Source organism: Barbus barbus, assembly GCF_936440315.1.
Source record: "Barbus barbus genome assembly, chromosome: 12".
NCBI classification, from domain to species: Eukaryota; Metazoa; Chordata; class Actinopteri; order Cypriniformes; family Cyprinidae; genus Barbus; species Barbus barbus.
In genome coordinates this window covers 16,120,752-16,192,840 of record NC_136740.1, presented here as the reverse complement: position 1 = coordinate 16,192,840, position 72,089 = coordinate 16,120,752, and the positions used below count along the sequence as shown (strand labels likewise).

The 72,089-nt window shown below is 39.1% G+C and overlaps 3 protein-coding genes across 4 annotated transcripts; all 3 read right to left on the bottom strand.

Moving 5' to 3' along the window:
- Window positions 1-6,665: 6,665 nt before the first annotated feature.
- LOC306878540 (uncharacterized protein) lies at window positions 6,666-8,936 on the bottom strand (the record flags this gene model as incomplete). The annotated part of the gene is made up of 2 exons (XM_079430977.1): window positions 8,403-8,936; window positions 6,666-7,778 (listed from the first exon to the last, which is right to left on the bottom strand). The coding sequence occupies exon 2, from the start codon at window positions 7,731-7,733 to the stop codon at window positions 6,666-6,668; it is 1,068 nt and encodes a 355-aa protein (XP_079287103.1). The 5' UTR covers window positions 7,734-7,778; window positions 8,403-8,936.
- A 7,683-nt stretch (window positions 8,937-16,619) lies between these two features.
- On the bottom strand, window positions 16,620-35,205 carry LOC306878363 (double-stranded RNA-specific adenosine deaminase-like). The gene is made up of 15 exons (XM_079430664.1): window positions 35,095-35,205; window positions 28,546-30,660; window positions 28,130-28,328; window positions 27,815-27,963; window positions 25,825-25,960; window positions 25,478-25,716; window positions 25,169-25,322; window positions 23,034-23,205; window positions 22,850-22,943; window positions 20,197-20,316; window positions 19,964-20,094; window positions 19,101-19,283; window positions 18,851-18,963; window positions 18,635-18,762; window positions 16,620-18,507 (listed from the first exon to the last, which is right to left on the bottom strand). Exons 2-15 carry the CDS (start codon window positions 30,531-30,533, stop codon window positions 18,156-18,158), a joined length of 4,158 nt encoding a protein of 1,385 aa, XP_079286790.1. The 5' UTR covers window positions 30,534-30,660; window positions 35,095-35,205; the 3' UTR covers window positions 16,620-18,155.
- A 1,896-nt stretch (window positions 35,206-37,101) lies between these two features.
- Window positions 37,102-68,986, bottom strand: LOC306878167 (sorting nexin-27-like). Of its 2 annotated transcripts, none has more exons than XM_079430345.1 (13): window positions 68,516-68,986; window positions 53,316-53,547; window positions 53,025-53,217; window positions 52,570-52,634; window positions 46,618-46,722; window positions 46,453-46,531; window positions 42,389-42,552; window positions 42,208-42,297; window positions 40,697-40,846; window positions 40,472-40,600; window positions 39,869-39,928; window positions 39,750-39,798; window positions 37,102-39,660 (listed from the first exon to the last, which is right to left on the bottom strand). In XM_079430345.1, exons 1-13 carry the CDS (start codon window positions 68,839-68,841, stop codon window positions 39,593-39,595), a joined length of 1,710 nt encoding a protein of 569 aa, XP_079286471.1. In that variant the 5' UTR covers window positions 68,842-68,986; the 3' UTR covers window positions 37,102-39,592. The 2 variants fall into 2 exon arrangements, with proteins under 2 accessions (XP_079286471.1, XP_079286472.1); XM_079430346.1 differs by having other exon boundaries at window positions 39,075-39,660; window positions 39,736-39,798; window positions 68,516-68,973.
- Between the last annotated feature and the right edge of the window lie 3,103 nt (window positions 68,987-72,089).

The window sequence follows — 72,089 nt, the reverse complement described above, 5'->3', positions numbered from 1 at the left end:
ATATGTGGGTGAAATCGGATTTTCTCCAGTTATTGTTAAAAAACAAGCTAACAAACTTCATAGCTAGCGTTAGTGAAGCGGTCAGTGGAATCTTTCTGCCTCCAGCTAAGCTCCGCCCACAGAAAAACGTCACAATGTTTACTAACAGAAAAAGGAGCTTGTAACTGCGCAGAAATGCACATCAAAATGCACGCAAAAATCGAAAATCGCATCGCAATCGCAATATTTGTCAGAAAAACCGCAATTAGGTTTTTTTCTCAAAATCGTGCAGCCCTACTGAGGAGCACAACGGATCTGGCCCTGCGCGCTACTAAAGCCACCGCACAGGCCATCGGGCGGTCTATGTCCAGCATGGTAGTATTGGAACGTCATCTGTGGCTCACGCTGACGGAGATGAAGGAGGCGGATAAGGTCCCCTTCCTCGATGCTCCAGTTTCAGCCAACAGCCTGTTCGGGCCGGCTGTGGAGGGCTTTGCAGAGCAATTTACGGAGGCTCAGAAGTCGTCTCAGGCGATGCGGCACTTCCTCCGAAAACACTCCAGCTCGTCTGCTGCTGCTGGTCGCCCCAAGTCTGCGCCGATTCAGCAGCCCGCCAAGACAGCTCCAGCCACTCCTGAACCTCGGCCCCCGAAGGACCGGCAGGATAGAGGACGTTCCTGCTCGGTGAAACGCTACCCCTTCCTGAAGCGCCAAGGACCCCGGCCTAAGATCGCCTTGGATCCGGCGCCTCAGAAGTCATCCTGAGCAGCCAGGCAGAAAGAGGAGGGGCTCGAGTCTCGCTACTGCTGGACTCCCCCACAAACAGCCTCTAATGTGCCTCTTGCCACCCCCCTCAGCGCTGGGTGCGGAGGGATGTGTGTTTTCGATTCCACACGGGCCCACTCTAGCGCCCGTGTGTCCGACCGCTGTGATAGCGGACAAAATAAAACACATACATTTTCAAAAAGAGAGCAAATATCCTCTTCTGCCTACCCTAAGCGTCCTGCCCTTAGGCAGCCAGTCTTTAGAGCCAATTCTACCTCTTGCCACATGGGCCGAGGCCTGGCAGGCCATCCCCGGTGTGTCTGAGTGGGTGATGGCTACTATAAAACGAGGTTATTCACTCCAATTCGCTCAAAGACCACCTCGTTTCCGTGAGGTGGTCGCCACCACAGTACGCAGCAAAGACGCTCAAGTCCTGCACACGGAGGTGATGAATCTGCTGGTAAAAGGAGCCATAGAAATCGGTCCTCCAGCTCAAAGCTAGTCAGGCTTCTACAGCCGCTATTTCCTCGTCCCCAAAAAAGACGGCGACCTGCGACCTATTCTAGATCTCAGACTCCTGAATCACGCCCTAGTAAAGAGGTCGTTCAGGATGATCACTTTGAAACAGATCCTCTCGCAAATATGCCCAGGGGACTGGATCATGTCTCTGGATTTGAAAGACGCGTACTTTCACATCCAGGTAGCCCCCCATCACAGACGATTCTTGAGATTCGTATTCGAGGGGGTGGCATACCAATACAAGGTCCTCCTGTTTGGGTTATCCCTGGCTCCCCGCACTTTTACGTGATGCATGGATGCGGCTCTCTCCCCTCTACGGCAGATGGGAATCCGCATCCTCAACTACCTCGACGACTGGCTCATCCTGGCCCGGTCAGAGGCGGTTTCAACGTCGCAAAAGACCCTCCTTCTCAGCCACTTAGATTGTCTGGGACAACTTTGCCAAGAGCACGCTGTTGCCCAGCCAACGAGTTTCGTTCCTGGGAACAGTGATAGACTCGGTGCAGATGACAGCAACTGTCTCAGCGGAACGAGCCATGACTATTCAGCGTCGTGCGGCCTCCTTCAAGGAAGGGACCATCCACTCGCTCAAGGCTTTCCAGAGAATGCTGGGCCTTATGGCAGCGGCTTCGCCAGTGCTTCGTTTGGGTCTGCTTCACATGCGTCCCATACAATTCTAGCTGAAGCAGAGGGTTCCATTTGCAGCTTGGCGTCACGGTCGCCATCGCATAACAGTGACTCGGGCCTGTGTATCAGCCCTGAACCGTTGGAGGGACCCCTTCTGGCTGAAGCTAGGTGTGATCTTAGACACGGTGCACAGAAGGAAAGTTGTCACGACAGATGCTTCCAACAAGGGTTGGGGAGCGCTGTGCGAGGGCAAACCGACCTTCGGTCTTTGGTCCGAGGAGGAAGCGGGTCTGCACATCAACTGCCTAGAAATGCTAGCAGTGTGCCGTGCCTGTCAATTCTTCCTGCGGGACATAAGGGGACACCACGTCCTAGTACGCTCAGACAGCAGGTCCGTGGTGTCATACATAAATCACCAGGGCGGCCTCGTCTCGAAGTGCCTCTGCACGCTGGCGAAAGGCCTTCTTGTTTGGGCTCAGACCAATCTGCGCTCACTGAAGGCGACGCACGTGCCGGGCAAAATGAACCTAGGAGCAGACATGTTTTCAAGGAACAACGTCTCCTCAGAGGAATGGACGCTCCACCCGCTCACGGTTCAGAAAATTTGGGACATCTTCGGCAGAGCTCCAGTAGATCTCTTTGCCTCCGAAGACAACTCTCACTGCCCAATCTATTTTACGATGAGCACGGATGCCCTGGCCCACGTTCCCTCCAATCGCTCTGCTACCGCAGGTACTCAGATGAGTCAGGGAACAACGGCACAGGCTTCTCCTATTAGCCCCCTTCTGGAGGAACCAGCCGTGGGTGTCGGAACTTTTCCAACTGCTGGAAGCAGCCCCGTGGCCCATTCCCTTGAGACGGGACCTCCTCTCTCAAGCGAACGGCACGCTGTGGCGTCCACGGCCCGAGTTATGGGCCCTGCATGTGTGGCCGCTCAACGGGAGCCTTTTGTCCCCCCAGAGCGTGTCTTAAGCACTATGGCAGAAGCTAGAGCCCCGTCTACTAGACGCCTCTATGCTCTGAAATGGTCTATTTTCTCGGCTTGGTGTCAAGACCGCGATTTGGATCCGGTCACCTCTGAGGTTCCAGTGGTTCTTTCATTTCTGCAGGAGCTGCTGGACAAACAGCGTTCCCCATGCACCGTCAAAGTTTACGCTTCAGCCATAGTGGCTTTTCATGCCCCTATTGCTGGTCGTTCAGTGGGCAAAAATAGTGCGGTGGTCCAATTTAAACGAGGCGCCAGGAGATTGAACCCTCCTCGCCCTCGTACAGTTCCACTTTGGGACTTACCAACCGTGCTGAGGGCCTTGAGAGGCCTCCCGTGTGAACCATTGCAATCTGCAAGCCTGAGATCGCTCTCGGTTAAAACCGCCCTGCTGTTGGCACTGGCGTCGGTTAAGTGGGTAGGAGACTTACAGGCCCTTTCTGTCAACCCTGCTTGCCTGGAATTCGGGCCTAACGACTCCAAGGTCATCCTGAAACCAAGGCTGGGTTATGTACCTAAGGTGCTCTCCACTCCGTTCAGAGCCCAGGTCATAGCTCTTTCCGCGCTTCCCCCCTCGACGGACGACCAGGAATTGTTCCTGCTCTGCCCCGTTAGGGCAATAAGGGTATACATCGAGCGTTCTGCCTCGTTCAGGAGATCAGAACAGCTTTTTGTCAGCTTCGGTAACCACGCTACCTTTGCTTCCTGTTACGAAGCAAAGTATCTCCAGGTGGATAGTGGATGCTATCACACTAGCATACTCCTCCATGGGCTTGCAGTGCCCCATTGGAGTCAGAGCCCATTCCACCAGAGACATCGCCTCTTCCTGGGCATGATCCAGCGGAGTGTCCATTTGAGAAATTTGTGAGGCGGCCGGCTGGTCCTCGCCGTCCACATTTATGAGGTTTTACAACCTGGACATCCCCACCTTGCAGGCCAGGGTCCTCTCCGCTTAAAAATTTGCCGTTACGGCTAGATAAGCTATCTCTGGGATTCCTTGACCATCTCTGCTCAAGGCCCCTGCTTCTCTTGGAAGGTCCATATTATGGGCACTAAGTGTCTACTTCGGGCCGACACCCAGGCCATGGTTGACCCGGTGGCTCTGCCTGTGCTTGGTGTAATTTAACTCCCCTGGGCCCTCCCATGGGAGTCATGTTTGAGTCGTTCCTCATCATAGCACGGCGGGATTGTATTGGTTCCCATACAGCGTCTTACGACGCAGTACGAGTGAAATATCGACAGGGAACATACTCGGTTACTAACGTAACCTTGGTTCCCTGAAATATGGGAACGAGTACTGCATTCCTGGCCGTGCTATGAGCTGCACGCCTCAGTCGCTTCTTTCGAAGAAATCTGACTTGCGGCGGCGAAGCGGCCGCTTATGTAGCCAGAAGTCCCCCCCCCCCCATTTTGGCAGGCTTTGGCGGGCTGCATAGCCATAGGCTCGCTCATCGCCACCGCCGTGCCACTGGTTCGTTTTTATCACACTGCACGAACTAATGGGCGTGCAGTTTCACTGCGCGATTGAAAAGGTTTCAGTGAAGAGGAAAAAAGGAGTTTTTCCCATACAGCGTCTTACGGCGCAGTACTCGTTCCCATATCTCAGGGAACAGAGGTTACGTTAGTAACCGAGTACGTTTAGAAGGGTCAACTTCTGGTTATGTGTTATAAGACATAATTTTTCTCAATGTAAACAGTCAGTTTCTGGTAGCATTGCATGTATTGTGTGAAAATTACATGGTTTATTGGCTTTGCGTGGTTATAACACGAGTTGAAAGATCAGACATAACTGCACAGACAAGGATGTGAAACAATTTTCACATTAGTTTCATGGTGACACATATAAAGGTTCATATTCTTCCATTGTAAGAGACATACCATAAATACAGAGCCCTGAATATGATATTGTGTCCATAAATTAATATTTTGTTCCCACAATTTATTAATTTGTTGCCTCATTTTAGTTCAATAGTGGACAATAGCTAAACTAAATTAAAATTATGGAACAAATGAGTATAATGTGGTCACAATTAAACTAAAATGAGGAAACATGGCCATGACTGAATTATGAATGAATGTTGCCAAAAAAGTCAAGGAAACCAATTCTTAATTTATGGTCGCGATATCCATTTTTTATCCACATGTTATGTGTTGGGCGCTGTACATAAATATTTTTGCTTGTTTTTCAAAGTGAGGGATGATTCAAAATGTTATTCTGGGAACTTGTTTTGGATCCAGAATATTTGTTTAGTAAGTTTCCAAACATTTCTTAAATCACACAAATATTACTGATCTCTTCCTCACTTAAGAAATCTCCCAGACAGCTGTCCAAAATTCTTTCTGAGCTTACAGACATCTGATCCTGTCAGTAGTCCTCTGACAGCAGCAGCATTACTAACCTTGAATGTGTACTGCACATGCGTATGTTTACTAAGATAGACAGCTATTTAAAACATTCATGCTCATGCCAGATACACAGGTGCATCATTATTAACCTCTGTTCCAAAAAAGTGACAAATGCCATACCAATTCTCCATGGATGTTTGTTTTGAGAGCTGATTTTCAACTTAGCTTGTATAACATGTTATAGCCTTACACCCTTTAAGTAACAGAAGTTCCTGTGATGGGTTTCTGTGATCAGACACTTTGTGCCCATTCAAACTGAGACAGCTTATGAAAGCAACTTCCGAAAAACATTTATTTATATCTCTGATGATTAAGTTGCTTTGATTATTGTTGGTGTTTGCGGCAAAAATCACTCATTTGCATTGCACGTCTAAATTTGGTCAATCCAAATGAGTCACACTTTTCGAAGATCATTTGCTTTAAACAGAAATTTCTGTCATCATCTATCCACCCTCATCACCTCGCTTGGAACCTGTGACTTTTTCCAGTAGAACACATAAGAAGTTACTATAATAATGATCAAAGCTGCTATGTTCCATTTTATGGTTTTTTCCATAAAAACTGCCAACTGATCATTGACTGTGGAAGTCAATTGCAAAATTTGCTTGGTTTACAAAAAAATAAATAAGTAAACAGAAATGATGGCACTTATTATCTCGAGGTGTGGTCAAATTTGCGAAACTTTGTGGGGGGAAAAAATGCTTATTGGTGATAGTGTAGCAATGTCTGTAGCACCACTCAATCCAACGATAATCTGCGTGACCAGCCTGAACCCGATGCAAAATTTGTGTGGGGAAAGCTCTGTGTGGATTCCCACCGAAAAGACTGGATATCGTCCGTGAAAATATCCTGAACAATGGTGAATGTGACCACATCTTTACAAATTAAGCAGTTGTTATAAGGGTGCACATGGAAGCACGGATATCTGACATGCAAGAACCAATATGGTTTGTAAGCATGTGGGTAGATCAATATTCATATATGAATTGGAGCCTAAATTAAATCAAAACAACATTGTGTGATTAGAAGACTTGGATTGAATTCATAGGAATTACTTTTACATGCTTGTAAGTTTTGGTTGCATGGACTTTCAATGGATGGACAAAAATGTAACAACATGAGGGTGAGTAAATGATGACAGAGTTTCCTTTTTGGATGAACTATCCCTTTAAGTGATTTTCATCTGGTCAAACATCTGCTCTTGCACATTATGGTTCATTGTAAACTTGTGCACCGCTTTACTTTACAGACTGTACTACACTGTGTATGGCTGTATCCAAGTTTTACCATTGTTATTATAAGAACATAATATGGGAAGCACACACATACTCTCATTCTCATTCACACACAGAGCAGGACCAGCAGAATGTGTAATCGTGCCCGACTAATCACCCCAGTCCCAAGAACCCAAAGTCCTCACCTTACTGTAGACACCCCAGGACAGCTCGGTCTCAATCACCATGACAACAATGCCAAACATGCCGAATATGAGTGCATAGTCACTAAGCCTCTTCCTCTTTTCGAACAGCGCCCTCCTGTGGCCTAGTTTGTAGCCAATGTTCTGATTCTTACGTTTAGAGGCTTTGGAAGCGGTCCTCCCCGGGCCTCCCACGACAGCACCGCCCCTCCTTCCGTTAGTCCCGCCCCTTGCCACGCCCCCCAGCACACCCCTGCTCTCAGAGAGGGCGTGGTTCTGGTGGTAGATGGACATTTGATTGGCCGAGGCCTCGAGTTCATAAGCGTGTACGTAAGGCGGATCCTCTTTTGAGGAGATGACGATCTCTGGGGGGTTCTGGGATTGGGATTGACTGTGTTGAGAGGAGGCCGCGGTCACCTGGCTCGTGCTCGCGCTCGCCCCGCCCTCTTTGGTGTCACTTCCGCTGTCGGACTCGATGAGGTTCCGGCGGGAGGCGCTGAGGCGGCTGAGCGGCTTCATCACGCCGCCGCTGTACTTGCACGAGCTCATGGCGATCTCGGTAAAGGGGTTACTGTCCCGCCTGTGCACCAGGGGACTGGCCTGCCTGTGCTTACACCCCCTCTCTCGCTCCCTCTCCCTCTGCTCTCGATCGGTGGAAGGCGAATGAGAGGAGTAGAACAGCGCGTTATAGACGGGTGAAGTCTCCCCGCTTAGGCTATGTTGGCTGCCCAGGCAGGAGGAGAGCGGCGTGCTGGTGGGGTGGAGCGCGTTGGGGATTGGCGTGGACAGCTGGGGTGTCGTGGACAGGGGCAGCTTGGGCAGCGATGCCGGGGGAAGGTTTGGCGTGGTGGGTGATGGAGTGCCATTGAGACGCTCCAGGCTGCTGTTGCCTCCTGTGTGATTCGAGTGGTTGGTCCCAGGGTAGTTGCCAGAGAGGGAGGCATGGGAGAGACCACCGAGAGGGAGGGGCAGATGTTGCTCTTCGTCTTCGCTCCCGCTGAGAAGGGCCAGACTCAGAGAGGTAGGGGGATCCATGGCAACCAGGCTCCACCAGGTTTGTTTGTGCTCTGCTCCTCAACTCTGGAGTTTAGTTGGAGGGAGAGATAGGAAGAGAGAGAGAAGGACGGATTGTTATGTTATTTATAACCGAATAAAATTAGCAGGTGAAAAGGAGGCTGGATTAAATGGGGGACCCCCCTCATATTAATAAACCAAGGATGGACTGAAAGTGTTGGGTGACACTGAGTTGTTGCACTGTGCCTGAGGAGTTCATGCAGAAGACGTTTGTGAGTGCAAAAAGAGAAAACTGATGAACCTATGAACCCTTCCACATCTACTAATCGCTCTGAGCTCTCTCTCTCTCTCTATCGCCTTCTCTCTTCCTCCCTCTCTCTGACACCCCCTCCTCTCCTCTTGCTCCTTCCAGCAATATCTGTCACATAAATGCAAGCGAGAGTCTCTGTATTTTTTAAGAAACTTATGCAATGGTCGAATCGTGGCCTCTGGACTGACCTGTGACAAATGCAAGACTCATCATATTACCATCACTGCTTTACATTATTTGGGCATTTGAGTTGCATCTAAAATACACAATAGAAAAACATAATTTTAATAGGCTAATTCAGTACGCTTATAATCATGTAGAAATAGTTAGACTTTAAGGTATAATTGATTCCATTAAACATCTTTCTCTGTGTCACTTACCTCTCTCCTGTCAGTCTATCTCCACCTTCATATGATGATTTCAAAAGCAGTGCAACAATATTCCTCCACACTTTTTCTTTTTCATGTTGTCAAAATCATGCCAGCATTTCTTCTTCGCTCCGTTGTCAAGCAGTGATTCCAGATTGAAGGTTTTTAATGACAGCAGTATAAACCGCTATTTCTTAAAACGAGACTCCTACAGACGAAAGCTGTTGCGTTTAACACCTGAACAAGGATCGAAATAAATTCGGAAAATAAATTGCGGGAAAAGCATTTAGTGCGCTGTTTAATATTTCAGGAAATACATCCACCCGTTGTGTTAATTAGCATTATTAGCCTCCTGTGAAGAAAGGCGCTTTAAAGTAGCATCTGAATATGAGTAAAGGTGAAAGTAGCGATAGTCTGATATTGTGCAGAAATGGATGCATGTCCTCCAGCTCTCACTCTGACAGCACGTCTCTCATTCCCTCTTTCTCTCTCCCTCTCAACTTCTCTTTTGGGCTCCGTCTCTCCGCCCTGGTCCCTCCTCTCTGCTCCTCTCATTGGACACACATCGCTGAACCAAACAAATAAGCTCTGAAAAAAACTAGAGAAGAACATTTAATTTAGAAAAACCACCTGCCTCCTCCACTGCTATTCCTGCTTTCCTATCACAAAGATTTAGTTTTTTTAAATAAAACCTTTAAAACAACAAAAACAATCGAAATTAATAAATAATACAATTATTATTATTATTATTATTACTATTATTATAGGCCTAGTTGTTGTTGTTGTCAATAATAATAACGATAATGATGATGATTAATATCAATTACATTCATTATTTTATCAATGTTGATAAAGAATAATTAATCATTAAAAGTGTCCAAACAAACAAATAAATAAATACAAATTATTATTATTATAGGTATTGCCAATTATAATAACGAAGATGATGATTAATAATAATTAAATTATTATTATTTTACAATTAAATGTTGATAAAGAATAATTAATGATTAAATAAAAGTGGCCAAATAAATAAATAAATAAGATTATGCACTGATGTAATATTGGAACTTGTAGTTATATAATACCAAGTCACAAGGTTACAATAACTGTTGTCATAATTAATTTGTCATTTCTACTCTATGTATGTATGTATGCATTTATGTATTTATTTATGTATTTATGTATTTAAAGAGAGAATTTAAGCTTGGTTTCTTCATCAGTAATTATGCAGTCTTTTCACTGCAGGCTGTCGCTTTGGCACCACTTTGACTTTACATAAAAAGTTAGCAAAGACAGCAATTACATTTAAGATATCAGTTTTAATGTCCTGTCAGCTTACTACGCCGTAGTCTGCATGGTTGTTTCAGGTCAACAAATCATGCAATATCTTGTCAATGTCTCATCAGCATAGGTGTATAAACACACAGCTGCCACAACAGGTCAAATCCCACCAACAGGTGGCCAAGGGCACAGCCGCTAACCAACTTCCCACGAAACTAGACCTAACTGCCCCTTTGTCAGAAACAACACTTGTCACCGGGAAATACACGGCTGCCGGTGCCAGTCTAACAATCCCTTAAGCTGGCAAGTTTGTTATAAGGAATAGGTTACGCAAAAATGAAAATCATTTATTCAGCCTCATGTCATTCCAAACCAGAATGGAACACAAAAGAAGATACTCTGAAGAAGAAAAAAAATCACAGTGCTGTGTTTTGCCCCCAACCCCCCAAACAACTTAAGATAGTCGTAACTAAAACTGCTTGCTTACCAACATTCTTCAAAATATCTATTTTGTCAATTTTTAAAATTGAAAGAACTATCCCTTTAACAAATGCTTTCAGGCAAACCTTTATGTGACCACATTGCCAATGTTAACATCCGCTTTTTACGATGAGCACAAACCACAGCCGCCTATTCAGCACATATGTTCACTGCACAGGATGCTGACCCTCACTAATGCATGCTAGATATGTAAAAAGGGGGGATAAAAAGAAATGAAACAGTTTAAATGAGTTTCCAGGTGAAAGTAGCCCATCACTTTGCTATCTAACGGCAAAAGTGTCCTCTCCATCATGCCATTATGTTCTGGCTCCGGTAATTACAAAGTAAAATCCAACATTTCAGGCTCCCTAAACTGGATATAGCAGGATGATAGCGCGGACAGAGATTATTTCACTTGACAGGTACGAATAAATTAAATGCATATGTCACCAGGAGAGAAGATTTCCCGGATTTAGGGACTGTTACAGCACAAGCCATATGTCGCCCTGGTGACATCATTGGAAACACGCAGAGTCATCGTTCCTCGTGATTTCTGTACATGTGACTGACACAGACGCAAAATTCTCTAGTGTCCAAAACCCACCCACAGTAAAACAACGATACAGGAAAACTTGAGAAGAGGGAATACACAAGAAATAAAACAAACAGGGGATGACAGAGAAAGGAGTTACAGCAGTAAGCTAGCAACCCACTGGAAAGGTCAAAGGTGACCTTGTGAGAACAGTGACATAATGAACACAGCTGTCCAGTTCTAACTGGAGAAGATGATGGTTGACAGCTAAGAGCATAGCTCAGAGGACAAGAAAAAGAAAAAGAAAGGGAGAAATCCGTCATGCTGCTTTCAGTCTCTCCGGCAGGGAAGGTTATGTATACGCAGCGATGGGGAGATAGTAACACCAAACAAGTGCTTTTGTTCCTTTTGTGAAGAGAAAAGGTCAGCTCGATCCTGAAGGACATCTATGAAGTGGTGTATTACAGCAAGAAAGTTTGAGAGAGAATGATAAATGCTGGAAAAACACTGGTTGGATAAATACATATATATATGACTGAACAACAGAATGAGCACAGGCAGAGTGGTTACCATGCCAACACCAGAGTACACAGACAGTTGTCTTCTCTTTTTTCCCCTGTTAGATGAAACCATTCTGTCTAAATGCCAAACAATCCGCATCGGTATGGGAGGAGGAGCTCTTCATCTCGCCTTGATCTTGTTTTTATTTTAAATGGCACTTCTCGCTAATAGACATGTAGGCCCAGCGTGTTTGATTCACGAGTGGGATGACCGCATCCACGCATCTATACAGGCATGCTAATTAATAGCAGAACAGCATTGCTCAGTGGGGTGTAAACAAACCCACCTTATTTACTGCTAATGTGAACTCAGCAATACTACACTAGAGCTATGCATCATTCGCCGGGCCGTTGAAAACACACCGTGTTTTCGGAGTCAGTGGGTGGCGTTGGTGACCCCTATGATTCAGTGGACATGCTAAAGTCATGAAACGATCCATCAAATTGAGTCACGGCCCATAATCTTTCCTCCTTCCAGCCATTCAACTCCATTCGTCCCTTAGTCACATGCTTCTACACTGTTTGATGGTAATGAACAAGAGGGTTCGCAGAACTGACGGAGGCAGAGAAATTTGAGAGCGAGATAAAAGGGGTGAGAGCAGGAGCAGGACGAAGCAAGGCGAGAAATGAGGAATAATAAGAGAATGGAAGAAAATAAGGAGAAGAAACGACAGGCAGTGATAGGGGCAGAGGGAGAAAGAGAAGGAGAAACAGATGGACAAACAGAGACAAGTAAACAGAAAGAGAGAGGGGTGCCACAGTAACAGTCTGGCGTGACGCTTTGCTTTAGATCCCATTCAAGTATGAACAGACACACCACATATCCCTTTATCGAACAAATAGCTATAACCTTTAACGGAAAGACATGGAGAAAACACACACACACACACACACACACACACAGGCTTTAATAAAGACACAGCAGGCTTCAAAACAGCCTAAATAATCCACACAGACAAGTGCAACGCAATCACAGAGAGAAGTATACTTCATGTTCACTAATGGACTTCCTTACTGCCCACACAGTGCTACATCAGCACTCAGTGCTACCATCCCACCCGGCCCTAATGTTCTAGCAGGGTTCGGTCAATGTTCTCCTACTGTTGGCTGGGTTAAATGATGAAACATGTCTTAAGTGTTTTGGAAGACAATTTTGAATGGACAGAGTAACAAAAGAATAGAATTTGGGGACGTGACACTGGAGAATTCGATCGATATCTGGCATTATAAAGATGCTCTCAATTTGTGACGTATACTGAATGATTAATGATCATTAGCATCTTTGTGGACAATCGCTTTTGTTGTTCCTATACCAGCTCTATTTACACTCTTCTGTCTAAATAATGACAAACTTGACTTTGACCATTTGTCCCCTACATTTGTCTAAAAGAGTGATCCAACTCTTTTTTCATTAGAGTTCTAAACACGTAAAAGTGTGTTATGCAAGTTTGTAAACACACAGAGGATGCTTTTAACTTAAAAGAGTTAAGATACCATTCATCTTTGACATATGTTTTGATGACTGTGAATTGTGTTTTGTTTCGAATGTTTTTGTTTTGTTTTTTAGTTGCAGTTCTGAGGTTTGTTTTGTATCGTAACAAATGATGTTGGATCCTTGTTTTATTAGATTGAAAATACAGGTTCTCTTTGATGTATGACTTGTAAGATTTGTTTTCAGTTTAGTTTTTCCATTTTGTCGTTCAAGTTTTTTGTTAAAATTTATTTTGTTGCAAGTTTTAAAATGCTTGTGATGTAACAATAATTACTACTAATTAATATCTCATTCACATTCACAATTAAATCCCATTTAATCGATACTATGTAAATATGTAAATATCTCTGAATATTCACATTTAATTGACACTATATGTAATATCTAATCCATGATTATTATAATCTACAAATTATATCCATAAATATTTTAAATCAGATGTATAACAAATAATTTGTGTAACTTAAATCTTAAACTCTAACGTGTTGACAGGGCACAGGCTACAGAAACTGCATGATTTAGAGAAACAGATGTATGACAGCTGCATGACTGCATTTTGGGCCTTAGCATGTATTGCAAATGTTGTGCTTGAGGCTCCGTGTTGAGTTTTACTGTTATTCTTCACTCTAATTAAATATTACAGACATTCTGAATGAATGTGCATTAAAGTTAGATGTACTACCACTGGAATAAATTAGTTGATATGGGTATGAAATTGTGTTACTTGGAAAATATCTATCAGGATGTTCAGCCACTAACCAAAAGTAATAACCACAATGAAAATCAGATTTTAAATCTTAAATTGTTTTCTGCTGATTACTGTGGTCTTGTAAAAAAGGCAGCTTTGAGGCTAAACCACTTTACTTTATGGGTAGGTTTCAATGCAGAAAAACACAGTCTTGATAAGAAGTTTTACTTAGTTTACTTTATACTAAGGCAGAAAAAAAAAAAAAAAAAAAACCTATTAGGCTCAACCCATTACATGTTTTCGAGCTCAAGACCAGTGACACCCTTCAAGGGTTAAAAGAAAAACTGAGGACTCCTTGCCACATTTCGACTACTGCCAGCTGTTCTTTGACATGTGAGGACATTTACCCTATTCTCTCTCTGCCTTATGTGAGAGCTGGAAACCTTCAAAGCTTTCTCATTACACACATACCACCTGCAGCCCCTGGAAAGTTCCCTAAACTAAAGGTGACGCGGTCAGGGTTAGCCTACTATAAACAGATTACTACCTAAATACCAGTCCATCATCCGTACCCTCTCTCACCTTCCACTCACCTTTTCATTCCCTGCTCTCTCCATTTCAGCTCTCCCATTTTCCAGCCACTGCTTTCAACCTCTATTAAATGTTGACTTCTTTCATTTGCTGCTGCATTATGCCTACGGATCATATTTCTTCATTTGCACGCATTCTCTGTTCTAATTCTAGTTCTTTCATAGAGCCTCAATTGCAAACTCAATCTCTATTCTCACCATGCACCTTTCTTTATTGACATTATTGACACTGTAATTTAAGATTTAAGACATCAACATCAATTAACAAGATGTTTACAGCATTTATTAATCTAGGTTAATAAAGGTTACAGTAGTTGACCCAAAAAATTAAATTGTCATTTACTCGCCCGCATGTTGTTCCAAACCTGTATGACTTACTTTCTTTTGGATTTTGCATTGTTTTTACACATACAGTGAAAGTCACTGTGGTCCAAAAACAACACTGCTCATTATTAGTTCATGATACCTAATGCATTAAAATATTATGCTGTGCAGCATTACCATCAAATCTTTTGCTGTTTTTGTGACATGGTGTCCTTTGAGGTAAGGTTACAAGCGGTCCAATATAAAATTGGTTAATTTATGAAAGAAAATCCATAGATTTGGCATGCACTGTGTATAGCAGCACATTATAACCTCATTATGTAAGCCACAGATATGCATAGAATTCTAAATACAGTAATAACACTTGTGCAGCAACAGTTGGTGTGTAGGTGGAAGTTAGAAGGGAAAGCCCTCAGAGGTTGATCTCTCACATACACACACACACACACACACACATTTCACATTACATTAGTGCATTTGTCATTCTAGCCTAGGCGTGGGGCCTGCAGAACAACTTTGATTCTACTGAGTCAGCTGTTGGAAGACTGTGCCTTTCATGGGAGGGTAAAAGCTGTGTGACGATCTTATAGTGTGTGAGCAGCAGTCTTAAATGATTTGTTTCAGGGCTCAAAACAGTGTCAGCTGTTACGATGCATCACTAGGATGCCACAAGCACTGGGAGCAACAGCCATGAACACACAGTACTGGCGTTTAGTGACCTTTACTTCAGTAACTCATTAACCAATAGCAGTCAGCTTCAGTTCCGTGTTCCCCACTGTTTCTTTTTCCCGAGGCCTTTCCTGCTACCCACACTACCTCCTCTCATACATTCTTCTCTGGGGCATAGATCACATCTTTTACACGGCGTATAGACCAGACTAATATTTCATATACGTGCTGTACGCTTGTTTGACACATCCGTCGAAATATTCCCTCAGTTCAGAATCAGATAATGACTTTTTTTCAGACAGACAGACACGGTGGATTAACCCTCGATGTGGACGTGACACCTCTTAATCTGCGTTTATAACGCTAATTGCGGGACTCCACATGCTTTTTTAATAAAGTGTGAAATAGCAATAAAGTTCACTACCGCAGCTGGTGGTATTTTACACCTTACCCAGCCTATAAAAATACCCTCAGACCGAATCAGCAGACTTGCCAGTGAAATTAGTGAGGGAAAATGAATAATCACACAAATGTTCTTTCTCTTTTTCAGCAATCTCGTCCAGGGGTTTGATCATTCTTAAACCTGTCATCTGTGAACTACACGCGACAGGGAAAGGCCGCCATCCAGCGGTAATAAACTATCTTAAAAATGGCTATTGTTTTCATGAATTTAAGCCTCCAAACAGAACATTCAAAATCAGTTGCTGTTGTTTAAAAATGAACAAAGTTAAAATTCACTGGGGTATGTTCAAGCAAACAACTACTATGTAACGAAGATGAAAACGTTTACACTGCAAGCCTTTAATTTTGCTCATATAAATTGGCCAGGACAGGCTGTCACATTTTCAAATGTTATTTAGCTACAATGCATTAATTACAAAATTGGCTAAAATTTTGAATGACCTCGTACATTTATTTATTTTGTGTTTGGTGAAATATTGTATTATAGAAGCTTATTATATACAGAAAATAAACACTGTATAATATATACTCATTTCATTAGGCATATATATATATATATATATATATATATATTTATCAAACTAAGTGTATTGTGACCTATACATAAAAGGAGAAGATCTGAAGATGCTCTGGCAAAGAGAAACCAATCATTCCACAAAAATTACCAAGGATATTTCCCACAAAGTAATGTACTCAGAAATCACAAGTAGGGAACAATATTGCACTGCAATCTTGAGGGTTGGAATGTGAAGTATTTGTCTTAATTTTCAGTCCCATAAAATATCTTTTTTATACACCATTCTGCTATTTTTTTCTAAATGCAACTAAAACTTCAGATTAATAAACCTGAGTGTCTTAAGAAAATGGGAGTAATGTTAAGTAAACATTAAATATCACACATTATTATAAACTAGCTATTTAAAAATGTGTGCTCATTTTCTTGCCATATTTCCAAGACTTCTTTTTAATTTCAGTAGATATCTGAATATAATTATGTGGATTAGTTTTATCTTTGGAAAAGTAAACAGAGACAACTTAGCACACTCTGCCCTAAATATCCCCTTCCAAATTCATGCCAGTACAGTTACACTATAACCAAAGAGTGTTCAAAATTTGCTGTGAAAATAAGATATTAATCCACAGCACATGGAAAGAAAATATTCTTTACTTTCAACAGAACAAATGATATTAAAAGAACGTTTGAGTAGGCTTCAATGATTTGATGACAAATGTTGGAGGCATACAGATTCACATTTGCTGAAAGGAAAGAGAACCTTAGTATTGCTTTAGTCTTGAAGCAGTGCATCAATTAACAGTGTCTGAACACATTAAACATAAGCAAGGCAAATAATATTCCAAGAAACAGTTCATATCCTCAAAGATGTGCGCGCACAGACACAAATGTGCATACGATTGATTTGTGCCATTCACCTGCCCGCTATTAGCTAACACGAATCAGAATGTAGACTGTATGGCTGCATGCAATATCTACCTTGAGTCTACCAAACAACACAAACACTAGCGAAAACAGAACATACAGATCTCATATAAAAAGACATCCTTTAAATTAAAAAGATAGAAAATAATGTGATTTAAAAGTTTGAATCATTACAAAATATATACATACAAAATATACACATACATAAACACACACGCATATATATAAAATCATTCAAAAGACCTTATATATACATCTGTGTGCATATGTATCTGTATGTACATTATGTATACATTTTGAGCAGTCTAGTCCAGATTTATATGTGGAACTTCACTTACTGCAAAAAACTATGTAAAATGTATGAAAATACAGAAGTTTAATCCAAGCAGTACTGAAGTAAACGGAGAATTACTGGGGGGGGGGGGGGGGGGGGGGGGGGGGGGCAAATGACAAATTACTGCATGATGCTCAACTTAGAGTAATAGATCACACAAAAATTTTAATTCTATCATTATACTCACCCTTATGTCATTCTAAACTTGTATACATTTCTTTATATCTGAAGAACAAAAAATAAGATATTTTGAATAATGTTGGAGACCAAATCTGGTGATTATTGACTTCTACTGTACATACAAAAACAACACAGACATCTCTCAAAATATCTACTTTGATGTTCCACAGAAGAATAAAAAAAAAATCATTCAGGTTTGGAACAACATAAGGGTGAATTAATGAAGACAATTTTCATTTGAGTGAACTAACCTTTTAAACCACTTTAACTGAGTGGCTGGCTCTAAATACATGTCCTGACCAGCATCAGCTGTCATTAATCTTTTTATTGAGTGAGAAATACCTAGATCTGATATGAATCAAATAGACAATGAGAGGAACAAGTGAGAAACACAATTACCCTACAGCAATGTGGCCACGCATTCCCGTAACAGTATTGAGATGGTAGCAAATAGGAAAAAAATGAGGGAAACCCACAAATGCAACCCTGTAGTTATGGCTTTCTAAAAAAAAAAAAAAAAAAATCTACTTCATGTCTCATCAAGTCCAATTTGCCTTGGGTTTATAGCTCTGTTGCCATGGCCGCATCCGTTTCTGCTTAGTCATGATGGTTAAAGTTGAAATCCCAAAGCCACAGGCTTACCCTGGTTCTCCCTCTCTACAAGACAAACCTCCTCAATTCTTTCTCTCTTGCTGCTGGCCACTCTTCCACTCCCTCCATCTCTCTCTATCCCTAAAAGCCCTGTGCTGCAGAGTTAAAGTTGTTGTTATTTGAGCTCGAGCAGCTATTGGGGTCAACGGCGCAACCTGGAGGGCCTGGCGCCTGTCCATCCCCACTTCCTCCCATTCTGGCTTCTCCATCAAAACTTTTCTCTTCCAAGGGCTTCCCGATCCAGGCACCATATCCATGTTGGTTCAGCGCCAGGAAGAACAGCCTCTTGGCATCCTGGAATGAAGTGGCGGCCATCTTAGCATGGGCATAGGATGGTTGTGCCAGCAGATCGGCTCGGCCTGCACGCTGGCACAAAGCGTGGAAGAGACGGAATAGATTGGACTTGGAAACCCGTGATATCTCCATCTTGGGACTGGCATGAAAAGAGAAGAGAAGTCTAGGTGTTCGGGTGAAGTGCTTCAGATAAATATTCAATTAGCAAGATTAGCTGGATTTCCTTTTTATCACTGTGATATGTGACGGATGGGTCTCTCTCTCACCTGTCCGCTTTGCCCTTGGTGCCATCCAGCACCTCCACGATAAACTGGTCCGGCTGACTCCAGTTAACGCTGGACTCTTTGGTCTTACTTGTGTGGCGTGCCGAGTCATACACACTCACCCTGCCCACCTGCACCAACAATATGGAAATCATGTGAAAACCAAGTAAAAACAAAAGTTTCACAGAACTAAATGCAGGGTGCTTTGTGTAAGCGTACCTCAGGGTGGTTAAGAGTAAAGTTTGCTGGTAAGCTGTTTTTGAACGCATCCCCGTCTCTAGCCAACCGGCAGCATACCGCTCGAGTCAGGTGACCATGGCTGTAGAGATACCCTGAACAAAAACACATACACACATATACATATATATATGTATAAAAAAACAAAACACAATATAACTAAACTAAACACACAAAAGACATGCTTGAAAACACTGCACTTCATTATTCGAAGCATAGTAGGAGTGTTTACCAAGAGTGATAGAGCGCAAATACACGGGGTGGATGAAGTGGCTAAGGAGCGCCCCCTGTAGGCCGAGCACGTTCCAGCGCAGGATCTTGTCGCTGCAGCTCATGGTCCTCAGGCGCTCACCGTGCTGAATGCCATCCCAGGTGGGCACAATATCACTGGACTCCACAGGGATGGTGCCTTCACCTGAGAAAAGAAAGGGGTGGGGAATCTTAGATCATTCAAAAATATGCAAGAACATATGAAGTGACATAAGTAGATGACCAAAGGACAAGGCTTTAACACTGTCTGCAGTAGCTCTAGCAAACTAGTTATTAGCGGTAAACAATCAGATTTATCACTGGAGTTTCAGAAAAGTATGTCAATACATCACAAGGCTGGTTTTTTTCACTTCCTTGTCAGCAGTGTTAGAGACTCAGCACAACAGCTACCCAAGCACAAGTGCCAACATCATGTGCCGACCTGTCAAGTTAAATCCACAGGAATACATCAGCTCACCTGCCAACCGTTTGGCCACATAATAGCTTTTCTCCTATCCCACTAGACAATGGCAGTTTTGCCTGGAAAAAGGCCACCCTCACGTGGCTACAGGGATAACCATAGCCAGATGGCACTGATGAACACTGCTGAGTGCGTCTAAAATCCAACAGTTAGCGCACTAGAGACAGTGTACCTGAGGTCCTGGAACTACGCCACAGCATGTGTTTACAGGAATGCCAAAGATGAATGTTATTGTAGGGGTCTTTGAATTGAATTTTTAAGTATAGATATCAAATCATTCAGAAGATCTTGATTAATCTGAAATTTATTTGTATATATTTTTTTACCCCATTGATGGGGTTTACAGAGTTTTTTTGGTCTCTTACCATTCTCCACCTTGGTTCTGAGCTTGCCCTGTTTTATGTTCTCAAAGAGAGGCATGTGCTGAGAGCCGTTTAATTCGGCTGCCTCGCTGGATGACTTATCGAACAGAGCGCCATCGCCACATGGAGCAGTGCTGTGCGACAAAGAAAAGAGCACATGAAAGCAGTGTCATTCATGTTTGCAGATGAATCTCGGTTCTAAAACTCGCTCGGAGGAGAGGACGTGCATGTCTCACCTAATATACAGATGAAAGGTGATGTCAGATTTAATCTTCAGCTTCCCATCGTCTGCCACCTCAAAAATAGTCTCATCACCAGGGCTTTCCCAATGCTTCATCAGCTCACCGTACAAAAACCTGAGCCATACAGATTTTACAAACAAGACATGTTATTTAACACAGATTTAAGTTATTCTACTTGTAGGGCTATTGGTGAAAATCGGTATGCGTGTTATATATGTGACCCTCTACCACAAAACCAGTCTTAAGTCGCTGGGGTATATTTGTAGCAATAGCCAAAAATACATTGTATGGGTCAAAATTATAGATTTTTCTTTTATGGCAAAAATCATTAGGACATTAAGTAAAGATCATGATCCATGAAAATATTTAGTAAACTTCTTACTGTAAATATCAAAACTTTTTGAGTAGTAATATACATTGCTAAGAACTTAATTTGGACAACTTTAAAGGCGATTTTCTCAATATTCCGATTTTTTTTTTTTTTTTTTTGCACACTTAGATTCCAGATTTTCAAATATTGTCCTATCCTAACAAATCATACATCAATGGAAAGCTTATCTATTCAGCTTTCAGATGATGTATAAATCTCAATTTAAAAAATATACACTTATGACTGGTTTTGTGGTCCAGGGTCACATATACAGTGGTGAGAAAAAGTGTTGGCCCCCTTCCTAATTATTTTTTGCATGTTTGTCACACTAACGTTTCAGATCATCAAACAAATTTAAATATTAATCAAAGATAACACAAGTAAACACAACATGCAGTTTTTGAATGAAGTTTTTTTATTATGAAGGGAAAACTAAATCCAAACCCACATGGCCCTGTGTGAAAAAGTGCTTGCCCCCTAAAGCTAATAACTGGTTGGGCCACCCTTAGCAGCAACAAATAACTTGCAATGAGTCTGTTACAGCACTGTGGAGGAATTTTGGTCCACTCATCTTCGCAGAATTGTTGTAATTCAGCCACATTGGAGGGTTTTCGAGCATGAACCTTTTTAAGGTCATGCCACAGCATCTCAATAGGTTTCAGGTCAGGACTTTGACTAGGCCACTCCAAAGTCTTCATTTTGTTTTTCTTCAGCCATTCAGAGGTGGATTTGCTGGTGTGTTTTGGATCATTGTCCTGCTGCAGAAATCAAGTTCGCTTCAGCTTGAGGTCACGAACAGATGGCCGGACATTGTCCTTCAGGATTTTTTGGTAGACAGCTGAATTCATGGTTCCATTTATCACAGCAAGTGGACAAACACTTTTTCACACAGGACCATGTGGGTTTGGATTTTGTTTTCACTTCATAAAAAAACCCCTTCATTTAAAAACTGCATGTTGTGTTTACTTGTGTTATCAAATTTGTTTGATCTGAAACATTAAAGTGTGACAAACATGCAAAAAAATAAAAAAAAAATCAGGAAGGGGACCAACATTTTTTCACACCACTGTATGCTTTTGACACATCTCTCCCACAGTTTAATAAATCTAGAAAAAAAAAATGTTTTAATATTAGTTATTTCAATATTAATATTCAATAATATTGATAATAAACTGATGCATTTTAAATAAGTATTCATTACATACAGAATGAAAATAATATATAATTTGTTAAAAATAAACTATATTGATTTAGATATCAATTAATATATTTTAAATATACAATGTGTATTTTTAATCATGATTAATAGCATCCAAAATAAAGGTTTGTTTACGTGTGTGTGTGTGTGTACTGTGTATATTTATGTATATATAAAGACAAACATATATAGCATATATTTAGAAAATATTTACATGTATTTTTATTCAAATAAATTTATATCATATATAAATATTTAATATATAAACAACATATTTTTCTTAAATATATAAATGCATGTGTGTGTATATAGATAATAAATATACACAGTACACCCACATATATTATGTAAACAAAAACTTATTTTGGATGCGATTAATTGTGATGAATCTTTTGACAGCACCAATATTTTTCTATATTATATAAATTTTTCTATTTTAAAACCAGACTATATATTAATATATAAAAAAATATTATATATATATATATATATTTTTTTTTATAAGTTAAATTTTTACACATCACTCCCACGTTTCTTTCTAGATTGATTTAACTGTCAATAAGTTATTTCAATATTAATAATAAATTGATGCATTTTAAATATATTTATTCATTATATAGAATTAATAATATATTTAAAATATAGAATATTTGTGTATTTTTAAATGTATTATTTTTTAAATATATTAAAACCAAACTATATAATATATAAAATGAATAATATATTTATAAGACAATTTAATTAGTTTACATTAATATGTGTCTATATTATTGCTATATGAGCACAAATGGCTATTTTTAAATAATATTAATATATTTAATATATTTTCAAATGATTTAGAACTCAAATGTGCCAAAATCATTTAGAAAGACAGAAAGAGAAAGACAGCAGGAATACGAGCAGACATTCTGTCTGTCTCTCAGTAACATCTGCAGAACACTAAATATAAAGTCAATATATTTATGAGCCGCTGTGAAATAAGACTCCTTCATCTTGAAGAATGAGACCTAGAATGAGAGGAAAAATTAATTATGCAATTGCCAGTGAGAGAGAGCGAAAGTTCTGCTGCAAGCTGATACCGGATAAAGCCTCTCCTGGAGATGATTTCTGCGTGGCAGTCATTAACGGTGTCCCCTCGAAGACTAAGCTCCTCTCCCTTCACACAGCGGTTTCCTACAGGCGTAAGGCCACAACAATTACAGCACATCTCTAATTACATCATGTTGGCTGTGTCTGTGTTTAAGTCTATTTGTGTGTCTGTACCTGTCCCGAGGCTGACAACTGTTCCGAGAGTATCTGATCCTTTCCGCATCACGATGGTAGCAAGAATCTTCCTACCCAGAAGGCTGTGCTGGATGCGTGCTGTGAGGGCATTAAAGCGCTGATGGCTTAGCATGGCAATCTGATCATGCATCGTACTGCCTGACACTGGCAGCTGAAACATACAAAATCAATTGTAATAATTATTTCGCACATCTTTCTGGAAGACTTATGATTGGTCAAGAATGGTCATGATTGGGTGGTGATGGCGTAGTGGATAAGACACATGCCTTTGGTGTGAGAGACCCGGGTTCGATTCCACTGTGAGACACCAATGTGTCCCTGAGCAAGACACTTAACCCCCTAGTTGCTCCAGAGGCGTGCGACCTCTGACATATATAGCAATTGTAAGTCGCTTTGGATAAAAGCGTCAGCTAAATTAATAAATGTAAATGTAAGAAATAATGTAAAACTGGTCACTGATATAGCAAACTGGTTTTGTATATAATAAATAACTTAATAAAAAAATAAAACATGCTCACTATTTATGGCATTGATATGAAATATATTTATAAATATTTTAAGAAGTATAATTAAATAAATTCTCACACAATAAAATTTGTGGTAGTACTACATAACAGGGTCAGAAATTAACACTTCCATTAAGGGGCAACTGGAACTGATTTCCAGGGATATATTTACATTCCTGAGAAAAATTTTTTATCACCACCTTAATAATTCTATCTGTGTTGTCTTTGAAGGCAACTACCAATTACTTCAATCAAAATACTTTGCCAATAACTACTGACTGTTTAAAATTGTATCTAAATTATACATTTAAAAACAGGAGCTAGTAGGCTAAATAGGCTGCCTGCAATATTAGGACAAAAATCATTGTCGATTACTGCTCTTGATATTGCAGTAATTATTATTAAATGTCAATTAATAGAATACATATAAAAAACTCTTTTGTATTTTGTGTCTGCGTTTTGGGGAAATAGCTTGTCATATTGGGCTGTGGCTTCACAAACAAACATGCCAGTCCATGAAGTCTAGTCTAGCGCAACTTATGCAAAAACTCCTGTTATATTCACTGAAGCTACGAAATGAATATTTTATTTACATCGTATCTGCACCGTGTTGTTTATGACGAGGGAATTCACAAGCGCAAAGAATTCAATCACACTCAACAACAACACCGGATATTTCAGAGCCTCTGATTATCACGTTTTCAGCACTGACTAATCTAAGCGTCTCTGATTGGCCATTCTAAGCTCAACGGAAACGCACAATTGATTATAAGACTCAACACTGAAGGAAAAAAATTTAAAAATAAAATAAATCTGTTGCGGTGTGCGCGAATTAAAATGTAATTCTACGAATAGACACTTTTCATTCATTTTTACATTTCATTTTTAATCTCGACAGCCGCAATCGATTGTTTAACTGTGCAGGGGCAATTTTTGCCGCTTTATCTTTAATTTGTGGGGGCATTTTTGTCACAAGCCCCTTTTAATTTCCGACCTTGCTACATATAAACTTGTGTTTAGTACAAGTAAAAACCTTTCAAATAGGACTCAAAATTAACATTTTTGGCAAGTAAATATGACTGAATTACACAAAATTCAGAAACTCACAAAAATTTACAATTCAAAGTTTTCTAACTCAGAAGCTCTTGTAAACTGTAACAAAGTCAAACTGAAGGAACAGGAACAACACTTGGCAATGTAAATGTTGCGTGCAAAAAACACTGTTGATCAGAATCTTATCTATATAGCATTTACATTTATTAATTTAGCTGACGCTTTTATCCAAAGCGACTTACAATTGCTATATATGTCAGAGGTCGCACGCCTCTGGAGCAACTAGGGGTTAAGTGTCTTGCTCAGGGACACATTGGTGTCTCTCAGTGGATTCGAACCCGGGTCTCTCACACCAAAGGCATGTGTCTTATCCACTGTGCCATCACCACCCCCTATATAGCAAAATCCCAATCAACAATTAAATTTGGTACTGCTTTCAAATATTACGACCCCTCAATATTTAATAGCACTTTGTTAATCAGAAGTTAATGCATAGTTAAAAGTTACTGCTAGTTTTATTATGGACTTTTATTAAAGTAGCTGCACGTTTAATACCTCCGGCGTGAGCTCTCCAGTACGTGCTGCTTTCTCTGCTTCTCCAATGAGCACTCGAAGAGCGGCGTCCGCTGCCTCCTGCTTCCCCTGCTTTTTATTACTAGCACAAACTGCAGGAAACCACCGCCCTCCCAATTTAGCCTGGTAGGTAAACCTTAAAGAGAGAGATGTAAGTTGATTTGATTTTATCTTTTTAATGTGTGGCTGTGCAGCAGGGAGTCAGACACACAGAGATGGGAATCCTGCTGCTTCTGTGATAAGGACATAAAGATCACAAAAACACGACCAAGAGTAAGAGTGCGCATGTACTTGGGCTCGTGCGAGGGTCCGGACTGGCCCACCAGGCGGATCTCAGCAGCAAAGCCTCGAGCACGGGCGTACTCAAGCAGGCCGGACACAGCGTTGTTGTTCAGGTGGTTGATAAGGTCACCCACACCTGCTTCATGGGCCGCCTGGAGCTCAGCTGCCGTCAGAGGGGGTAGTGAGGGGCATGCTGGAATCGCTGGCTGAGACTCATTGTCTCCCAGAGGGCAGAAAGTACCCGGAGGCTAAAAGAGAAAGACTGGGTTTAATCTACCAGTACACAAAATTCTCCTTATCCTGCCTTTCAAACAATCCTCTTTTCATTCTTGTAATGTTTACAAACTACTCTTCACCTTGTTGAGATGTAGTAGTCCATCTCCCATCAGCTCTTTCACGGCCTCCTCCGCTGCCAGCTGCTTCGCTGCTTTCTTACTGGGTGCCGAGGCTTCGTGGAAGAGACGCTCCCCAACCTTTACGCAGAACATAAACCTGACACAGGAAGTGAAGAAAAAACAAGAAAGAAGGTGAGAGAAAGAAGTGAAATTGACAAATCAGTCATAGTGGACACTGTCTTTTAAAATCTAACGAGGCAGTTCTTTTCTGTTGAGCTCTGAATACTCCTGTTCTGTGTGAAACTATTCAAACTGATTGAATTAAACTGTTACAACTGAATAAATCAGCATATAATGATTTCTGAAAGATCACAGTTGTCTTTTGTAACTACCTCTGCTTCTTCAGCTATTCAAACGTATAATCATTTGTTGCTCACAAGCACACTGAAACATTGAGAATGACAGAAAAAAAAAAAAGAAATTATGCATGCTGCCAATTCATGATTTGGCCTACTAGAGCCAAAAATATTTTTGTCTGGTAATGCTAATTTGGCAGGCAGTGCTACATTTACATCAAGGCCATTAATCAGAGCCACTCTTTTACTAAAGGCCATGAATATCCACTGGCACATGGGAGAACTTCATATGAATATTTGTGGAGGCTTTGAATGAAATCCAATACTAAGATTTCTCACCAAATCTGCTGTACGAGAAATTAGGAGAAATTACATCCATCAATTTTGTTTTTAATCTGCTATTCATCTAATATCTAAAAAACACAGCTATCCCATTTGAAGAGCTGTAACTTACTGCTCATAAAGTAAAATAAAAGCTTTTTCTCAATAGAGATCAAGTTTCACTGATCTGTCTGTGTTTTGTGTAAATTAGGGTGTGACTGAGCGTTGGTACACCTGCACAACCTTTAGGAGCAGCAAATGTGGCTAACATCATATTGCATTTTGAAATCCAATAACACATATTGCTGCTGCTTAGATATCAAGGGTAAGACGACAAAAGCTATAAAAAAAAAAAAAAAAAAAAAAAAAAAAAAAAATCACACTGAAATTACATTGGGAGATCATTGCAAGAAAAAATTATAATTTTCTATTCCCATAAAGGCCACACATCTGAATAAAAGTCAATTTGGCAAAAAAATAAAGGAATACCTTTTGAGTTTTTGTGAGCATCTGACAATATATTTTTAATAAGCACCTTATATCAAATTTTTAACCCTGATAAGCTCCTGAGATTTGTGCAGCTCTCAGGTTTGCGTAAAATGCTCGGAGATCAATGTAAACACTCTGAAGCATGCATACAGATTATATTAATTTCATTAAATATTCAGTTTAATAATCCTACTAGGCGATACCATGATTTCATTATTATTTTCATTATTTATTTTAATTTGTCAGTGCAAATTTGATACAGACTCTGATGCTTATGGACAACAGCTTTCTACCACTTTTCATACTTTAATAAGCAAACCCAATGTGGGGAAACGATGTACGAGAAACAAAAGAAAAATGAGCAAGGTCAAAAAAAACAAAAACAAAATAAGGATACAGATAAAACAACATTTTGGGCCAGGATTATACAAAGCAGACATTCTTTTTTATAGGCAGCAAAGTCACACCGTAAGGGCAAAGGGAATTAAGAACACAGAAGAACACATAGCAAGAAAAGGGAATAGAAATAGAGTCTGTGAAGAGAAAAGAATAGCACTACCAAAACAACAACATAAAACTCAGTAGGTTCAGTAACTGAAAAAAGGGGAAATGGTAAAAGATGTATAAAAAAAAAACAAAAAAAAAAAAAAACAGTCAATGACTTTAAGAGTGAGAGCAAGAGTGAGAGGGTATAGTACAGAGGGTGCATGGAGATTGTGGAGAATGTGAGGACAGCAAGGGGACAGAGGAGCCTAGAAAACACATCAGGACAAGAAGCATGTTACTTTCTGTAGCAGGATTAAAGAGCTGTAACCTAAAGCCCTTTACTGTGGGATGTGTTTTACCGTGGATCATGGGGTGGCCCTTCCTGTCCTGTCTTGATAAACTGGATGGCATGCCCACTGCGTTGGCTATGCTCCATTAGGACAGATACAGGGTTCTTTCCTCCAGGTAAAGACCGAGACAGAGCCTGTGGTGGAGTATCCGTACCACCCTTTAGAAATGAGACAAAGAGAAACTAAATGTATTTGTATATACAAAATTTTGTAATCATTCATATATGTTCAGTTAAAGGTAACATAGGATATCAAAACTGCTATGAGAGACTAAATGATTAGGTTTCATGCAACTTTGACACTGAAAACCAAAAACAAACACACTAGCATATCATCTGCCAGGTTAGTGGTTGACTCCACTCCCTCAATGCTCGGTTCTTCCTCTTCACCATCACCTGCTCCGTCCGTCTCCTTCAAAAGAATCTTCAGGGTTATGGCTGCAGCATCTTTTTTGGCCACTTTTTTGTTTGGACCCTCAGCCGGTGGAAACCTACGACCATCTAGCATAACCTGCATCCGAAACCTGGAGACGAAAAGAAAAACCTCAAATTATAAATCCATGAAAACACAGTTGTCGTGTTTATACAAATTCTTTATCATGCAACCCCATTTCAACAAAATTCACTAGCAAGAGAACTTCTGTTACATCTCCAAAAAGCCTTGGCTGTTTCTGTGTTAAGAGGCTTTAACACAGAAAAACTAATGCTCATCACCCGTAAACAAGCTTTTCATCAACTAACCTGGGGTCATGTGAGGGTCCAGACTGGTCCAGAAGTAGGAATTCACAAGTGTGTCCCAGATGCTGAGCAAACTCCATCAGTCCGCTAACTGGGTTCTTACTGCGGGCCTCTATTAGTTTCTCCAATCTGCTTGACTCCAGGCTTTGGGCCGGGGGAGGGGGAGCAGCCAATGAAACGGCAACCTCTGAGCGAATCCTGTTCAAGAACGCTGGAATATCGTCAGATGCCCACTGTGAATGTTCTCCTCCATTACTGGCCATATCCTGATAGTAGGAAGGTGGTTGGAAGTAGCGGAAGGTGGAAAGTTCACTGGGGTTTGGTGGCATCGCCTCAAGGCCAGGCATGTCAAGCTCTGTGTTATGTGTGTTGTTGCCTAAAATCTCATCCAATAGATTTTCACCCCCATCCATCGGGTCTGCTGCAGTACCACCTGAAAACTTAAGTCCATCATTTACATTTGTAATCGCTTCTGCTGTAAAGTTCAACATCTCTGCAATGTTTTCATCCTGTTTCGCAGTTGCGGCAACTTTCCGTTGGCGGTCCATCTTTTCCTGCCGGTGTGCACTAAGCGACCAGATAGGTGGTGTAACTTCGGAGTCACGCCTTACGTCACCTTGTTTCTCCAATGCATAGAGTGTGGGATTAACCTGCTTGGCACTTCGCAGGCCAAGGTTCTTGGCAATCACAAGTGCATTGCCTGTACCTGCTTCGTAGAGGTACTGTAGGATCTTCTCTTTGCTATCTTTAGTATCGGCCATTGTTGGCAAGGTTACTGACTGCACAGCAGGTAAAAGAGTCTTTTGAACCTGGTCAGGAATCAATGTTTCACAGGTATCTTCACCTTCGGAGTCCTCCGACTGGTCAGTGGAATTGCTGTCAGCCTCAACGAGGATGTGTGATGCAGAGGGAGCACTGGTGCTGATGAGATTCCCTGTAGCCTCTTGGTTTATGGATGACTTCTGACCTAGCTTTGTCTCAGAATCCTTTGTAGACTGTGTTTGGTCTCTCTCTTTGATGGGCTCACTGTCCTCTTCCTTGCGGAGTCTCCACAGCGGAGGAATCTCACCTTGTTTTACTGCTTGGTTTGTCCTTAAGAGGGCATATAAAGCCTTATTAACAATCTTCTTGGGAAGGCCAAGCTTTTTTCCCAAGGCCCTGGGCTGAACGGTCTCGTCTGGCCTGAGTGACGTCAAAAAAGCGAGGACCTGTTGCTGGATCTCAGGGGTCAAATACAGAGACTCTCTGACCGAGCCGGGAGAACTGGAAACCTTGCTGGCAAGGCTACTGCAGGACGAGGTGTCTACCCTTGTTACCCGGTCACCCAAACTCAGATTATGAAGGCCCAAGGATACATCAACTACCTGTGTATTCCAGTAGTGCTTAGTGTTTTGATTGGGATAATACTCTCCCTTCTGGAGATGGTGATTCCAGTGTGACTTTCTCCTAGGTCCAGGTGTATTTGCGAAGTTCTGCTCCCTTTGCCAGTTTCCTCGGCCTCTGCCGTAGCCGTCTCTTCTGCCAAAACTGCTACCACTTGATTTGAAGTCACGATAACCTGCCTGGTACTGGATAGGCCCAGTAGAGACCTCTTCCCCTCGGCCGGAGGTTTGGGACCCTCGCTGCTGAGGCGCTTTGAACTGCGGAGCCTGTGCACTCTGCCCCCTGAGGAACTGCACCTGGTGTTGTCGGAAGCTTAGACCATATGAGTCGAAAATCTGATTACTGCCGTGCTGGGGGGATGCCCACAGGGGTGGATCAGAGGGGCTAGGGGGAAACGGTCGACCACGTGGAGGCACGCCAGGAGCACCCGGGCGAGTGGAGTAAAGGGAAGTGTGAGGATAGCTTCCAGATACAGAGTCTGGGCTTGGGACACGAGGGCCTCGTGGGTAACCAGTGAATTGGTGGGAATGAAACTGAGGATTTCCCTGCTGGTGAGGAAGAGAGAATCGCTGGCAATCTTTGTGAAACCCTCCTCTACCTCTGCTCATAGCGCAGGGGTGGGGGGCGAGAAGGGCGTAGCGTTGGGCTTGGTCGATGGGATGTGTGCACGTGTTAGAATGAATCTCAACTGTCTGGATGTAACGTCACAACAATACCAAAGGCTGTGCACTGCTTCTGCAGAGAGACAGAGAACAACAGAGAAATCCGTGAAAGAATGCAAAGGAGATGCAGGCTTTCTGATGTTGCAGTGTCACAGTATAGACACTGTCGGCACATTTCTTGGCAACCCAGTAGACTGTAATTTGAGGATTTGGTAAAAGGCTCACAGATTAATTATTCATGCTTATTGTGACACAACCAATTTATTTCTGGCTTAGCGAGTAATTTGCGAATGCTTATGGTGAGGGAAAGTGGTCATGGGTATTTGAGGAAAGCACATTGAAGGACATTCTCTCCTAATATGAGCAACTATATTAGGTAAAGCACAATGATGAGTAAAGCGTTTTTTTACTAAATTGGCAATACTTTGCGAGATATCAGTGAACCTAACACTAGTTTAGAAAATGCAGTACTAGTGTAGGTCTCGTGTACATCACTATGAGTTTAAAATAAGTTGCTTATCAAGACTCTACAGTCCTCATAAAACAACGGGTCAATGGGCAGCACTTAGCCAGCAAATTCATTATTTTTAATGCATTCAGGCAACAATAGCTCAGAAAAATAGCAAGATTATGACACATTACATAAGATACATATAAAAAAAAAAGCTGAATGTGAGAGCTACATTTCTTAAAAACATACTTTTTCCACTTTGCTATTTGTTAGACACCAGTGTGCTAGGGGTGTAATGGTTCAAGTTTTCACGGTTTGATGCATATTTTGGAGTCACGATTTTGGTACAGTTCAGTTAAGGGGGCAAGGATGGTGTGTGTGTGGGGGGGGGGGGGGTATTCTTAAAGTGGAAGTAGAAATTTCCATTACAATATTCTAGTATTTGTTAATAAACACTTAACCAGTTTATCTTAACCTAAAAAAAAAAAAAAATTCACTACTAAAACATTTTAACGTAAAAAAAAACAAAAACACCTGCATCCTTTTACTACACCCAGGGCTAATTTATTAAAGATCAAATATTTTAAATTGTATACTTGTTTTCTACACATTGTGCCAAAAATATAAATGTTAAACAGCACTTTTAAAATAAAAAAGGAACACAAGCAGAACAGGTTAAAAACCACAAATTATAGGTAATAAATATAAACAAAGGCACAAATTAAGTGTCAACTGGTGAGAGGTTGAAAGTTCTGCAGGAACACGTTCAATCTTCTGAACATAGTAACACGTTACTGACTATAATCTCATTACAGTTGATATTCTTAAAGTAATAAAATAAGGTATATTTGTATTTGCTTTCCTCTCAATAACAAAAAACACACAACAAAAATTACAGCAAAAACAGCAGTTACTAAAGCATCTAACCATAGCAATGTATATATGCTGTGCAATTCGGCACTCAAGTCAAGTCACGTCACATTTATATAGCGTTTTATGCAACAGGTTGTTTTAAAAAGCAAGCGGCTTAACAGTATTAACCATGAACAAGTCACAGCGTATAGCTTTCAGTTAGAATTAGGCCTAAAACTTTATTTTCTGCTATAAAGCAGCTCTCCAGTGTGGAACTAATAATGTAACCTTTTTATTAGTGAATGCAAAAAATCCAAAACAAGATTAAAGCTTGATCTCACTTAGGACTATTATGATTATCATAATATTAAGTAGGCCTATTTTAAGAGAGATAATGCATAGACAGATCTGTTACACCCCTACAGTGTACAATTAAATATTTAAACTGCTAATATAAAATAATAATAAAAAATATATATATATATATAAAAAAAAAAAAGTCAAACACCTGATCTCACAGCCTTCCACCAAATACTAACACAGACAATAGACAATTCCACACAGAGTATGGCTTACAGTGACCCTGATGCAGCTTCACACGTAACGTCAGACAGCTTACTCTCTAAATAAACTGAAGCGAGAGGGAAAGTGATTCTGCTCACTCGCGTTCCACATGCTGTTCCATGTGCATTAAGAAATTACACTTGTGGATATTGGAGTTGTGGTGTTATTTATCAGTTCCCTATATCATAGCGGCCATCCATTACAAAATATAACGTATTACCTTATATCGGAAGGTAATTCTATTAAATCATGGTACTTACATGGTATTTTAAAGAACACCATGATCTTACCACTTATTCACACTAAAAAAGAAAAAAAAAGAAAAAGTACAGTAACAAATATATCTAAAATGGTTCAGCTTGGAAGAACCTATAGAAATTTTACAGTAGAAAAGTAACAAAAAAAATATATATATAAAATTGTGCACTTAAGTAGATGTGTATAGATTGAAAAGAATATTGCACTTAAATCACTTATTTTATTTTAAAGCAGAAAACGAATATGGTTCACAGAATAGGGAAATTATTTTTCTACATTAACGTAATAAGATTCCATGTGCAGAGATTGCATAAGCCATAACTAAACAACGGCACATCCTCTACACTAATGATTTTTCTACAACCTCTTAAGATTCTAAAATGTTCCATGACTTTGGAAAATTGGTATAAACTCACGATTTTAAAATTCCCTAATATTTCCAGGTTTTCTGTGACCGTGGGAAGTTGAGAACCCTGTATAGAACAGATTTATTATGTCAAGCAAAGGCACAAGTGGAACCTAAAAGGATGAAAATAGCAAGGTTTTTATTACAAAACTCTTGTATCTTAAGTATCTAAAGCCTTTAAATCTATACAACGATTCACAATTCCTAGTTCAGATTCTGCAGTTCTTGACAACTCACAACAATACATTAGTAAAATCCAATTCAGATGAACCCAACCCAAGAGATCATATCAAAAACTTATACATACCTCAAAAACAACAGAAGTTAAAAGAGAAATAAACTTTATGCAGATTTCCCAAATGAGGCCCAAACTCGTGCACTGACTAAACCGCACGAAAACTGAACTTGAACTAGACTGAACTCGTTGTCTCCGTCCGCCTTTTGCAAATGTTTGGGTCAACAAACTCCAACATACAAGATGATCCTGAGACTTGTCTTATTGCTTTTGGAAAGCGTGTTGAGAAAGTGATATCAGCCATGAAATAATAAAGAAAACACGCGTAAATGCACAGATTAGGTTTCGCTTTCCACTCTTCTCCAAGCTCTCGACTGCTACTAGCAACCGGTATGCACAACACGCATGTCTCTAAACTGACAGCAGGGGGCGCCATTAGTCAAAAGCACTTGCAAGTTTTATTAACATATTACGCCTTCGCAAATTTAATTATAAAACTATGAGAGTTGAGTAAAACGTGTCAGAAAATGTATCTATAAATACCAAGCAACCATACTGAAAGAACTCATGACTGTATTCATATTACTGCATATCAGTTAACAGCACGACATATTAATACTGCATCGCACTACTCATTTTATCATTGAACTATTGGTTTCGTTTCAAATTTCCCCAGCCAGCAGACTGAAAGCAAACCTCCACCTGCGACCCTCCCAGATGCATAATACATGAGGTTACAGTACCGTGACCGACATGAACCTGCACTGCAGTTTATAACCTCCTACTGAAGCCCGAAGTTCAAAAGATGCGCGTGCCTCCCCCTAAAAGAAAAAGTCCTAAAGAATACAGGTCATGCTCGGACAAACGTCCCCCAGAGGCGCTTAATAACCCAGTTTATCCAACACACACAGTCACGCAAAGTTGCAACTTTTGTAGCTCAGGGCTTTAGGATACACAGCATCAACATTCATTTTAAGCTATTATTAATATTATATGCATCTTTGTTTTTTTTCACTGCATTTTTTTGTTTTGATGCTTTGTCAAATTACGAAAAAATATCAGTACCAATAACGTACTTCAAAATTAATATCGCCATACTTGGTACCACGGTAAAGTGACTGTATTCCGTGATAATTTTTGTTACTATTATTCATTATTATTATTACCAATTTTCAGAATTTTCTTACAATACACAAATCAATCATTTAAATAAATAAATGCATCTAGTCATCGACCTGAGAGATATTAGACTACATACATCGATGAAAATGAGTCAATTCAAAAGGAGAAAAAACACTGGTGTTATGGTTTCATGGTCATTTCATACTTATTTTTTGTTCTTGCTCAACACAGACATGTCTTTATAAACTAGCCCTGTCCATAATCTTCTTTAGCAAGTTTGAACAAGCCCTTTAAATTAAAAAATGGGAAACTACGTTGCAAGGACATCGGAGGTTGATCAGCTTAATATATCGCTGCACGTAACGTTAAGCAAATAACTTGCAACCCGCTACTAAGCATTCACTTCTCTTTAATTCATCTGTAAGCATGTAACAGCATAATATTATGAGAACCTAGATGAGAAAACTGTACTGAGAGGATTTGGTATTTAATGCGACAGGTAGCGATCGGAAGCGTCTCTCTCACTCGAGCACAATCCTGTTCCCATTCCGTCCCGGAAACGCAATAAAATCCTAAATGATACACAGCCATGTACATTTCAGGGAGTAAATATACTTACATGCGCAGACGACGTACACAGCCCTGCAAGAGGCCACATGCAGATAGAAAACACAGCGCAGGTGAATGACAATGAAATGTGGCGCGGAGCTGCGACGGTGTTTTGACGCTCTCTGATGACGTAACATTTCGCAAAAAAAACCGGCCAGTGATCCTAAAAGCACGATCGGTTATTAATGACATGAAATACTGTAATGTTGAAGAAACAATACCTCATGTATTTATTGATTGTAGGAAGTATGAGCAAGAAAGAGGAAGAATGATAGAACAATTAAGTAAAAATAGAAGTCAGGATTTAAATTTTAAGGTATTAATAAAATGGGCGAGTGAAGTAAACAATAAAGCTTTCTATGATTTTATTAGAGAGACGGGATTGATTAACAGAATATAAAAATCTGTTCCACACTCCGGAGCAGAAGGTGGCGGTAATGCACCTATTTTCGTTGGTTGCCAGCCGCCGTTAAAAACCAAGAAGAAGAAGAAGAAGAATGACATGAAATACTTATTTGTGTAATGCATGACCTGAAACTATTAATTTCTTTATTTATTCATTCATTCATTCGTTTTTGTTTGTTTGTTTATGTGTGTAAGTATCCTATGTAATAACCCTAGTTTTAATCCTTACCAAGTAAAATTTGGGCGATTATGAATAATATATTACAATATAGGCTAATATAAGTGACCAAAAGATTAAACCAACTAAATATATAAATTCATACATTTGATTAAAATAAATCTAAATTTATTTAAATAACACATTTATATATTTGATTAATAAATATAACAATGTTTGAATAAAATGTTTGAATAAAATAAAAACTAAAATGATTAAATACAAAATAAGTAACTACAGAAATTATTTATTTATATATATATATATATATATATAAACACACAGAAAATAAATGTGAATTTTCCTTAGTATTTGGTGAGCAAACCAAACCAGACATTTATAAAGGTGTGCATGACAGACTCAGTTACTTAATAGACCCGTACAGCAGGTTGAACTTTGCTGCTGAAGTGACAAACCGGCTTGCGTTTCAGGCCCCATTTGTTCTTTAATTGTTAAATGCCTGATAAAATCACAAGGGTGAAGGTCAGTGACATGACCCACAGAGAGCAACACTACTGTTACTGATCCCATTCACAATTTATACGGCTGCTCAATTATTTACGCTTTGGCACCTCGTGCCCACATCTTTTTGATGTACTTGGATTATTCCCCTCCACCTCTGAAAACATCTGTCACTGGTTCAGAAAGGCCTTATCTCACTGAGAAGCCACCAAAAGGTTAAAGTCACACAGCCAGAGCAATTGAGTCAATAAATCAATTTATTTAAAAGAATGTTACATTTTATTATAATGCTATGACCAAACATTTTGCTTTCACATTAACTCGTCAATTTGAGATTTCTATTTCAAAACCTCCTCCAGGTATTCTGTTTGTCTTGCTTTTTTGTTTCACATGTTGTATGTGCCCTACATTGCTTATTTAGGTTTAAACTACACCTCAGAGTCACTTTGTAAATGTATTTGTGCCTTATTTTTGAAAAGGTTACTCAAAAACTCACACCGCTGAAAATACTGTACACAGATATATTTCTGTTTGAGTTTCATATTCAAATAAATTATAGTATCAGTCAATAGTGAAAGACAAGAGCAAACAAACGGAGAATGAAGGAGTAAAGAATGAGAGAGGGGGAGAGATACAAACAGACAAAGGTAAAAGTCTCATCTTAAAGTCTAAGACAGGCCATCTGACAAGAAAGAAGAGAGATTTGAACCGTATGCAGAGGCTTTGCATGAATCTGCGAAATCCTATGATAACCAGCATAACTGTTATATAAGACAGCTGTGGTAATCCAACAAAATCAAATGCGCTGATCATTCGGTTCATAATCGCCCGCTCACTCAGTTTGTATATTAAAAGGAATATTACAGGTTTATATTCATATTTTATGTAAAAAAAAAAAAAAAAGCAGCAGCTAAAATAAAGGTTATGTGGGGCCAATTTTGGAAGGATTTAATAGCAAAAATATGAAACATACATATAAACATTTTGGTAAAACTTCATTTTAGAGTTTAAAAGTTGTCATTACTTAGAAATAATCACGCCCCCCCATAATTTGTCGATTAATATGCTGTTTGTGTCTGTACTATTAACACAGTATTTTAATACTTCAGTTACTTCCATTATAAGTACCTCACTGTAACCCAATTTTCTTTTTACATTATTTTTTGTGGTCACCGTCTTTTTGCCAAAAGTGCTGTCAGTTGAGCTCACCTTGTATTAAAACCAAAACATCCCTTTAACGTCAATGAATGTGATGACACAGAAACATAATGGAACAAATGCAGGACAGAAATGGCATCTCAGTCTTCACACACCACACACGTGTCTTTTAAGAAATGCAAAACAAGTCATGACTGGTCCGGAATAACAGGTTTGTATGCGCCTGCGCTACAATAAGTAACACTGAAGAAAAAAAGTCAAACGGATAAACACACTCACACGTGGTTTGATGGAGACGGCTTCCTGTGCGGTCAGAGCCACCTACTGCCGGATGAAGGCAAGGCATCCTAAAACTCAAACCAAGCAGCCCAATACGCACACACAACACTGCTGGCTTTCCAATTCAGTGCTTCACATTTATAACACTTCAAAGAACTCAAGTCGTATATGAGCAGAGCGAACACCCACTCAGCACTGGTACAGATGATCAGTGGGCAGGTGTTCTACAGCCATGGCCAGACCCACACAGAATCTCTGCAGATTCACCCAGAATTCACAAGTTCATTATATTCCTCGTCCCTAAACATTATACAATGTCTAATTTGATCATTAGCTACTAATAGTATTAATTTCAGCTGTGTTTGGGTTTTTAAAAATATTTCTATTTTTATATTCATGTTGGTTTCATATGGTGGTTCTCAAGCAGGGGTCTGGGGCTCACTAACAAGGCCTCAGAATGACTTAAAATAATTCCAATTATAGTTCCAATAAAATAATCTAACGTCATTAAAATGCTTAAATTAAATAGAATAAGAATAAAATGTGCATTTTGTTTTCTCCTCAGCAACTACGGTTTCATTAAAATACATAAAAGTCTTGATTTTTTTTGGAATCAGAAAAATAATTGTGGCAAATTCCTTTAATATACTGACACTCCCAGTTAATAAAACAGTTCGAAAACAAGCAGCTTTGTAATAACTACAGCAAAAAATATGAAATACAATAAAAATACTAGCAATACTAGTAAAACTAATACTAGTTTTAAAAATGTTAAAGCAAAAATGAGCCACTGTAAAAAAAAGTTTTTTTATTTTTTTGAAGTTTTAAATACATCTTTCAAGATAAAAAGTATTGTTTTTACAAATATTTCGAAGTAATATGGAATGAGTGATTTAGAACCTGAATTGATCCCCAAAAATATTTTATATATGAAATTAAAAATATAATTCATAAGAGGTGGTCACCTCTGATAGACTCGTTCGCAGCGCACTGACATATAACGCCATTGCGCTTCGGACGTCCCGAGTTTGAGTCGCGGCTCACGGACCTTTCCCAATCCTGCCCACCCCTTTGAATAAAAAAAAATATTTTTAAAAAGAGCATTGCGTCATTCACCAATTTAACACATTTTACCAGCAGAAATTTCCAATAAAATCAGCACAGAAATTCCATCTGGGCCTGGCGATGGCTAACGCAATCAAATACTGCTTTGGAGAATAAAAGACAGATCAGAGCACAAAAACAATTAAATTAAAAACCTCAGTTCAGCTAAAGGGCTGAAAATCTGTACAAACCTACTACCAACACAGTGGCAATAGTGAGGTAAGAGACAAATTAGTGTGGAAAAGCATGGAAAGTATTGATCTGTCTCTCTTGCCCTTGTTTCTAGGCTTGTTTTCTCTTTCCCTCTCTCACTCTGATTGTCCAAGTGGAAAATGTAGTAATGGTTTTTGCTTTTTTTTTTTTTTAATAGATACATTCTGAGAGAGCATCCCTGCCCTCACAGGTGCATGTGTTAGTGTCAGGATGATGCATTAGTCAGACCGCTGACGTTTTCATGTCTTGAAATTGACGCACTCTGCAGAAGCAGTCTCTCAGTTGTCTACATCTGACCAGTCACATGACATGAATAAGTCACAATGCTGGTGCCATGTCAACGACCAGGGTGCGTTCATCAGACATCACTTCACCATGTTTGTCTTCTGGAGCATTATAGTCTTTCAGTGTCATCTCTCCTGTCCCGAGCTGGTGGTCAGTACATCCAACATTAAATCTATCCAGTCCAGTGAAATGGTGTAAGTCTCTTAAAAAGTCTCCTGTAGTTCCATAATTTGATCGTTGTATTGTTGTTGTGTCATTTCCTGCTTCATATCTTCTTATTTCAGTAAGTGTGTATCAGTAGTGGATAAACATATGGGACTGGTCTGAAATGCTTTCTGAGTCTCTGTATGCAGTTTTTAGTGTACGTGTGCGTGTATTTGAGAATTCAAGAGGAGATGATCTCTTCGTTCATGTGCCTCCATCCCTTCTGTGTCTCAACAGTTGGAAGATATTCTGTCAAAAAGAGATGGATTTCAGAGCACAGACGTTAATATCCACGGTACAAGATGGAGGCAGGCAAAGCCTTACCTTACCGCACATACCATCTTTACTGCAGTTCTTATTGTCCTTGTCCGTCGCCTCCTCTTCAACCTGAAAAAATATATCAATCAATAAGAGCAAGAAGAGCAAGCAGACTCTCACTCAGAAGTTAAGTACCCACCTCTTTTCTCCATTTGAGCTCACAGAAGACTCTCTCGAAGCACTCGTGCATGTAGTTGAACTGGAAAGGGAAAGGCATTTTTAGTGCCAGTGCACAATATGTTTAAAAATGTCAAATTATGAATGTTTACAATGGCAAGGCTTAAAAAAAAAAAATATATATATATATATATATATGACACTGGACCACTAAACCATAAGGGTGTATAAATAAATATGCTTTCCATTGATGTATGGTTTGTTAGGATAGGACCATATTTGGCTGAGATGCAACTAAATATTGAGAAAATTGCCTTTAAATTTGTCCAAATTAAGTCCTTATCAATGCACATTACTAATCAAAAATGAAGTTGACACATTTACTGTAGGAAATTTACAAAGTATCTTCTTGGAACATGATCTTTACTTAATATCCTAATGATTTTTGGCATTAAATAAAATCGATAATTCTGACCCATACAATGTATTTTTGGCTATTGCTACAAATATACCCCAGCGACTTGTGACTGGTTTTATGGTCCAGGGTCACATTTGCCAATGATAAACTTTCATGGCAACAGAGTCTTATGCATGATGCAAGCTCACATGGATTTATGGGACTCACATATGGAGTGAAGATTTTGACCCAGCGAGGTTTCTTCTCCCCTCGCGCATACTCGAAACAGAAAGCCATTCCCTCTTCATCCGTGTCCCATCTCTGCATCTCGGACCATTCAAAAGCTATCACCTGATTCTGTAATGACAGATCATTTATAAATCATCTGAACAGTTTATCTAATATATAAAATCAATAAGCAACTTTTTACTCTGTCAAAGCAAGCACATTCACCTCTAGAGTGCCATCCTCTGTGCACGCATGGAGTTTAAAGTGGCGGATGCTTATCGCAGTGACGACGTGACCTTTCCTACGTGAGTCACAAGAGCAGTGCGGGAAAGTGATCTCATTGTAGCCCTCACAAGTCCTCAGAATACTTAAATACTGCAGAGGAAGAAGGAAACACTTGCATTAAGATTCTATCACTTTTCAGTTAGAGATGTACGGCACAATATGTTTTGATGACATCCAATACATTTTATTAATATGCTACTGTTCAAAAGTTTGGGGCTGGTGAGATGTTTAAATATTTTTGAAAAAAGTCTCTCAGGCTCACCAAGACCGCATTTTTAAAATAAAAAATACAGTAAAACCAGTATTACTGTCAAACATTATTACTATTTAAAATAACTGTTTTGTATATTAATATATAAAAAAAATTATTTTATTCCTGTGATGCAAAGCTGAATTTTCAGCAGCCATTACTTCGGTTTTCAATGTTACGTGATCCTTCAGAAATCATTCTAATATGCTGATTTAAAATTTCTTATTATTATGAATGTTAAAAAAGTTGTTTAATATTTTTGTGGAAACCATGTTCAAAAGGAACAGAATTTATTTGAATTAGAAATATTTTATAACAACAAATGCCTTTACTGTCACTTTAGATCAATCGCTCCACCCTCAATACCACGACTGAGGTGAGACCCTTGAGCAAGGCACTGAACCCCCAACTGCTCCCCAGGCGCCGCAGCATTGGCTGCCCACTGCTCCAGTTGTATGTTCACTACTGTGTGTACACTTGGATGGGTTAAATGCAGAACACAAATTCTGAGTATGGGTCACCAAGATGCATCCATGATGAATCAAAATATGAATAAAAGAAAATTACCCATATTTTGAAGGGTAGTGTGGGTAATGTGGGCAGTATTAAAATGATTCACTATATGTATAATTGTATACACTAAATGTATTAAGAGAGTGCTAGATGGTGACAAAAGTAAATCAAAATGTAAAACAAGAACGAGCATTAACAATTATCCAAATAAAAAAGAACAATACTGAAAATAATCTAAGCAAACAAAAATATATGTTGATAACCTATACCCCCCCCCCCCAAGTCTCTTCAGAGGAAAAATTACCAAAAAATTTATAATTACATCATTTACTCTAATGTATTTTTGTTTTCAATGGAACCAGAAAAGTAGTTCACATGACCACTCATGTTCTGTATTTAAAGTCTTCTGAATCCAACAGATTTGTGTGATAAACAGACCATAGTTTAAGTTAGCATTCACTCTTAAATCAGATGTTCAAAACAAACTTCATGATGTCAAATCTGTGATATTTGATTTGAGAGCTGAAAAGGATTCAAAACCTTTCTTTTGTCTTCCACAGAAAACATAACAGCCCACAGGTTTGGAGTGACATGATGGTAATTAAATAATGATTGAGTTTGAATTTTTTTAACCCCCAGACCTCCACTACTTCCTATAACTGTAAATCTGCATTGTTTGTTGACCGACCATGGTCATTTTCCTCTGTTCAGTGAGCTTTTGGAGCTGGTAGGATTTCTCTCCCACTTTGATGAATCCCTTTTTCACATCATCCAGAGCCTGAGAGAGGACACAAGTAAACATACAGCAGTTACAGATTAAAAGCACACTGCCACAAACACATTTGCTTGAAAACACACACAGTGCAGACCTGATGAAAGCAATAGCTGATGGCCAGCTCATTATCACTGAGCAGAATCTCTTCTTCTGTGGTGAAGAGCCACTTGCGAAGCGTGAGGCAGGTGCCTGGGACGGCAGACGTATAGTTCTGCACATACAGCTTATGTGGAAACTCATTAGGGGCCAGCTTGCGTGCTAAGAGATCGAGAGAGACAGAGGTCGATAAGCAGCAAGAAATAGGGACAGAGACAGCAAAGAATATTTATAGAAAGACTTTATTATGTACTTCATTCATCATTGTCACTTTATATCATGAATATTACATATTTAGTTTTAATATATACTATATATAGTAAGGAATTTTTTTTTTTTTTTTTCAGCAAGGAGGTGAATTAAATTAATCAAATATCACAGTAAAGACGCTTATATGCTTTCAAAGGATTCCAATTTCAAATAAATGCTGTTCGTTTTAACTTTTTATTCAAAGAACCCTGAAAAAATGCATCATGGTTTCCACAACAAATATTAAACTGAACATCTGTTTTCAATATGGATCAAAATAATAGGTTTCTTGAGCACAAAATCAGCTTATTAGAATGATTTCTAAAGGATCATGTGACACTGAAGACTGGCGTTATGGTTGATGAAAATTGAGCTTTGCCATAACATTAAATAAAAACAAACAGAGAAATAAATAAACAAACATTATGTTTGTGTGTGTATGTTACATACATCTACACTACTCATTTCACATTTTTGAAATTATCTTCTGCTCACCAAGTCTACATTTATTTGATCCAATGTACAGCAAAGGCAGTAATATTGTGAGATATTTTTACTATTTAAAATAATTGCTTTCTATCTGAATACATTTCAAAATATAATTTATTCCTGTGATCACATTATTACTTCAGTCTTCAGTGTCACATGATCCTTCAGAAATCATTCTAACATGCTGATTTGCTGTTCAAGAAACATTTATTATTATTTTAAAAAAAAATTTTTTTGGGGGGGGGGGTAAATACTTTTATTTAGCAATTACGCTTTAAATTTATCAAAAGTAATGATAAAGGCATTTATAATGAATTTCTATTTCAGAAAAATGTTGTTCTTCTGAACTTTCTATTCATCAAAGAAACACTGCGGTCAGGCCAGCCTCCACTTCGAAAAACACGGTCATTCTGGCCGCCACCTTATTTTGAGGTGCGCGCATATACTAGGCGTTGCGGTAATAACGTGTAAAAACTCAGATCAAAGGAAAAGCGATCTCTGGCATTCATTCAGCCAGTTTCTCTGTCAATGAATGAATAAATGAATAAATAAAAAATAATGAGTTTAAAACGGTCTGATATAAATAAATAGACCAATTAATATGAAAAGAAAAAACAGTCTGAGAAATAACAAAATAAAAGCCTTTTACAACTTGCATTTAACCATTTTTTTTTATCTGTGAATACACAGTTATATAAATAAAAGCCCCTGTCTCCACAAAAAACTCCCTGTTTCCACACACCACTTTTAATTCAGATTAATAATCCACTACCCCAGGGTGTCTCTCAACCAGCTTCAAGAGGATCTGATGTTGCATTACAAAATAAAAGCTCTCCAAAAACTCATATATGACCAGTTTTGTCTTTGATTTTAGATGGCTCTAAAAAGGAAACTCCCTGTTTCCACAGACCAGTTTCAATTCAGATTAACAGTCCACTACGCTGTAGCCTGTATCATTTCATATCAAACAGCGAAAGAAACTTGAGTGCATGCAATGTCCTAGTTATGCCGTCAGTTAAGGCATGGAGTTACCAAAAAGGCGATTAAAGCTGCCTTAAAACTGTGTGCGTGCATGCAATATGTTATATATATATATATATATATATATATATATATATATATATATATATATATATATATATATATATATATATATATATATATATATATATATATATATATATATATATATATATCACATTTAAGCACCCCAGCACTGTCTCCCTCATCTAAAACACCCGATTCAACTCGTTAAGACCTGAAGTGGGTCAGAAAACGTAAAGAGAGTCGTGAGAAAATAAGATTCATGTCAGATCCACGTCATGTTCAGCAGCAGCTGCTTTTAAAGCAATAGCAGACAAATACCATAATAACCAGCTGCTGTGAGGTCTATTAATCCAAGAACCAAAAAAAAAAAAAAAAGAGGAAATCAATAACTTTTACAGCTTTAAGGGGTTCATCTATATTTAATTTAGAGTTTGGTAACTATTAATTTTCTGTATATTTCTGCTGAAGGGCACAGGTAGCTAAATCTGTCATTTATTACAATGGGTTCATGTGAAGATTGTTTTAATTTCAGTTAAATTAGAAGTTAAGTCTAATAAATGTTCAAATTGATAGCTCTCAATTATACTGTAATGCTGAATGGTTAAATATTATGGGGAAAAAAATTAGAGACTTCAGTAGTATTGATATCAGTGACGCTGTCTTTATGTTGTTTGCACTTTGTACATTTGAAGATTGAATGTGAAATTATTGCAATTTAAAAGTACGTTTAAAAACTTTAATGTTAGGCTGGATTAATTGTGATTAATTCGAGTAAAATGTGCGTTAGATAATTTTTTTAAATCGATTGACAGCACTAATTCAAATAGAAAACAGTTGTTTTAAATAGTAAATATAATTTAAAAATTTACTTTACTTTTTGATGTATTTTGGATCAAATAAATGCAGGCTTGGTGAGCAGAAGAGACTTAAAAAAAACAAAATCTTACTGTTCAAAAACTTTTGACTAGTAGTGTACATATTAAAAGGATTTATTTTAATTATTTATTTATTTTAAATTGAAATAATATTTCACATTACTGTTTTAACTGTATTTGTGATCAACTAAATGTAGCCTTGGTGAGTATTAGAGACATATTTCACAAACATTACAGAAATCTTACAACTTCGTTGTGTACATATGTAATACAAAATGCATTCATGTTATGAGAACCAACGTTTGCATCCGCAAATATTGAGCTCACTTTGATAACAAGACTCTAAAATGTTCAACATGTTCAAAGCTGTTCTATGAAATTAAAAAATTCTAAATACACAGCACAGGATAATTTGGGATAAATTACAGATTCTACTACTATTTTGTAAGACACATCAAATCATAAAATGTGGATGGGGCTTTAAATATATTTTAGGATGAATTACTGCCACACACACAAACACTCACAAAAACCACACATTTTGCCACATAAGTGACTAGATAAGAAGATTAGAAAACAAAGCGGCTTGTATAATTCAGCAGCCCATGAGCTCCCAAACCCCATACATAGACTAGAGAAAGTGCTGTACACTTGTGTGATTTTGACAGGTGTATTTGATTTAAAGTGTAAAGATTTAAAAGTGTAAGATTTAAAATAAAATCTATTAAAAGCTGTTTCTGCCTCACAATAAAAAGGTAATTGTGAGATTTTAAAAGTTTAAAAGAAGAACCATTTAATTTATGGGAAATAAAAAATTGCAATTATGAGAATTACAAAAAACTGGTTTCCATAAAAATCCTAATCATTATATGAAGAAAAACAACAGCAACAGCAACAACTATAAAACATGAACATACCCAATCATTTCACTCAATGACAGAAGTTGTTCTACTAGTGGGTAAAATTTCATCTCAAGTCTATGGATGCATCTCATTTACTCACATTCTAGTTGTTCCAGAGCTGTAATGAATTTCTTTCTTCTGCTGAACACAAAAGATGTGTGTAACGCAGCCTGGTTCCCATTGACTTATGCAGTATGAATTAAAAATAGTATGGAAGTCGACGGCCCAGAAATTATTTGGTTACAAACATACCATCTTCTTCTGTGTTCAGCAGAACAAAGAAAGTAATACAGGTTTGAAATTACTAGAGTAATGGACTAAATTTTCATTTTGGGAAACTATCCCTTAAAACATACAATGAGGTACAATGTGGTCTTTAAAATACATCAACAATCAGTTTTGACATTCGGTGTTTAAATATTTGCATTAACCAAAATTAAGAAATCTGAACCAACACAGGCATAAAAAGACTGTCAAACTGGAAAAAGAGAAACTCTTACCAAAGGAGTGGTTAATGACTTCAAATAGGGCAAAATAACTTGCAGTAATGCTGTCCATCCCAATTTTCGTTACAACAGCCTGAAAAAGACAGGGGGAAGAATGCAATGCGTGGCTTTGGAAGCCGCAGCGTTTGATATAAAATGTTGCATGATTAAATGTAGTACCTGGTAGACCTGGTCTGTTGTGCAATTCTTTCGCACTCGGACAGTAACTGTAGTTTTGTCTGGCATGGCTAGCCTTAGCTCCACATCAGAAACACCATTATAATTCTAGGAGGAATAAGAGAGAGACCTAAAAATACAGTCCAAACAGACAGACCAGCGCTTCAAGCTACTTGTCAGGGTGCTTCTCAAGCACACGGTGGACAGGTACAGACTCACACTCACAGTCGAGCAATGGAACATGCAAATGAGTATACAAATAACATCATGACTGCCACATTTTCAAAAGCTGCTTCTTCACACTGGTTAAACACAATTTAATAGAATCAATTTAATTTTAACAACATTAAACAGATACGAAACCAGGTCCATATGTTCAAAATTGCAGTTTTCTTCAAATTTATTTTCATATTTCATACTTCATAATTTATTTCTCCCTCTCTTTCGGCTTACATCTTGATTTTTAGCTTGATTTTAGGTTGATTTTTAACCAAATCACATTAAAGGGATAGTTCAACCAAAAATGAAAATTCTGTCTTTAATTACTCACCCTCATGTCGTGCCAAACCTGTACCTTCGTTTATATTTTTGATGAATTCCGAGAGCTCTCTGACCCTCACATAGACAGCAAGGTTCCTAACATGATCAAAGCTCAGAAACGTAGCAAGGAGATCGTTAAAATGATCCATGTGACATCAGTGGTTCAACAATAATTTTATGAAGCTACGAGCCTTGATCATGTTAGGATCCTTGCTGTCTATGGGAGGGTTAGAGAGCTCTCGGAATGCATCAAAAATATCTTAATTTGTGGTCTGAAGATGAACGAAGGTCTTATGGGTTTGGAACGACATGAGGGTGAGTAATTAATGATTTTCATTTTTGGGTGAACTATCCCTTTAAGGGTCACTTAATAATTGACTGACCCTTTGTGGGGGTATATATAATAGTGATTTTTTACACTAATAGAATAAATAGACTGCATTCAAAGTAAACAAAAACAGCTGAACTAAATTGACAGTTCATTCAGCTAAACAGTCTTTAGCTGAATTAACTGTGATGTATGATATCTTCTCTGTGGCAGCGCATCAGTTTGTCTTTACTACTGTGTGTTAAAGGCACATTTTTATGCTAACTGACCTATGACACTTTGTCATTGATGGGTCTTTGTGACCGTCACATTCTCTGATAGGGGGCCATTGTCCATGATTCAGTCATTTTCTGAGTCAAGTGAGAATGCAATTCTGCAGCTGATGATATCAAGCTAAAGCAGATTTTTGCAGGTCTACAGTCTCCTTCTTTGTCCAAGTACATTTACATGTACTTGTTTAGCTGTCTGCTGATTATATTTAGGCTTTAAAATTCATAAAATGTTATTTTACATGATGAAGAAAACTCGTAAGGATCATAAACTTTTGTTGGTCAATGTGCTTATTTTCTGTAATAATCCAAAAGTCAATGGAAAAATCCTATTGGGTTTTTGTTGAGGGAACCAGGGTGATGCTACACAAATATGTAATCACCGCACCGCTCTGTTAGTCAACGACAAATAAATGGAATAGAATAAAGCTGGGCTGGGCATGAAACATTTTTATCATCCTAATGTGTTTAAGGCCTGGCCTGGCCACCCTGTCCCAGAGGACAAACCCTGCTTGCCCAGACAGAGTGGTCATGTGATTACAGCAGGATGAACCGCAATAAACATTGACCATGGTACATTTTTTCTTGCAATCACCCTATGAGTGCAACCAAAACACAAACAGCCGTCAACCTTCATCCTATTTTTTTCCGATGACCCTAATGGGAATCACTATCACTGTGGATAAATATCAGTAGGAAAGGCACACGTAGACTGACGTTTTTCTCCAAATATCAGCACGGCTGCAAATATTATATTGATTTTATAAAACAGTAAAATAAATAGAAAGTTAATATTAATTGACTTTTAGACACAAGATCCTGTTTTTGCTCTATTTCATCTGCGAAAATAGTTTCAAACAAAGCCACAACAGAACTGTTTTGCGTCTCTGAGCAACAAAAAATGGTGTTTTGTTACTGAATCAATCAGCCTTTTAAACGAATATGCTGAATGAATGACTCAATGACTCATGCAGTGACTTGACGCCACCTACTGGCAATTTAAGATAGGTATTTAAAGTATATTTTTCCCAGTATTTTTTCCAAATCATTTCAAATACCAGTATTCAAGGTTTTTATTTTTATTATTAAATATCAAAACATTAATTTGGAAATGCAGGTTAAATGCATTCATGTCCTGTAATGCATCTAAATGACACTTCAGATACAGATTCAAATTTTTGTTGATAATGATTTATTTTGATTGGTAACAGCCCAATTATGTCTTATTAAACACTTAAATTGATTAAATTTAAGAATTTGACACAAGATACATAAATTGTATTAGGTTAGAAAAAAATTAGCCTTTTTAAATGGGCAAAAGGCCCATAAAAGGTAAAAAAAACAAATTTAAACAAACTAATTTCTGTTACTTCTGCAAACTTCTGTTATGTTACAACATGGCGGCGCGCACAGACGCAGCGGCTTCTCTCTCTCCCGACAGAACGGTGTTTTCGTGATTTTTGTATTGTAAGTCACAATGTTTTTGTACATCTTCGTCACGTCTACCTGTCTTTAAGCGCGCATACAGTCGTGAGTTTCTGCTCGATGTCGGCAGAATCACATTTTTAGAGTTAAACTCAGCGCACGCCGAAGAGCTGCGGGCCCTCGGTCTGCTCCGAAAGCCTACTCCATCACCGACCCCCACTACTGCATCTCGCCCACAGCGGAGGCGCTACAAGCGGCTTAAGAGGAAGCAGAAGAGGGGTAAGCGCGGAGGTATCCGAGCTAGGCTAGCGGCCAACCCACACAAGCCAGCTATCCCCACCATCGTACTGGCGAACGTACGCTCTTTGGACAATAAACTGGACTACATCCGACTACTTCGCTCTACTCAGAGGACTGTAAGAGACTGTTGTGTTTTTGTGTTTACGGAAACATGGCTTAACAACAGCGTACCGGACTGGGCCATACAGCTCGACCAGCTAACATGCTATCGAGCTGACAGAGCTCTCGTCGAGGGAGGTAAGATCCGCAGCGGCGGGCTTTGTGTTTACATCAATGATGCGTGGTGCCGCGACGCTGTTGTGGTCTGCAAACACTGCTCACCCTTGGTGGAGCTTATGATTATTATGTGCCGGCCGTTCTATCTACCGAGGGAATATACAGCTATACTGCTCGTTGCTGTATACATCCCTCCCAGCTCCAACAACAACAACAGGAGTGAGGCACTAAATGATCTGTACCAGCACACCAGTGAGCAGCAGAAAGCCCAACCAGATGCTTTTCTCATCTTGGCTGGGGATTTCAACCATGCAGACTTAAAGAGTGTGTTCCCAAAAATACATCAACACATAGACTTTCCAATAAGGGGAAAAAATACTTTGGACATTGTTTACACCACCCTGAGAGGAGCTTACAAGGCCCTCCCCCACCTCGGAGCCTCAGACCACATCACTGTCATGCTAATGCCTGCATACAGATTGCTCGTTAAAGTCATCAAACCAATACACAAACAGATACAGATACAGTGTAGCCGGAAGGGTCGTCAGAGGCACTGACAGAGGTTTTAACACCACTGACTGGAATACGTTTAAACAGGCTGCCACATACAACAACACTACAGACCTCCAAGAGTACTCAGAGACTGTCACTGCCTACATCAAGTGCATTGATGACGTAACGGTCACAAAGTCCATCACTGTCAGGGCCAACCAGAAGCCGTGGATGACAGGGGAGGTCTACAGACTTCTAAAGGCTCGGAACGCTGCCTTTAGAGCTGGAGATGAGGAGGGCCTGAAGACAGCTAGGGCCAACCTTTCCCACGGCATCAGAGAGGCCAAGAGACAGTACTCCAGGAGGATAGCCCATCGTTTCAGCGACAGCAGAGACACTCGGAGCCTGTGGCAGGGGATACAGACCATCACGGACTACAAGCCCCCACCACAGACCTGTGACAGCACCATCCCCCTGCTGAACGAGCTGAATGCCTTCTTTGCTCGCTTTGAGGCACAAAACAGCACCACTGCACAGAAGACTCCACCTCCTCCCGGCAACCAGCTGATGACGCTGTCCCCGGACAGTGTGAGGAGATTCCTCAGCAGGATCAATGCACGCAAAGCTCTGGGTCCTGACAAAATTCCTGGGCGTGTACTGAGAGACTGTGCAGTGGAACTCACTGATGTCTTCACAGACATTTTCAACATCTCGCTAAATCAGGCCGTTGTCCCCACATGCTTCAAAGCTACCACCGTCATTCCAGTCCCGAAGAAGTCATCTCCATCCTGCTTCAATGACTACCGTCCAATAGCACTCACTCCTATTCTCATGAAGTGCTTCGAACGGCTAGTCATGCACCACATCAAGTCTGTCCTCCCCCCTCCCTGGACCCCTTCCAGTTTGCATATAGGTCCAACCGCTCGACCCATGATGCCATCGCCACTGCCCTCCACCCAGCCCTCACACATCTGGACAAAAAAGACACATATGTCACGATGCTGTTCATAGACTTCAGTTCAGCATTCAACACTCTCACTCACACAACAGCTCACTCACAAACTGGTCCAGCCCCCATCATGTGCACCTTCCACAGAGGCACCATCGAGAGTATCCTAACTAGCTGCATCACTGTGTGGTATGGTGCTTGCAACGCATCCTGCCGCAAGTCACTTCAACGCATAGTGAGAGCAGCTGAGAAGATCGTTGGTGTGTCTCTCTCCCCTCCCTGCAGGACATCTACAGCACCTGTCTCACCCTCAAAGCCCTCAGCATTGCAGGTGATCGCACCCACCCGACACACAGCTTCTTCAGTCTCCAGGCGAGGACCAGCAGACTGAAGGACAGCTTCATACATCAGGCTGTCAGGAAGCTGAACTCCCTCCCCTCTTTTACCCCATGCAACACTGAACTTTGATACTACCACACACCCCCTCCCCCCTCAGCTCCCCACATCCCCAGGACCATCCATTTTTTTTTCTACAATATCCTCAGACTGATAAGCTCCTCTTGCACTATATATTTATATATATATATACACATATATGCACAGTTTTGTTTTATTTAAGTGGTTTGCACTCTATCTGCCATGTGCCTTATGCCACTTTATCTCTTTCTTTATTATTCTACAATGTCCTCATTTGTATCTCTGTATAGTTGTATGTACATATATTTAAACTGTATTTATCTGTATTTGAACGTCTACTGTCAGTGTCTTAAATGTGAACTGTATGCACCAAGGGTCAGAGTAACACAATTTCAATTCTCTGTATGTATGTGCCGTACATGTGGAAGAATTGACAATAAAGCAGACTTGACACTAATCACCTCTCAGAATATGAAGAATATCAAAATCTTTGGGAGTCAGCTGTCCACGGCAGTCCTAAACCTGCCAAGGTACCAGCACAATAACATGTTTAGCGAAATATTGTCTAATTATGGTTATCGTCAAAATTCCAGAAAAAAAAAAAAAAAAGAGATAACATTTTTGTCGTTATTGCACACCCCTGGTTGACACTCCAACATAGTAGGTGTTAGTAGGTAGTTTTGCACCTATTGTCACCATTTATCAAACAGAAAAAAAGACAATGAAGCAACGTGTAGCTACTTCTGTCACACAAAACCACAGGCGAAAGCAAAGTTGCTTGGATTACGTAAAAAAATTGTTCTTTTTGTACAGTTTTTTACGGTTTATGGTAACTCTCTCTTCCTTACACTCATATTTTAATATTTATATTTAATTAAATAAATAAAAATATTTAATTATTTTCCTCAAAATGTACTACAAATTTCAATAATATCGTAGTTGCAAATACTTTTGCCTTCGATAATCGTGTATTGTAAATCTGATATCTTGACAGCCCTAATATATACACAAAACCTTACCTTATCAGACTCTGACAAAAACTCCTGCATGATGTCGCTCTCTCCGATTACCCGAAAAGAACACACTGGTGAGATCAAGAGAGAGAGGCAGAGAGAGAGAGAGAGAGAGGCAGAGAGAGAGGCAGAGAGAGAGGCAGAGAGAGAGGCAGAGAGAGGCAGAGAGAGAGGCAGAGAGAGAGAGAGAGAGAGAGAGAGAGAGAGAGAGAGAGAGAGAGAGAGAGAGAGAGAGAGAGAGAGAGAGAGAGAGAGAGAGAGAGAGAGAGAGAGGCAGAGAGAGAGGCAGAGAGAGAGGCAGAGAGAGAGAGAGAGAGAGAGAGAGAGAGAGAGAGAGAGAGAGAGAGAGAGAGAGAGAGAGAGAGAGAGAGAGAGAGAGAGAGAAAATGTTGGAAACATCTGTAAACAGTCATTTTCTAGGTTTTCATCTCACGGCCGTTTCCTGTGTCGTCTTCTCTTACCTTTCTCCATGTATTCCTCCAGCCCTCGTCTGCGAGCGTCTAGCTGTTGCTCTGACAGGGAGAAAGGCCATTTCCCCGGCAGCTTGGGAAATGCAAAGTTGGCAAATTCCCTCTTCAGATTCTGATGCAAGATGGCAAACTCCCGATAACGCTTTGAGCACAACTGCCTGCCTGCCATGTACACGTTGAAGACCTGAAACAAATACACAACGCAGTCAAAAATAACCATCAGGGGAAAAAGTAATCAAACCAAACAGAGGCATAAACGGCCACAGCAGATAAAACACTCACCACAAACTTCTCTCCGTTCTGTTCCACATGTTTGTAGGTGGGCACAGATATGGGCACGGCCTGCTTGTCACTGTAGTCATAGCAGGACTGCGATGAGCCATCGTCCCCGGGATCAAGGCTGTCCGTCTCTAGCTGAGGAACTGACAGGACAGCCAAGACCAACTCTTTCTCTCCTGCTCGGATGAGATCTACCACCTGCTTATGAGTGGCCCCTTCCACATTCACCCCATTTCTGCAGATGGAAAGAAAGAAGAAAGGATCTAGTTACAGAATTAAACTTATACTCTCAGCCAACACCAGTGTGACGTTAAATGGTTAAGGCTATAAATCTTGTGATTCCGGGAACTTTTAGAGGGTTAATGTCAGATCAGATATCTCCTAATCCTGAACCACTACTTAGGCGGAGTTCCTGGAGCTTCTATTTTCTGGTCTAATCTTTTCAGAGCTCAACAACAAGGATGGCCCGCTGGCCCACGGCCATGAGTGAGCATGTTTCGGCCAGCTGACAAAACGGTTACTTGCCCTTTCAAGCCAGTGCTGTGGTACCACTGACAATTTTACATTTATTGATCCTGTACAATTTTTGCCTTGCAGATTGAAATATTTGGTTTTCTTGCTGTGATTTGTTAACATGTGTTTTCCCCCTTTCCAAACATGCAAAAATGACTAGTGATAATCTTGAAAGCATCAGTAAGAAAAGGTTGAAAACTACAAACCAAATTTGCATTTATCAAATAATTCAGAAAATTTCCATCAAACATATGCAGCACAACTGTTATCAACAAAAGAATAAGAAATATTTTTTGAGCAACAATTCATAATGGCTAAGCATATAAGAATGTTTTCTGAAGGATCACGTGAGACTGAAGACAGGAGTGATGATGCTAAAAATTCAGCTTTGCCATCACAGGAATGCATTACATTTTAAACCAAAATAGTTTTTTAAAATGTGATTTCACAATATTACAGTTTCACTGTATTTTATGATCCAATTAATGCAGCCTTGTTGAGCATAAAAGACTTGTTTCAAAAACATTAACCCAGAAGTAGGTGAACGTACTTTGTATTGTAATGGCAATTTGTATTGTACTCTGTAACAGTAACAATTCATATATATATATATATATATATATATATATATATATATATATATATATATATATATATATATATATATATATATATATATATATATATATATATATAAACACATGCATACATACACAGTGGTGTGAAAAAGTGTTGGCCCCCTTCCTGATTTTTTTTTTTTCATCTGTCACACTTTAATGTTTCAGATCATCAAACAAATTTAAATATTAATCAAAGATAACACAAGAAAACACAACATGCAGTTTTTGAATGAAGTTTTTTATTATGAAGGGAAAACAAAATCCAAACCCATATGGCCCTGCGTGAAAAAGTGCTTGCCCCCTAAACCTAATAACTGGTTGGGCCACCCTTAGCAGCAACAAATAACTTGCAATGAGTCTGTTACAGCACTGTGGAGGAATTTTGGCCCACTCATCTTGGCAGAATTGTTGCAATTCAGCCACATTGGAGGGTTTTCGAGCATACTTTTTCACACAGGGCCATGTGGGTTTGGATTTTGTTTTCCCTTCATAAAAAAAAACCCTTCATTTAAAAACTACATGTGTTTACTTGTGTTATCTTTGATTAATATTTAATTTATTTTTAATACACTAAAAATAATGTTAAAGAGGTGTGTGAACTTGCAAGTACGATGTCAGACACTGTAATATGCTCTGGTCCGCTCCCTGCTTACCGTGGCGATGAGATTCATAGCAGACTGTCATCACTCAATGGCTGGATGTCTAAGTGGTGCCCGCAGAATAGCATAGACTTTATAGACAATTGGACGAGTTTTTGGGGCAGACCTGACCTGTTGAAAAGAGATGGTGTTCATCCCTCCTGGGGTGGTGCCGCTCTTCTCTCTAGAAATATGGCACTTAGTCTTAGAGTTCGTACTTGACTAACTGGAGCCCAGGTCAGGAAGCAGACAGACTGGCTAAACCGACCGTCTGCTAGCCGCCTTACGTCACAGAAGTCAGTTAATTCTCAGCACATAGAGACTCCTTCACCCAGATATCACACTATAGAGACTGTGTCTGTTCCCTGAACTAGAAAATACAGAAAACATCCAAACCAAATTAAGAGTAACAATTGAACTGATGTTCAACAAATAAAAAATGTTTACAATACAGAGAAACAATTGATAAAGCTTGGCTTACTGAATATCAGGTCCCTTTCTACAAAAACACTTTTTGTAAATAATTTTATCAATGATAATAATCTAGATTTGCTCTGTTTGACAGAAACATGGCTAAAACCAGATGAATACATTACTTTAAATGAGTCCACCCCCCCAAGATTACTGCTATAAAAATGAGCCACGTCCGAAAGGTAAAGGGGGAGGTGTTGCTACAATTTATTGCAATATTCTCAGTATTTCTCGGAGGGAGGCTTTAAGTATAACTCGTTTGAAGTTATGGTGCTGCGTATAACATTATCTAGAGAAACACGTGTTGGTGATAAATCCCCTGTGATGTCTGTACTGGCTACTGTATACAGGCCACCTGGGCACCACACAGACTTTATTAAAGAATTTGCTGATTTTCTATCGGAGTTAGTACTGGCTGCAGATAAAGTCTTAATTGTTGGCGATTTTAATATCCATGTCGATAATGAAAATTATGCATTAGGATCAGCATTCATAGACATTCTGAACTCTATTGGGGTTAGACAACACGTTTCCAGACCTACTCATTGTCGAAATCATACTCTAGATTTAATACGGTCACATGGACTTGATGTTAGTGGTGTTGAAATTCTGCAGCAAAGCGATGATATCTCAGATCATTATCTAGTCTTGTGTAAACTCCATATAGCTAAAACTGTAAATCAGTGTTAATTTCGTTGACGAAGACGACGACGAAAAATATTCGTCAACGAACCTTTTTTCTGTGACTAAGACGAGACAAGCTAAAACTAATATCTGATGATAAAAACTATGACGAAATTTATGCGCGTCTTCATTAACAAGACGAGACGGGACTAAAATGTTATTTGAGGACTACCGGACATTCAAAATACATCCTATAGGCTAAGTTAACTGTCTTGTCTTTCAAAATGTGTGTCTCTGTCATTGGAAAAGGGGCGTTTGCATGGCAGCCGCAGTGGACGGATAGGCTACCAAAACGCGAACTAGCGATCTGAAACAATGGCCTCAGCACCCGAAGGGTTAGGGAGTGGGTGACCAGACGTCCCGTTTTTCCCGGGAGACACAATTCATTGTCGATTAACTTAAAGTCAGTGAAGGTGCGATAGGCGGAAACGCGCCGATAGAAGTGCTCTCTCTCTCGCGCGCTCCACTTCTTCAGTTCTCATACAGCGCACGATCAGTTCTCAGTGCTCAAATACACACACAGCAGTCCAAATGTCTCTCATGTAGAGCATCTCACGGAAATACAGTCTGTTATGGTTTAAGTGAGCTTAAACAGGTGGGTGAAAACTGAATGTATGTCAGTAGGCTATTACATGCATACCTTCCGTCTTAAATGGACAGCATTCCTAATTATCTGTCATAAATGTTAACCAACAAAAGATGTTAAATAAATGTATACTTGTTAAGTTAACCTACTGTATCTGAAAAATTTGTTTAATTTATATCTCTACCAAAAAATGAAAATGTATTCCAGTTTTTCCAAATTCAATTCTTGATTCAAATTTCTCATAACTAAGCTTAATTGATTTGGTCTAAAGAGAGAAGAATTGATGAATATTTTTGTTTGAATACTACATATAAAATAGCTTCCAAAATAAATGTTGGTAACTGCAGTTTGACTAAAAGTAATAACTAAAAGTTGACAAAAATGCAATGACTTTTCGTCGACTAAAACTATGAAAGACTCAAATGACTAAAATGTGACTAAGACTATTAAGCATTTTCGTCTCAAGATAAAGACTAAGACTAAATCAAAAATGCCTGCCAAAATGAACACTGCTGTAAATTCTACACCTTGTTACAAGTATGGTAGAACCATCACCTCTACCACAAAAGACTACTTTGTAAGTAATCTTCCTGATTTATCTCAATTCCTCAGCATATCCAACAGCGCAGAAAAACTTGATGTGACAGAAACTATGGATTCTCTCTTTTCTAGCACTTTAGATACAGTTGCTCCTTTACGCTTAAGGAAGATAAAAGAAAACAGTCCGAATCTGTGGTATAATGAGCACACTCGCACCTTAAAGAGAGCAGCCCGGAAAATGGAGCGCAGATGGAGGAAAACAAAACTAGAGGTATTTCGTATAGCCTGGCGGGAAAATACCCTATCCTACAGAAAAGCATTAAAAACTGCTAGATCTGATTACTTTTCGTCTCTTCTAGAAAAAAACAAACATAACCCCCGGTATTTATTCAATACAGTCACTAAATTAACGAAAAATAAAGCATCAACAGGTGTTGGCATTTCCCAAAAGCACAGCAATAATGACTTTATGAACTACTTTACTTCCAATATCGATTCTATCAGAGATAAAATTGTAACCATGCAGCCGTCAGCTACAATATCACATCAGATAGTGCACTATAGATCCCCTGAGGAACAATTTCACTCATTCTCTACTATAGGAGAGGAAGAATTGTACAAATTTGTTAAATAATCTAAACCAACAACATGCATGTTAGACCCTATTCCATCTAAACTACTAAAAGAGCTGCTTCCAGAAGTCATAGATCCTCTTTTGGCTATTATTAATTCATCACTGTCATTAGGATATGTCCCCAAAACCTTCAAATTGGCTGTTATTAAGCCTCTCATTAAAAAAAAACAACTTGACCCCAAAGATTTAGTTAATTACAGACCGATCTCAAATCTCCCTTTTCTGTCAAAGATACTAAAAAAGGTAGTATCCTAGCAATTATATTCCTTCTTAGAGAAAAATAGTATTTGTGAGGAATTCCAGTCAGGATTTAGACCGTATCATAGTACTGAGACTGCTTTCATTAAAGTTAGAAATTACCTGCTTCTATCATCTGATCGCGGTTGTCTCTCTTTATTAGTTCTACTGGATCTTAGCGCTGCGTTCGACACTATCGACCACAACATTCTTTTAAATAGACTAGAACACATTTTTGGCATTAGTGGAAGTGCATTAGCATGGTTAAAATCGTACTTATCTGAACGCCATCAATTCGTAGCAGTGTATGAAGAGGTATCATATCGATCACAAGTGCAGTACGGAGTACCTCAAGGCTCAGTACTAGGGCCGTTACATTTCACGCTTTACATGTTACCCTTGGGAGATATTATCAGGAGACATGGAGTTAGTTTTCACTGTTATGCTGATGATACTCAGCTCTATATTTCTTCGCGGCCCAGTGAAACACACCAAATTGAGAAACTAACGGAATGCATAGTTGATATAAAAAAAACTGGATGATGAGTAACTTCTTACTGCTAAATTCTGAAAAAACAGAGGTGTTAATTATCAGACCTAAAAACCCCACATGTAATAACCTAGAACACTATCTAACACTTGACGGCTGCTCTGTCAATTCTTCTTCATCAGTTAGGAACCTAGGTGTGCTGTTTGATAGCAATCTTTCATTTGAAAGCCATGTTTCTAGCATCTGTAAAAGTGCATTTTTCCATCTCAAAAACATATCTAAATTGCGACCTATGCTCTCAACATCAAATGCAGAAATACTAATTCATGCTTTTATGTCCTCAAGGTTAGACTATTGTAATGCTTTATTGGGTGGTTGTTCTGCACGCTTGATCAACAAATTACAGTTGGTCCAAAATGCAGCAGCTAGAGTCCTTACTAGAACCAGGAAGTATGACCATATTAGCCCGGTTGTGTCAACACTGCATTGGCTCCCCATCAAACATCGTATAGATTTTAAAATCTTGTTAATTACTTATAAAGCCCTGAATGGCTTAGCTCCTCAGTACTTGAGCGAGCTCTTATCACATTATAATCATCCATGTCTGCTGCGTTCTCAAAACTCTGGCCATTTGATAATACCTAGAATACCAAAATCGACTGCGCCGGCAGATCCTTTTCCTTTTTAGCACCCAAACTTTGGAACAATCTACCCAATACTGTTCGGGAGGCAGACTCTTGTCAGTTTAAATCTAAATTAAAGACACATTTCTTTAACCTGGCTTACACAGAACACACTAATACACTTCTATTATTAAAATCCGTTAAAGGATTGTTAGGCTGCATTTATTAGATCAACCGGAACCGGGAACACTCCCCATAACACATGATGTACTCGTTACATCATAAGAAGAATGGCATCTACGCTAATATTTGTCTGTTTCTATTCTGTTTCTCAGTCCATGTCCGGATAAGATGGTGGATCGGTGCCAGGAGATGATGTATGTGGCCCTGATCGTCGGCAGAGGCCGGACACCTAGATGAGCCCTGGGGACATATCCCCAGTCACCGTAGCCACCCGATCCGGTCCGTATCCAGCCCAGATGGTCACTGCAGTCACCAGATCCAGTCCGTATCCAGATCAGATGGTGGATCAGCACCCAGAGACGACCTCTACGGCCCTGAATGTCAGCGGAGACCAGGACACCGAGATGAGCGCCAGAGACAGATCCCCAGTGAGGACCCCGCCACTTAGACAGCCATCGGGAAAGACCACTGGAACCAGTTGAGCCCTTACAATCTGACTTTGCTGCAGTTGGAATTGAACTGCTGGTTCGTTTGGCCAGAGGAGAACTGGTCCCCCGACTGAGCCTGGTTTCTCCCAAGGTTTTTTCTCCATTCTGGTCACCGATGGAGTTTTGGTTCCTTGCCGCTGTCACCTCTGGCTTGCTTAGTTGGGGACACTTCATTTCCAGCGATATCGTCGACCTGATTGCAAAGACACTATTTAACCTGTTAGCCTGCACCAGAGCGACCTCGCACTGAACGCTCTTTGTTTGCATGTGTCATTGTTTTCTAATAGAATAAATGAAACGGGACAAAGTTAATCTTGTCAAACTCTATATCATTCTGAGGGTCTAAGCCTCAAGCATCGACGACAGATCGCTGTTTTTCGATGGAAAGCTTATAAGGAATGAGTGGCACAAATTTGCTACATTTGTGTAAGCAGTACACATCCAAACACGCAGAGTAAAAAAGCCGTACGTACCTTTATCATTGTAATAACGAGCCACAAACGCGTCCACTGCTGAAATCCCAGTTTAGTTAGAGAGGTAAGGGTCCACAGAAAAACATCCCAGCGAGCACTTTTAGTCCAGGGAAACAATAACGTTGTAATAAGGATGAATATTCCTTTGTTTACGTTTCATTTCTTCAGAGAGTTATTGTTCGCGTCCGTTATGGAATAAATTACGCTCAAAAACAGCGTCTTGGTGGTAAAAAAACAAAACGATTTTGTAGAATACGGTCTTACAAACATAATGAGACCGTCTACGGAAAAAAAAGTCTCAGAAAAGCGGAATATAGATTATTTGAATTTGGCGCTCCCTCCTGCCGGCAGTGACGCTTCTGTGACGCACGCTGTCATCTGAGCGGGGCATAACTTAGCGATCTGCTTTATCCATAAAAAACTGTTTTTTTTTTCTTCTACATTTTTTATATGTGTGTGTGTGTATTGTGTGGGGAATGTGGCCGTGTCTGCATGATTATAATCTGTATGGACGCACATCAGCGTGTTTATTAGCGACTCTATGACGGCTATCATTGTGATTCATTGATCAGCTATTATTGATTATATGGCCCATCTGTTTGATTATAATCTGAATGGAAGCACATCAGCGTGTGTTTACTGACTCTATGACCATGTCTGGCAATATCACTTCACGTCTGGCAGTGATATTTATCATTGTAATAACGAATAACGAAGAATACTTCAGTATACATTAGGGATGTAACGATTACCGGTTTGACGATAAATCATGATAAAATTCCCCACGGTTAGTATTACCGTTTCATATTTTAATTATCATTAAAACCGTATTCGATTACCACGATTTGAACAACTCACGATAAATAAATACTGTCCGGCATAAAGCAGAGTGTTAACAGTGTCATGAGCGCACAGCAGCAGAGTTTCATTCTGAGAGAAAACGGCGGAAAAGATGGGAGGTTTTAAAAGAGTGCTGAGGGAATTATACAAATGAATATATCAGTGAATTAATTATATGAATGTACCTCTGAAGGATCTGACTGTCTTCTGAAACGATTCGATGGCATTTTGTTTTCATCTTAGCTCCATATAAGACCTAAAGGAAGTGTTCTTAAACACAATACTGCTTTGTTCGCGGACTTCACGTGAATCAGCTGTAATTCAGCTTTTCCATATAAAGCGCCACCTGCTGTCAGAGACTGGATTTACAGACACTTATTTACATCCAGCCTGTGTGCAGTTTCTGTCTGGCCAAAAAACGGACCAAATTTGCATGCCCTGCTGTAAATTTTAACCGGTTGATGAAAAACAAGCTTGTGTGGATTCTACACATTTAAACAATTCAGTTTACCTTTATATGAAACTTTTTCAAAGCTTTATTTGAACATTTACATTATTTATTTGAACATGCTATTAAACTGGTGTCAGTCAAGTTGTCATTTAAAATCCAGACCTCATTGGTAATGTTATTGTTTTAGTGATTATGCAAACAAAAAGTCATTTTATTTGCTGTTTGTTGATTTTTAAGTATAAAATTTGGTGAAGTGATTTATGTATCGGTACTTTTTGAACATCTCCAGCACATTTTAACAATACCGTGATAATACTGATAACCGTGATAATTTTGGTCACTATAATCGTGATGAGAAATTTTCATACCGTTACATCCCTAGTATACATACTATATACAAAGCATTTTTTTCTATTTTTTTTCCTTTTTTATTACTCAAATAATTATTTTTGTATTTTTTAGTGCTCAAATAAATCTGTCTATTATTTTATAATTGAAAAACTATGCAGGAACATGTATAATGACTAAAATAGCTTGTATAATTCTGCAATCCATTTGGTGGTTATTTTTCCTCAAACAGGGGGGTGGGGGGACTATAAATAGTTTCAGAAAAAATATTGCAGGAATCTCATTTTTCATGGTATCTTCTTCAAATTTGAAATATGAACTGATGAGACACATGGCTTTCGATCCATTACTTTTCTGGATTGCTCCAGGACTTATTTCATGTATTTGTATATGAAATAAAAAAACATTCAGTGTGGAAAAATATTTTTCAAGGCACGTCAGTGTCTATAACTTTTTATCTTTTTGAGCATTATCAACTCTGGATGATAGATAGTAAAGCCCAGAGTCTCTTCTTTCCAAAGATACCTAATTTGTTTGTGTAAGCACACTTTGTCACAAACTGTTACCATTTTAATTCAGGTAGGTTATTTTCACCTGCGAGGCCCTAAATGGGGTTGAAGGTTAAAGTGTTAAACTGAACTGAGCTGGATGATGACATCACTGAATTCAATAATGAAATGCCTTTAACTGAAAATCTTTTCTTTTTAAAAATCTTTTCATTGTACATTATTGACACACTATTTTCCTTTTTTGATATTGTGCAGTTGCTTTGACACAATTTACATTGTTAAAAGCGCTATATAAATAAAGGTGACTTGACGATCTGAAACATTAAAGTGTGACAAACATGCAAAAAAAAAAAAAAAATCAGGAAGGGGGCCAACACTTTTTCACACCACTGTGTATATATAAATCTCACATATAAAACTGCATAGGTAAAAATAAAAATCATTATTTTATTTTGTAAAAATCAAAACAATGGCCCAGCTGATTAATAGAAAAGAAATCCTGATTTTTGAGCTCTACTAAAGTCAGGTTTTATTACAGCAGAGAGTTCTCAGGAGACGACTGAACAGGTCTTACTCAAAGTATCACATTTCCTGCCCTGAAAACCTGAGTGTGACCTCAAAGTCTGTGATGGATGTGGTATATGTATGCACTTTGGTTAACACATTTAATTCTGGCTGGGTTTCAGAGATTATTCAGGGCAGGAAAAAAACCCTGTCTGAACATGTAGTCCAATGTGAACTGAAGAGTTTCCAGTAAATACGTTGCAGTAAGATCACTGGAACAAAGTACTTAAGAGTTACTCAACAGCAATCAGCAGCACACTGACATACTCTCTCCCTCATGTGTTACTCGAAGACACTCATAGAAAAGCTGAATCAACTAAACACTCACTCTTCCCTCTTACTGTACATAAAAGAGTGGTAAATCTCATGCCACTGAATCAGAGTTTTATGTTGACCATGGAAACATTTTGACTGTGTCCTCACACCATCGCTCTCCTTTTGACACTCCATTAAACACAAGAAAGCGAGCAGGATGACCTGCTTCCAGACTACCCCAAATGTACTTCCACTTTCTGAAAGCTGAGCCCTCCATTACATATTTGTCATGACATTCTACAGTACCCATTAATAACATGGTAACGAGGGAGCACAGAGAACTGAGCGATTTAAAGGTGATAGAAAACAAATCATAAAAATTGACTTTTTCCCTGTTTAAGTGCTATAATCAGGCTCCCAGTGCATCTCCCAAAGCAGAAAAAATGTGAATAAATTTTGGTAAGCCTTTCTCTGCAAGCTTGTGAAAAAATGAGTGCGTCAGATTTCTCTCCCCCCGTGATGTAGAAACTAAAGGGGAACTTATTATAATATTTACACCCCTTAATCTGCAAGTATCCACCCATGTCACCGCCATTGTGTTTTCGCAAGCAAAAACGGTGTACCAGTTCTAACGCCATGGCAAAAGTTTAAGCAAAGCATGCTAACTGTACGGTCTTTGGCTGCACTGACGAGCACAGTATACTATTTAGAGTCCCAGGCTTAGAGAAGACAAGACAGCAGTGGATTTATTTACCGTATACGCTGCTGCCACACAGATCTAATCTAAACATGCAATTTGTTTCCCAGCTGTTTACCTTCACAGACATAACGACTGTTTTTGTAACTCGACATGAAAGAGAACTTAGTTTAGTACTCACTAGGGATGCGCGGTATACCGGTACTGGAAAAATACCGGTATATATTATATTTCAAACGGTACGATATCATAATTTTGCTTAATTCGGTATTTCATACGCTGCAGTTGCGAAATGTACCTGTAGGTGGCAGTGCTTCCCAAATTGCTGCGCAACCGGTCAAATGTGACAACAGAACAACGCGATGGATCAAACAGATGAAACTCCATCAACGCACCCGAAATTAATAAATAAAGAGAACAGTAGAAGTGAAATATGGCATTACTTTGGATACAAAACAGATGAGACAGGTGAAGGAACTGACCTTACTGCACCTGTATGCAAGCGTTGCTATAAATCATGCGCTTCCACAGAGACAACACATCAAACCATTTTAAGCACTTGTCGCTTGCTCATCCTGATCTTTTCAGGTGAGTGCATCATTCATAAATTCAGATTTAATTTGAACTTTTATTTACAACTGATCAACGCACATACAGATGTGATACAGTAAGATCAAACGTGCATGTGAGACACGCTAGAATCAGTGAAGTTTTGGTTACATAATATGCACTTGCATTTCATACAATCGAATATTAATTGGATATGAATTGAGCAATAATTTTGCTATATTAATTTTAGTATCAATGATATGAAGGGAATATTTCTGCCGCGCTGTCGACCGCTAATAAGAAGCAGCAGAGAGAGAGATTTATTTCATGCTTTTTCTTTGGTTGAGTCTGAAATCTGAAAACAATCTGAGAGAGAGAGAGAAATAATAATGTGATTTTGAATATTATTTTGACTGTTAGAATAACACTTTACAATAAAGCAATATTTATTGCCTTAATTGCACAACTTCAGTTGTATTTTTTTTCTTCAAACTCAGTCAAAATGTAACCTATGTTCCCGGTAGACCAGACATTTTGTTTGCCTACCGGGAAGATAAGAAGATTTGAATATATTTTCATTTTTCATATTTTCAAATATTTTCATATTTCACTTATTACTTCAGTTAGCCTATTTTTTTTTTCTCCAACATCAAAATGTAACCTATGCTCCCTGTAGGTTTTTTGTTAGTTTGATACAAAGTTATTAAGATATTAATGTTTTTATTATTATTATTATTATTATTATTATATTTAATAAAACTGTTCTAAATTCACTTATCTTTTGAGACTGGTTATTTGTCACCTATGGTATCGATTTAGTATCGATACCGAGGTATTACATTCTGGTATCGTACCGAAGCCAAAATTATGGTATCGAGCCATCCCTAGTACTCACATGCCGTGTCTGTCACTTTCTGTGTGTTCGCTTCGGATGTGTGCGCTCAGACATCGTATATCAGAAGTTTAAACTAAAATGGTTTAAAATGCATGATTTCAACATGATAGACGTGATAATCAAAACCAAACAGATGTTTTTTAGTAGAGCATCTGAGGTATGAGCTGTAAAGGTACAGCCCTATTCTGGAAAAGGGGGTGAGGAGCAGCAGCTCATTTACATTTAAAGAGACATGCACAAAAACAGCGCGTTTCTGCTTCCACTCAAAATAGGCATTTTTAAAATGAAATAAAAAATGATCTGTGGGCTATTTTGAGCTGAAACTTCACACATTCTGGGGACAACTGAGACGTATATTACATATTGTAAAAAGGGGCATAATAGGTCTCCTTTAAAGTGTTGGGTATCAATACAGACTTCTAGATTCAATTCCAAATCAATCGATTTGATTTTGATTCAGTCAGGTATTTTTAAGGGAACATTTGTTGTTCAGTGAATTTTTGCAGGCAAGATCCAGTAATTTCAATAGGAATCCAAATATTTGGGAATTTCGTGTGATGGCTAAAGATTTCCCCATGGAAATATCACAACACATTCAGGTTGGTCACACAAAAAGAGACTTCCTACTAGTCCTGACAATAAACAATGGACTTATTTGGCCCACAAAATTTTGCTGAACCTTTCACATCTTAATGCTTTAAATTATGCAGAATAGAGTTCCTAATGGATTCAAATGGCTAACTTGCCCTTCTAAACTATTAAATAAAAGAACTGGCTCATAAAAGAATCAGGCTATATTGGTCAATATGTATGTTTATTACCCAACAAGAGTGAGAAGAGTCATTTGCTTGTGAATCAGCTGCACTGCATGCAAGGATGATTCTATATAAATATATCCTTTGCCGATATTTGATGCTCACGGTTGTTTTATTTGCATCCAATTAAATGCAGATGGCAAACTACATACATCACAAAACTATTAATTAAAAAATATAACAAGACCCAAACTGTGCAGTTGCGTAAATTAGATCAGCAGAACGCAAGCAACACTGCAGCACTGTAAAGGCGTGTTCACACTTGGCACCTTTTTTGACTAAAAAGTTGACAAGAGCGCTCTTTTAGTCAAATAAAAAGCTGGCAGGGTTTTGGTTACAAATAGCAGCCAAGGGCGTCTTTTGTTGCTACAACAACTGCTGTACAGGTAGCTCTGTGTGCTGCAGAAATGTCGGCTTTTGAAGTTAACAGGGAGGATAATGTCGGTTCACAATTACGTTTCTGGAAGCACGACATTTGCGGCATATTATAGACTAGATAGAGCTTTGTACTCGTATCATACAACTCCTTGTGCTCCGAAACTAGTACAATCTGTCTACAGGCTATCTTCTCCTTTTTTCTCGTTGTAATGGAAACGACTCGCCACTCGCTTGTCATTGGTCAGCATCCACAAACAGAAAGGGTTGGTGTTTATAAGACGCATGAGCACTGCTTTACCTTCCTCTCTGTCCTGAGTTTACACTGACTGATGCTGAGCTCTGTCACCTTCAGTGCCACAGAAACCACTTGTCACCATGGCAACCAAGACCAGCATCAATGAGGTGCCCTGTGAATATTAACATGCAACCGGAACCATTCCAGTGAAGAAGCGAGACACAATAACATCAACAAGTAATACATCTCATACCAAATAAAATCCAGACGTTCCTCCTAATAGATATCCCCTAATGTAGTCCACAGACAACAATCTGCGGTTACATAATCATGCTGCAAATGTTTGAGATCACCATGGACATGCCGATCATTCAGAAGGTGTGTGTTATTGTTTGCACAATTGTCCAGTGCGGTTTTTGATTCTGACCCAGTATTGCTCAGAACAGTGCGCATTCAGCTACAGCAAGATGAGAAGGAATGAGAGAGCTTGTCTGTTCACGGTGCTGTATGTGACCTGAATCTGCAATGAAGACAAACGCATCCAAACACAAACCTCCTTTATCTAGTGGAAATGAAGCAGCCATTCACGCAGAGACATACACCGATGCATATGACAGGCAGACACTGTGCGCAAAGAGACGTAAAAGGGATAGATCAGCCTTAAATGAAAAAGCATGTCATCATTTACTCACCCTCATGTTGTTCCAAATGAATATGAACGCACTTCTAAAGAACGTAATAGAAGTCTTTTTTTTCTTCCCTACAAGGAAAGTGAATTGATTGAGGATGTCATCCTGGCTAAGATGCCCTTTTATGGTCCACGAAAAAAAAAAGTGTCAGGTTTGGGAAAACATGAGGGTTGGTAGATGGCATAATTTTTTATTTTTGGGTAACCATCTCTTTAAGATAAGGGAAAGGCAGGAAAACAAAGTCAGTTCTGTCAGATGTCCTTGAATTTATCAAGACAGCTTCTAAAAAAGGAGATATTTCCTAAAACCTAAAAGATATGGGATGATTGTAATACTAGATGTCTGAATGACAAGCCTGGATGTGCTCATAACATTAAATCCTGCTGTATAAAAGTGCTTTCTGCAATCCTGGACAAATGTGTCTTATTAGAGACGATCTATTACATCTGAATAGCATTTAAATGACGTACTTTTTTATTTATTTTTGATATGCCGTATTTTTTTCATGACTGAAAAGATGGTTTGCAGTGCTGCAGTAACAAGGCAGGCTAACTTTCTGCTTCCCACTCCAATATACATCAACCCACTTATTAGCCACGTTAGCACTTGCACTGGATTACGGCATCATTTCTCTCTTCATAAGTCTTCAAATGCCTTAAAAACACACTGGTGACTTTCGCCTGTAGTGTTTAAGAGCAAACTGGCCGCTTTATGTTTAACAAGGGATGACGGTGAAGGTGGGCAGCGCTGCTAAGCGAGTCTTGATGTAGTCCGTAGATCATGTACATAAAAACTTACACTTCAAGAATACGGTCGCCCTTTGAGATTCCGGCTCGGTCTGCCGCGCCGCCCGGTAACACGGCGCTGACGTGCTGCAGCGGGGCATAAAGTTCGCCGTTGATGCTCCTCAGCTGCCCTCCTTCGCTTACTTGCCCGCGGACATTGAAGCCATAGCCCGAGTCCGACTTGACTATGCAGACCAGCCGAGGCCCGGAGGTGACCGTGGTCGCGACGAGGCCGCCGGCGCACGTTCCCGAGCTCATGTCGGAGCCGTTGCGAGCCGCCGAGTGAAGCGTGGAAGGGCCAGCGGAGCGACTGCCGTCTCCTTCGACAACATCTGCCATTTTTATCTGAAGTAATCCTGCCTCCACAGCGGGCTCGGGCGCCGAAGTGCTACATGAGCTTATTGGCTGTCGGAGTGCGTCAGACTCCAGACTGGAAAGACTAACGCCAAACCGCCCCCATCACGAGACACTGCTGCTTTTGCGTGCCTTGAAAGTTACTTCTGTCACGTAACAACAAAGCAGTGCACCATGGGAAATGTAGTGCGGAACACTGACAGAAATACAGCCAGTCTATTTTATTTATTATTATTATTTATTTATTTATTTTTACTTTCAAAATTGCAAAATTCAACAGCAAGTTCTTCACATATTTCTCATATTTACACATTTTGTAAATACAAATTGAGACAATTTTAATCAAATAAAAAACAATAATAAAAAATTAAAAATTAAATACAATTAGAGAAAGAATAAAATAAAAGGGCATCACAAGCATATTTTAAATTCATTTAGAAGAGACAAAGTCCTTTGGGCTTTACGATTTTTAAAAGACTTTATAGATTCTAAATAAGCTTTAAAGGCTGTTTGAAAATGAGCAAAATTGGGTTTTAAGTTACTCCATGATGAATATAACATTTTCCTAATAGCAAAAACATATCGATAATAAATAGTTTCCTTTTAGAAAAGTCATATTCATTTGAATGAAGTAAAACAAATGATAAATTTAAGACTAGGATGCAGTTCATTTTAACACTTGTGTTTAAAATTGTGACATTTCAGACCAAAACAAAGATGAACAGGGACATTCAAAAAATATATGCACAATAGATTCTTTTTTACAATTACAGAAAGAGTAGTTGTAATCTATATCCAGATGAAATCGCTCTCATTTTTCTTTAACAGGATCTGTGAGCTATTTTAAAGGACACTTCTTTTGTTTTATTTGTAACACAATAACGACTAAGAACATCCCAAAAATGTTCCCACTCAAATGAAGGAAACATATTAACCCAAACAGATTTAGATGGAGGAGAAGAGATAACCCTCACTGATTTTTTTTTATTTGAAATAACAAGTATATTACTCACCAGAAAAAAACTTTGTTTTTAAGACATTGGTTTGAATCTGATATATTATTAGTTGGTCAGTTATTGAATTCTGATGGTCAGCTTTTGTGTATTAATGAACTGTCTCTTAAATTTAAATGTCATATTTCTGTTAAAGATTATTCTATTGTCATGATTCTATTTCTGTAAAGATTCTGTCTCTGTTCAGAAATCACTGGTGGTGTAACACAGTAGGCAGTCAAGTTTCAAAACATTTATTTTTAGATTAATTCGATTTACTTAATGATAACTGCAATAACCAGTAGATTAGGTATCTTCTTTAGTAACAGCCAGTCTATTTGCATGGTTGCTCGTTTTGTAAAATGGAAGAAGAATCAGTTAGCATTGAACAGAAATGACCGGGTTATTTTTTTCATGTTTAACAAACTGGTGCAGATTGCAGAAAGATGATTCAAATATATATTCAGTGTTCCTTCTGTTTATTTTTACTTTGTCTTCTGATTAAATTGAATCTACACAAAGCTAGAGCAATACACTCTAAACCTAATTTAAAATTTTATTCTGTTTTGAAACAATATGTATGCTATAAAAACAACACATGAGATAATTCTTTAACTTACTCAAGTCTATCTGTCCAAAAATCTATTATGAGGGCCCCCACAAGATGGAGACATTTACTTGAAAATATACTATTTCAATAGTCGTTACTCAATCACAAAATTGTATTTTCAAATCTTGAAGTGGTTCTAATTGTGTGCTCCTTATAAATGTACATTTAGAGAACATACTGACATTTTGTGTTCCTTTCAAATTATTTATTTATTTATTTTTTTTTTTACTTGGTCTTAAAAAGGCATTACATTTATCTTCATAAAACCTGCAGAAACTCTGATTTTAATAAAAAGCCACAGCAAGTCTGTCTCAGTTTTTGTCTCGTCATGTAGCCCCCATATGGACTCGATGATGGTCAGATCAGATCTGTGTGCGGGCCATCCTATTTGTTGTTGGACTTCTTGTGTGTACAAAAAAATAATTGGCTTATTTGTTGTCGCTGCCATTTTTAGCCAGGACTCCCTGGAAGAAGAGATGTTGTATCCCAATTGGATGTTTTCCTGGTTAAATAAAGGAATAATAATAATAATAATAGCAAAAATGGTCTGAACTTTGGTGAAGACTATAGACAAAGGGGGGGAGGTGGGTTACAAATGTGAAGATGGGGTAAAATAAAGGTTTTTTTATTTGTGTGTGTGTGTGTGTGTTTCAGGAACAATGATCAGGAAAAAGTTGAACTCAACTTGCATTAATTCTCATAATACATATATTGTGAGCTAATATTGATGCAAATATGTGGTGTTTAATTCACATCACTGTTCTGACTGTGTCTGTGATTACACTTTTATGTAAAGACCTGGCAGTTAATGAATGATCTGGTTAAAAAAAAAAAAAGAATATTTCACTGTGGACTTCAAAGAGTACTTCAGCATCATCACCTCCATCACTTTGCTTTTCAACAGCGATGTTGTGAGGAAAGCAGGTTGCTCAAAGTGAATTAATTATTATATTTATAATAAATCTTTACATTTCAACTTCCTAGCTACTCCCTATAAGCCATTTATAGCACCCTAGCACCTACGGTGGCCGAGAGAGCTCAATGTGCTTTGACATCTTCATCAATTTGACAACACATGTGCTGCAAATGCTCGCAACACAACCAAATAAAAAAACAACTGGCAAATTGGCACAGACCACATTAAAGGGTACCGCAATATGACAAACATGGCTGGAACATATTTCTCAATGTTTGCTTAATGAAAGTTTTGTTTATTTTTACCTGATCATAAAATTAATTAACCATGGTATTTGCACAACTGTGGTTAAACAAATGGTAATTAAAAAAAAGGTTAATTTTGTTGAGGTAATTTTGTTGTGGTCTGTGCTACTTGTGCATTTCTGTACTGTGTTGTGATTTACAGCGTGTTTCTTTATTTGTTTGTGTTGTGAGTATTTGCAGCACTTTTCTGTTTTTGCAGCGTGTTTCTTTATTTGTTTGTGTTGTGAACATTTGCAGCACGTTTATTCATTTGTGTTGTGATCATTTGCAGCATGTTTTTGTATTTGTTTGTGTTGTGAGCATTTGCAGCACATGTGCTGTCAAACTAATGAAGATGCTTTCTTAATTTGCTGGTGCTTTTTCTATTTGCATGTGCTTTCTGAAATTGCAGAGCGTTGAGCTCTCTCGGC

What these genes read in the sequence shown, in the direction of transcription:
- LOC306878167 (XM_079430345.1), bottom strand. Translation starts at nt 68,841, where the DNA reads ATGGCAGATGTTGTCGAAGGAGACGGCAGTCGCTCCGCTGGCCCTTCC. An exon ending in GGAGGAATACATGGAGAAAG is followed by an intron (nt 52,635 to 53,024) that starts GTAAGAGAAGAC and finishes TGATCTCACCAG; the next exon opens with TGTGTTCTTTTCGGGTAATC. An exon ending in TCAGCTATTGCTTTCATCAG is followed by an intron (nt 42,298 to 42,388) that starts GTCTGCACTGTG and finishes GTCCTCTCTCAG; the next exon opens with GCTCTGGATGATGTGAAAAA.
- LOC306878363 (XM_079430664.1), bottom strand. Translation starts at nt 30,533, where the DNA reads ATGAGCAGAGGTAGAGGAGGGTTTCACAAAGATTGCCAGCGATTCTCT. An exon ending in ACCTGGCAGATGATATGCTA is followed by an intron (nt 27,964 to 28,129) that starts GTGTGTTTGTTT and finishes TCATTTCTAAAG; the next exon opens with GGTGGTACGGATACTCCACC. An exon ending in AGTTGTCAGCCTCGGGACAG is followed by an intron (nt 22,944 to 23,033) that starts GTACAGACACAC and finishes TTACGCCTGTAG; the next exon opens with GAAACCGCTGTGTGAAGGGA.